Here is a 71,009-nt window from a genome sequence, read left to right as displayed (position 1 = left end):
TGGCTCCTATGCTGTCTCTAGATGGAAAGGGATGACTAGGTAGGGTGGCAGAAGAGCAAAGCTTCTTGAGATAGAAAAGCAGCTCCTGCCACATGACCGTAGGGTACACAGAGTGAGATTTACAGCTGGGCTATGACTGGAGCCTGACTGGTCAAGCCTGCATAAACGAGGGACTGAAAAGCACATCTGCCTGTAGTAAACAGGCATGGGGATTCTGGGTGGAGAGACGAGGTGGGAGGACATGGCTCAGTGAGCCAGTAGCACAAAGGGCAAGATACAGGAAGATGGGACTGCTTCCTCACAGTGGCTGCCTTCTGAAGTCAGGGAGTTTTAGAACACCTGCTGAGCCAAACTTACAGAGTGTCAGCTTTACAAGAGAGAAGCTGTGTCTCAGGGCCCAGCCCAGGACTCTCAAACAAGAGGGCATATGAACTAAGCTTACGGTATATGATCTAAATTCGCCTCCTCTGGGTCTAGATTCTGCCTTCTCGAGTGTTGTGGGAAGCCACTTCTGCCAGTCAGTAGGTAGCCTCCTTGAGACCAGTTTAAGGATGCTGCCGCACAGAGCCGTGCTAGAAAGCACCTCGGCTGGTGCCACAGCTTCTCTTCTCCATGGGCCACTTACCCTCACCTGTCAAATGAAAGCCTTACTCCTCTCTACCAGCAACACAGGGGCACCAAAAGGGCCCGTTTGCCTTCTTCCCCCGGTACAACAGAGAGGGCTGGACTGAGAGGAGTGGACTCAAACTCAGGCTCCCCCCAGTCAGGACTTACAAGACTCATCGCTGTGAGTGGCCTGGTGCCTACTGCGCTTAGAACTGCTAATAAACGCTTTGCCACACTGGCTGCACTTGTACGGTTTCTCCCCGGTGTGAGTTCGCTGGTGGACAATAAGTCGAGCGCTCAGGCTGAAGGTCTTCCCACACTGGTTACACTCGTAAGGCTTCTCTCCGGTGTGGGTCCGCTGGTGCTGAGTGAAGCAGGAGCTCTGCCTAAAGGTCTTCCCGCACTGGCTGCACTCGTAAGGCTTCTCTCCGGTGTGTGTCCGCTGATGAACGACCAGAACATAGCTCTGACTGAAGGACTTCCCACACTGCTTGCACTGATACGGCTTTTCTCCAGTGTGAGTTCTCTGATGCATGACAAGATGTGAGCTGCGGTTGAAAGATTTCCCACACTCACTACACTCATAAGGTTTCTCTCCCGTGTGTGTTCTCTGATGTGACACCAGCTGAGAGCTCCAGCTGAACGACTTCCCACAGTAATTGCACTCAAAAGGCTTTTCTCCCGTGTGGGTCCTCTGATGTGCAACAAGCTTATAGCTTTGGCTGAAGGACTTCCCACAGTGACTGCATTCATAGGGCTTTTCTCCAGAGTGGATTTTCTGATGGGCGATAAGTTTATAACTCTGGATGAATGATTTCCCACACTGAGTACATTCGTAGGGCTTCTCTCCGGTATGAGTTCTTTGATGTGCAATAAGTTTGTAGCTTTGCCTGAAAGACTTCCCACACTGGTTGCATTCATAAGGCCGCTCACCAGTATGAGTTCTTTGATGCACCACAAGAACATACCTCTGGGTAAAAGATTTCCCACATAGATTGCATCTGTATGGTTTCTCTCCAGTATGGATTCTCTGATGGGAAACAACGTGTGAGCTCCGGGTGAAGAACTTCCCACACAGGTTGCATTTGTACGGCTTCTCCCCAGTATGAGTTCTTTGGTGGGCAAGGAGATGTGAACTCCAGCTGAAAGACTTGCCACAATATTTACATTCAAAACGTTTCTCATCAGAGCAGTTTCTCATGTTCTGAGGAAGAGATGGACTCGGGACAGTTTTACCACATTTCTCCTGGCCCTCAAAAATCCTCTGTTGTTCATTTAGGGATACGTTATGGCTCAAAACATGTCCACGCCCTTTAAAGCCAAAGGTTTTACCTTCTACACAAACTTTTTCCAGTAGATTTAGGGGTGTACCACCGCCAAAAGATGGAACACGACCATTCAATTCATAGGCTTTATCTCCTTTTGGGGTTCTTGTAAACTGAGTGAGATGAAAGCTCGGAGGGACGTTTGCACAATTATCCTCTTTGGAGAGATTAGCACCATCGCTAACCTTCTGAGGACTATTTGCAAGAGTGCCACCATGTAACTTTTTAACATGTGACACCTGATTATGGAAATGCTTTCTGATTGGCATCAAGGGGAATGAAAGCTGACTAGAACTCAGGCAACTCCTGCCAAATTCATCACTCCTGCAGACAGTCCCAGGAGTGACAGCTCTCCCTTGGGTAAAAGCTGCTTCCCCTTGCTTTTCGTGTTTCTTTTCCAGCTGCTCCTTGGATACACACACTTCTTCACAGGAAGAGAGCCAAGGATCCTCACTTGCTAACCCCTCTGTCTTCACTCCATGGGATGTTTCTTCATCAAAGACAATCTGCTTTGAGGTGGTTTCTTCTATCCCAGGTACAGCTGGCAAGTCTGGAGGAGAATGAAACAAGACACCTGTATTGGTCACTTTTATCACCACTGTGACCAAACGTCCAACACTAACAAGCCTACAGGTGGAAGGCTGACTTTGGCACATGGTTCAGAAGGTTCAATCTATAATTACTTATTTTCAGGGGCTTATGTAGAATATCATATCAGCAGGTGTGTGTGGAGAGGGTTCAACACACAGAAGCTAAAAATCACAGAATAATGAAGACCAGAACACAGGTATAATCTGCAAAGGCACACAAAGAAAATGACCCCGTTATTCAAACCAGACCCCACTTTCTGGTTTCTAGAACCTTCTAATAGTGCCACCTGCGGGAGAAGAAGCATTCAACACATGAGCCTGTGGGGGAGTCTTCATACCCGAACCACAGCAGCATCTTACACAGCCCTGCTCCTGACAAAGTTAGAGAAACCTTGTCTCAAAAAGCCAAAAAAAAAAAAAAAAAAAAAAAGAGAGAGAGAGAGAGAGAGAAAGAAAGAAAGAAAGAAAGAAAGAAAAGTTGCTGTGGTCATGAGATTCTTCACAGCAACAGAAACCCTAACTAAGATGTCTACTGGACTTGATGTGCTAGTCTGTTGGAGCACCATCTAAGGTAGATAAACATTTCTGCAACTCTCCCCGGAAAGTCACATGAAAAGTGGACAGACACATTGGTAAATTCTTTCTATTCTTTACCTTGCTTTAATTAGGAGACTATGAGGTTTGGTAAACTGGTGGAAGATACTGGACTGTGGTTATTCAGGCTGGAGACAAAAGAAAATCACTGCCAAATTTTGTCCCAGAGTTTGGCCTTTAGAATCTGTGAAGTCTGAACAAACTCAAACCAAAAATTTTACATATGTGTATGTGTATACATACATACATACATACACACATACACGATATATGTATATATATATAATTATATAATTATATATTTTATTATTTATTATTAATTATTGTTGTTTTGCTTATTCAAGACAAGGTTTCTCTTGTAGCCTTGGCTATTTTAGAACTCACTCTGTAAATCAAATTAGCCTTGAATTCACTGAGATCTGCCTGCCTCTGATTCCCAAGAGCTGGGATTAAAGGCATGTGCCACCATTGCCCAGCTAACAAATTATACTTTATATATATTTGTATTCCCAGGGTGGAGTGGGGTCACCTGTGTTAAAAGTTCTACAAGGCTAAAGAACTAACTGCAAGAGCATATGAATTATCAATGCTTTCTAAACAAGGTCTCCAAATGACTAATGAACGGTCTGCCAATGCCCCCCAGAGCTCCAAGTACCCACAGTGCCCGCCCCCAGTACATCCAGGTTTTCAAGTGTCCCCAGGCTTCCAATGCAACCAAGTTTCCAGTGTTCTCATGTTCCTCAGGCCCTTGGGTTCCCTTCCCCAGCATCTCCAGAGTCACCAGCACTCCCTAATATTCCCAAAAGGCAGTACAGGGGTGTACTATGAGCTACAGAACACCCTAAGAGTTTCCTAGGGCTGCAGAAAGAATCAACATGCAGGAGCATCAGGCCCAGGTTTGGCTTGAGAATTCCAGTTCAATTTTCTTCACTGCATCTCCAAGAATATCAGGGAAGACTTCTGGGGTGCTCGGCCAGGGAGCCAGTGCTGCAGTGCCCTCTGGCCTTCACCTGCATGCTACGGTTGTTCATGAGGTCACCACAGAAACAAATGAAAAACCAGTAACCTGGCTGCTGAGCCCCTCACCTTCTCAATGGGAAAGGAAAGCATCAGCAGACAACCCTTTGGGGAGCCAGCTATATACTCACCCCACAGGTCGCTGTGGCCCTCCAGGATCACACTTCTCTCTGGGGTTCTCTGGGGATTGTGCCAGGTGCTCTGTTCCTCCTCAGTGAGGTCCACAGTCACAATCTTGAAGTCCGTGCTTTCCTGGAACAGCACACACACTCCTGCTTAGCTGGGCGTGGTTTAATTTGTTTGTTTCCCAATGTTCATGGAAGGATGCTTTAACCACAGGGCAATTACCCTTAGAATATCTGCATCCAAAGCATCCCAACCGAGGCCAGAAACACCTCAGAGAGGAACATCGAACAAGATGTATACAAATTCTCTCCATCCATCCATCCATCCATCCATCCATCCATCCATCCATCCATCCATCCATCTCAGTGTAGGGACTTAACCCAAACCCTCACACATGATAGGCAAGTACTCCACTACTAAGCCATGTTCCCAAACTTTAAAGAAGTTATTTAAGGGCTGCTGGAGAGGTCATGGTCAAGAGCACTTTTTGCTGCTGCAGAGGACCTGGATTCAATTCCCAGTACCCAGATGGTGGCTCACAAACACCTGTAACTCTAGTTCCAGAGGATCCAACATCCTCTTTTGACCTCCATAGCTAAGAGGCACACATATAGTACAGATGCATGCAGACGAAATTCTCAAATACAGCCTGACTTTGTCCCATAAATTACACACGGTAGAAGGTGAAGCTGAGTCTCACAAGATATCCTCAGACCTCCACATAGTCACTGTGGTGTGCACACAAACACACACACACACATACACCCCACCTCAAAAAAAAGGTCAAAAAATGAACAAATAAGTATGATGAGAAGATCAAATAATCCACAATGTGGTGACCAGAGAAGGCTGAAAGCAATTCATCTCTTAAACAGTAGCCGTGGTGGCTGGAGACACTCAGTGAATAATATGCTCACTGCACCAGCCTGTGGCTCAGAGCTCAGATCCCCAGACCCATGTAGAAGTGTGGCAGGTGTGTTGGCCACCTGCAACCCTAGTACACAGACAGCGACACGTGGGCTCTGGGTTCAACTGAGACATCCTGTTGGAAGAGTGTGACTGAGGGAGACACTTTACAACCTCCCCTGACTTCCTTGGGCGTAGCACACACCCAGTAGTGGAGACACTAGTGTCAGAATTTGTGTAACACAGCAGCTGGCCCCAGGGCAGCAGCAAGGATGTTCACAGGGAGAGCGACTGTTAGCTTTAAAGTTGCAGCTGCTTCTGCAGTTTTTTTCCCCCAGGGCATTTTCTGCTCTGATTTTTGGCATTGATACCACTGGTCCATTTGTTGAAATAGATTAGTGGATTAGAACTGATACATTTAATATCTGCCTTGATCATGCTCACCTCATTCCTCAACGGGGTCATTCGTTGATCCTGAAGCTCACTGTTTTGGGTGGGCTGGCTGGCTGGCTAGGAAGTTTTTGGGACCCACCTATCTCTGCCCTACAACCTTTACAGTGGCGCTGGAGATTTGAACTTGGGTCTCCAGGCTTGCATACAAGTGCCCTTACCCACTGAACCATCTTCCCAGCCCCTTGCCTTCTCCACTCTCGTCAAGCATCTTTACACTACAGTCCCAGCCTCCTTCTTATCTGACCACTCACAGGCAGGAATGGTTGTAGTGTTCTGCCCGGGAGAGCCCTGAATCCTCCTCCGTGCAGAGTCACATTTATTCCGAGACCAGTTGAGGCAGGCCTCTCTGAGAAGAGAATGCTTTGCACTCTGCAGTTCAGCTCCTGCTTCCAGATGCTCCACTTCTTCTTCCCCACTAAATCCTTCTCAGAGCCACCTGTGAGCAAAGCCCAGTCTTCTTCCCGCCCTGCGGCACTAGGGGTTGAACCCTGGGCCTCATGCATGCCAACAAATACCACCACTGAGCTCCATGCCCGGTCTCAATCTAATCCTTTCCCATCTCAGCCCCTCAACCTGCGGAATCTGTGCAGCTGTGCACTTTGAACCCTTCACTTACCCAAGTTTCTTGGAAAAGCTGCTCACTCTTGTATGTGGAGAGTGCACGTATGTGTGAACCCTGGGTCAACTCTTTCTCGATTGTTCTCTATCTTATTTTTTTGAGACGGGGTCTCTATTGAACCTGGCGCTCACCAGTATGGCTAGACCTGCTGGTTGGCGAGCCCAGGGGTCCTTCTGCCTCCACCTCCCCAGTGCTGGGATTACAAGCATTCGATGCCCAGTTTTCTAGAAATATGGGATGGCACTTGGGCCCTTGTGAGTGCACACCAAAGGCCTCACCCAGTTCTCACCAGCCCGCCCAACCTTGTTTTCATTCTCTCCTGCTCTGACCTTGCCCCAGCTCCCTTGACCTCGCTTCTGACACTTACTGCCACACACTCTCTCCAGGTAAAGGAATGGCCTTGCCCAACTCACCTGGGGCATGACGTCCAGTGACCCAGCATCTTCTCCCTCCACTTCGATGATCATCTCTTGCGGTAGAACAAAGTTCTGAGAAACCAAGCAGATGAGACAAAGGGGACCCATCAGAGAATAAAGCTGAGCCTGGAACCCCCATGGTGGGTCAACAGGATCTGACCCGCATCCAACTGCCAATCTCTGCTCCCTCCACACGAGCTCTGTCCTGTCCTGTCCTGTCCCCTGCCAAAACTCCCGAATCACTCAACAGTAAACAAGCAATGCAGACCCTAGCATGACCCAAATCAGAAGCAATTCAGAGCGGCCACCAGGAGCCATGTCAAAGGAGCAGAAGGTGGCAACTGTAGTTTGGGGTGTCAGTCCACCAGGAGGCGAATCCCTGATTGGTGAATCTCGGATCGGCATGGTCCCAAGACCACAGACTCCAGAATGCTTCTGCTTCTGCTGTGCCTTTACGTGTTTGTCGCTGCCATCTTTCTCTGGTATCTGGCAAGGTGTACATGGGTGTGGGGAAATCCCCACTGCCTGTAATGTAGGGTTTATCTCATGGAAACATCCCATTCTCTTGGGCATTTTTACCTGTGAATTATTATGAAGATGACCTCCTCTGAAGTTGTACTGTCTAATTGATAATAACAGTGTTAATTTAAATAGAGTTTTGATGATTAAAAATATAGGCAAGGAAATGTCACACAGCTCAGGCTGATGAGTTTCACCTAAGGATCTTCATAAATTGCAGGTCAGGTTAATGACTAAGGAAAACCAATGAGTCCCAGGCGTCAGGCTGGCTCGAATTCTGTTAGTGCTGAAAGATGCATTCACAGGTTTCTGTGTGCAATACAGCTCAAACAAAGCCTGAAAGTAATTTCGGGTTAGATTAAATGTTTCGATAATAGCCTTGAGGTGAAAAACCCTAGAAAACAATATAAAATTTATATAGCTGAGCTACAGATTCATTAGGTTAGGGTCAGAAACACAAAGCAGCCCAACTGTTATTAGCTGACGTACTTTCCTTGCTAGGATTGGTGTGTGAGCAAAGATGATGACTAATTCCTTGTGCCCATTTCTGCACTCAATCTCCTGATATAAGAAACTACTGATGAATGGGCATGAACCCTGAGGATTTAGAGTAGCTCTAACTGGTTGTTTTCATATATAAACGTTTAGGTTTATGGTTCCTTTAAGATTACCTTTCAGTAGAAGTAACGAAGTAATTCTTAGTTACCTGCCAGTAAAAGAAATGGCTGAGAAAAATACCCTGCTTGCTCACACTGTCAATATATAACAAGTTACCTAGATGTAAATATATGTGGGTTCTTGGGATGACTTTGTTTTAATCATGTAAGAAAGATAAAAAAAATGTTTGCACCTATATTCATTATAATCTTTCGCCTGAAAAACTGATGTAACCACATTATAATTTCTATATTGCCTGAGAGATATTGTTGGGGTACATAAGCTGTAGAAGAAAAATAAGCAGACAGAATATAGAAAGAGAATACAGAAAAAGAACAAAGAAGGAAACCATCAAAAGAGTGTGTAAGTGTCTTTTCCCTTACCCCTCAGATAAAACAGTCACAGTATGTTGACTCCATGGATTTCCCTTTGAGCCCTGTGTTGCTGGAGGCTATCTCCCCAGGCAATACGAAGTAACTAGCAAATTAACTTCAAAATTAAGCCAGGCATGGTGGTATGTGACTGTCACCACAGCACTTAGGAGGCAGAAGGGTCAAGAAGTTCAAGGGCATACTCTGCAACACAGCTGGTTACTGACCAGCATGGTTTATGAGACACTCTTTCTGTCAAAGAGCACCAACAACAGAGGACCAGAAGATGGGTCTGTGATGAAGAGGACTAGAGTTTGAATCCAGAATTTGGATACCAGCACCCACGTCACAACCCAGGCTGTACCATAAATGTCTACGTCCTGCTCAGAGCTGGACAGAGCCAGGAGAATTGCTGGAACCTCTGTCTCCAAGCCTAGCCAACAAAATGCAAGCCATGGGTTCAGGGAAAGTGCGTGTTTCAAGGGAACGAGAACGAGAATGACAAAGGACATCTGATGCAGAGGCACACACGCACACATGACCCAAACTCGATATGTACACAAATGATCCTTTTTAAAAGACAGACAATAAAGAAACTATTGATTGGGGGCCATTTTATTTCAAATCACCACACACACAGTTGGAGCTAGAGAGATGGCTCAGCAGTTAGAGCATTGGCTGAGATTCTAGACAGTTTTTTGGGCACCTCCTAGCCATTTGCTCGTGATTCTGTCCTAGGGATAGGGGACTTGGAGGTGCTAGGGCATATAAACGGGGCAAATTTAAGTGGCAGGTAACATTACACAAATTGAGCAGGTTATATGTAGAAATTTGCAAGAGATTAAAGTGAGGTGTATGGGTGGGCTTGAGGGTGGAGAAAGGGTAAATGATGTAATGATATTATAATCTCAGAATTGAAATCAATTTTCAAAAGGAAGCTTATTCTCCTTTGTCCTTCATATCACCTGTGTGCTGTACCCCACTTCCTTAGAGAAGAATAAATGAAGGGAAGTTTAAGTAGAGATGAATGGGAGGGTAGGAAAGAGAAGCAAGGAGGGAATAATTAACACAAAATACTTGTACATATGCAGACCTGGGTTTTATGACTGCAGGTACAGGAATGGCATGAATATTATAAAGCTAACCAACTGCTTTTCTGCCAGAGTTAAGGCCCACTCTCAAGGAGGAAATGCATGCCTAGTACTGTAAACGTGGCTAAAAGCCTGTGGCTGTGGAGCCCACACACCCTAGAGGTGAACCTATTACTCCAATTGCTGAATGGGTATCCCAACAAACTGCCCTCTAAATCCGAATCTCTATGCCACAGCTCCGTGCAGCTCTCAGACCTCCACAAAGACATTGGGTTTCTTTGTTTTACACAGTGCAAGGACGGACACAGGAGCTCAGAACTGACCCACGTGCAGAGAGTTAAGTCCGCACTACGCTCAGCACTGCACCGTCTCAGGAACAATTGCTGAAGAGGAGTGGAAACGCTGTAGGTCAGTTAGTAAGTCAGTGAGGGCCGGAACAAAACACTGTCCTCTGAACAAGACAGAATCGCTGCACACATGTACCACAGCGGTTGTCGCTGCATGCGTGAGACCTGCACATCAAGCCATGGAGAAACTACTACCTTAGAAACTATTGGTATAGCATCTTCTATGGGAGGGAAAGTTAGTTTTCTTTAAAGATGTAGCTTATGGTAGGTTCACCATAGTCCCGTGTATGGCGCCACACTGAAAGTATATGGTCAGCACAAACTGGGTTCAGTGGATTATTTAAAAAACAAACAGGACACAGAGGTGGGAAGGATGGGGATGCGACGGTGAATCTAGGAGACGTAAGAGGAGCACTGGGAGGTATGATCGAAATGGTTGTGTGTGTGTATAAAGTTCTCAATAAAAACACAATAAAAATAATAGCATATTGTATTTCAGCTTATTTGTAGGAAACAGAGACGCAAAAGAAGGCGAAGAGCTTGGAGGTGACATAGGCATGGAAAAGGGAAGGAAAGCTGCGATAGTCCACAGGTTAGAGGAAGTCCTTCAGCTATGACTCTGGGTGATGAATGCATCACAAAGAACCTTTCATATTTAAGACTTTTATACCTGTACATGAATGAAATTTTTTCTTGTCATACTATCTAGAAGGCACTTAAAGTTGTCACTAAATTGTTTTAACAATAAATACGTGGCTTCGGAATTAGAGACGAGTTTCTCCTGAACTGACTGGTTGAATGAAGCCTTAGTGATTAACCAGAATATAGTGTGGTTCAAAAGTTCTACTTATCCTGGTAACGTGTTGTGCTAGTTTGAATGTAGTTGGCCCCATAGGTCCAAAGGAGTGGCCTTGCTGGAGGAAGTGTGTCACTGTGGAGACAGGCTTTGAGGTCTCATATATGCTCAAGCCACGCCCAATGAGACAGTCCACGTCCTGTTGCCTTCTGATCAAGGTGTAGCCAGCCACCATGTCTACCTACACACTGCCACATTCCTTACCAGGGCATCAATGGACTGAACCTCTGAACTGTAAGCTGCCACCTCCATTAAATGTTTTCCTTTATAAGAGTTGTCATGGTCATGGTGTCTCTTCACAGCAATAGAAACTCTAAGACACATGTTAATAGGCAAAAGATTGTCAGACTGAGAATAATTCACACAATAATGTCTTAGACACTATTTCAAGGCATTGCAGAATGAGTAACCGAAAGGATTTAATATAGGTTCTGTATAATTTTAAATGAGGCATTTAATTGGTTAGGATATTTAATTCTAAAGAAATACTGGGCCTTTATATTCTCCTCAGCACCGGGAAAGTGAAAAGTATTCTTTTCATGGTGGCTCACATTTAATCCCAGGAAGTGAAGATAGGAACGTAAGGAGTTGAAGAAAGGACATCCTTAGCTATATGTGAGTTCCAGGCCAGCCCTCAACACATGAGACACTGTCCTGCCTTAAAATTGTTTTTAAAAAGATGGTGGTTGGAGAGATGGGCCAGCAGTTAAAAGCATTCCCTGTTCTCGGAAAGGACTTGAGTGTAGTGCCCCATACCCACAAGAGGCGGCGCAGAACCTCTGTAATTTTAGCTCCGTGAGATTTGATGCCCTCTTCTGGTTCTGCAGACACCTAGACACGTGGAATATATTCACATAGAGACACATACAAATGAACGTTAAAAACAGATAAATATGGGCTGGAGAGATGGTTCAGCACTTAAAAGCACTTGCTGCTCTTTTGGAGGACCTGGGTTCAATTCCCAGCACTTACATGGTAGCTCACAACCATCTCTAACTCCAGTTCCAGGGGATCCAATGCCCTCTTCTGGCCTCCCTAGGCACCAGGCAAGCATGTAGTGCATAGATATACATGCAGGCAAAAACACCCATGCACACAGAATTTTAAAAGAGGTAAATAAAAATAATCTTTAAACTTTTAAAGGGGGCCGGGCAGTGGTGGCGCACGCCTTTAATCCCAGCACTCGGGAGGCAGAGGCAGGCGGATCTCTGAGTTCGAGGCCAGCCTGGTCTACAAGAGCTAGCTCCAGGACAGGCTCTAGAAACTACAGGGAAACCCTGTCTCGAAAAACCAAAAAAAAAACAACTTTTAAAGGGTGCGGAGCTAGAGATAGCTCAAAAGTTAAAAGTTCAGATGCCAGAATTCACATAACAAGCCAGGTGTCCCCTGCACACCTGTCACCCAGCTCAGAGGGGCAGAGGGCGGAGGATCACTAGGCCTTACTGGCTTCCAGCCTATCTGGAGAAACGCTAGCCTTTGATGTGTGACAGACTTTTCCTGGGGAGACGAAACATACACATAATCATGCCAGAAAGGGAACCCATGCATATCAAAGTCTGCCTTGGCGAAGCAGTGAGTTTGTTCTGGGGTTACCGGCAGAGCAGCTACATCCCGGGGCTCTCTGCACAGCTGGCAGGCAGCTCGGCAGGCCCAAAGGCTCTCCTCCTCAGCCTGCCTCTCACAGTTGACTCTGCGACAGGTGAGTTGCTTCCATTCAGGCCAGGGAAGGAGCCCTCCCAGCCCTCACAAGTTTCCACTCTGTCAGCTGGTGACATTTTATTTACTGAAACCCTCTCTCAGAGGAACACTTCAATTTGGAAGAAACTCTCAACATCCCTAGGTTCAGAGAAAGGCCGTCTCTCAAAAGAACAGGTAAAGAGTAACAGAACACCAGTGCCTTGTGGCCTCTGCACATGCACCTGTAGACACGCGTGAAGATGTGCACATGGTACTGTCTTAGACACTACTTCAAGGCATTGCAGAATGAGGTACCTAAAGGATTTAATAAAGGTTTTTGCATAATAATGCACGTGTCTTCTTCTGGCCTCTGCACATGCATCTGTAGGCACAGTGTACATGTGCACATATGCACGCTGGCTAATCTTTTTAAGAAGTGTGCTGCCCATGAGGGACCAAATTCCTTAAAATACTGCAAAGAGAATTGCAAGGCTCAGGCTGTAGGGCCAGGCAGGACTGAGCTGAGGCTACCTGGGGAAGGGTGCACTCACCTCCACACAGGCCTGGGGAGACTCCAGGGACTCTTCATCTTGCTGTTCCATGGTCTCCTCCAGGTGTAGCCAGGTGCCGGGCTGCACAAACAAACGCTCTTGAGCACGGCCTGCACCGCCAACTTCCAAGCCAGCCTGCCCCCGGACTAGCTTCTAGAAGTTAAAGCCCCAACTTGGCATTAACCAAGAATTCCTCAGTTCCTTCTCCAGGCCAAATCCTCATAGTTCCAATTTGTTCCTTCATTCCCTCCACCCTGTAAGCCTACCTCATGCTCAGACATGGCCTTCTGCTCACTACCAAAATGTGCAGCTCCAGTGAGGACCTTCACTGGGCCCTGGGAACCCCACGAACACCCAGCACACAAAGGACTCCTTTATATTATATTATGTACTTGACTGCCCTGAGTGTGCAACCACAAGCCCCTAGCTCTTCCTAGGGCCAGGAACCATAGCCACTGAACAAATGGATGATGCTCAGGAAACAGCCCAGCCTCTCCAGGACCAGGAACCATTGCCACTGACCACATGGACGAAGCTTGGGACGCAGCCCAGCCTTCCCAGGAACTGACTTCACCACAGCCCTCTCATAGGCCAGGTCAGATCTTTCAGCAAACCTCCCATAGTCTCCGCCTTCCTATCCAAATGGCTGGAGACAGGACCCAGTCCCTCCTCCAATATCTAACCTGAATCTGGCTCAGATTCTCAGCCTCATTTCTAGACTGAACTGGATTCCTCTATTGATCTGGAGGGCTCTGGGCCTAAAGCTTCAAGAGCCTATGCAGGATGGGGGTAGGGGAGCTCTGGCAGAAACATTACCAGCACCTGTATCCCTGTAGCTTGGCTGTCTTTGTGCCAATTGGATGTCACGGATTCTAAAACCAGGGCAGCACCTGGCCAATCCCAACTAGGCACTCAAAAGCACTACACCCCCATGCTGGTTTATGCAGCTCTGAGGATGGAACCCAGGATTCGAAGCATGCTACAGTCTAAGCCTAAGGCACATGCCCAGCCACCATCCTTCTCTTTCTCACTACCCTAGCACTAGTGTGGAGCCCCACCCACTCTCTCAACCTGCCCAAATTCCCCGCTCTAACACTTTCCTCAGCACCTGAATCCCAGGAAGACCCTGTCTTTCCCCAGACTTGGGCATCAGCTGATTGTGATCACAGTGAACTCTACAAAGACCCCAGCATTGTGTCTATAAAATCCATGGCTAGCAGGGCACAGTGGCACACACCTCTTACCCCAGCAGATTCCCACCCAGGATTTGTATTCAGGCCCTGGGCTCTTTGTCAATCTGGGGTTCTTTTTTTTGTTGTTGTTGTTTGTTTTGTTTTGCTTTGCTTTGCTTTGGTCTTGATCCCTTGTTTTTTTGAGGCAGAGTCTCATGTAGTCTAGACTGGCCTCAAACTCACCATCCTCCTGAGTGCTGAGTGCCACCAGTACTGGTTTATGAACTGCTAGAGATGGAACCCAGGGCTTTGTCCATGCTAGGCAAGCGCCTAACACCCGAGTTCCACCTGAGTTCCACCCCAGTCGGGTTCTTATAGGAACCTGAATCCCCTTATGCCTCGAGTCACAGCTGCCACAACGGCCCCGCAGGCACCAGCTCTTCATGCCGTAGAAATGCAGTTAAAATACAGCATTAACGAAATCTGAGCACACAGCTCTAGGGCCACTCCCAGCACCCCAGAGCTTGACTCCCTGGGGTTCTCAAGCCTGTGCTGGAGCTGCTCCCACGGGACCTGGTCCTTCCCCATCCTCCACCCTACCCTCCTACCAACCTAGGCATTCTGTTGCTTAAAGGCAGAATAGAGTCCAAAGCAAAGGTCCCAGCAATACCAAACTGTACAGCATGCACCTCCCCGCAGCCAACCGTCTATCAGAAGGCAGCTGATATGAGAAAGTCCTTAGGGATGCAGATTCCATCCTCCAAGCTGGAGTCTCTACCCAACCTGAGCACTTTAGAAGCCTGCATTATTCTACAAAGGAGCCAGGATTCAGGTCAAGATCCTCTAACTCTGGCATGCACAAGGATGCATTCTACCTGGAACTCTCTGCTAGGCCCTGGGACCCTCTCAATCTAGTACTTGGCTGTCTAAAGAATTGATTTGCTCAAGCAACATTGCCTGCCTGTCTTAGGACAAGAACGGGGAACTCCAGCCTGCTCTCCTGAACCCATTTTCTCTAAATCGAAATGCTCCCTCCTAGACGGAGGTGGGAGGCTAAGACTCGGGAAGTAAACTATACTTAAAAATTCCACAAGCGGAAACTTTGAGTTTCACGCACACACACACACATGCATGCACACGCATCATTCCTCAAGGTTCTAGATACATAGCAATGGCTGGGGAGGAGGCAGAGATGCAGTGCTCCTGAGTCATCCCCCATGGGCTTTTCAGTGACGTAGCTGAGTCATCCATGCTCCTGTAAGCAACCCCTCACCCATACCTCTGTAAGGAACAACAACCCTCCTGGCTCACCAGGCTAAACTGGGGTGTGACCGTTTCTTTGGTTGGTTGTCATCATGCCTGACCTGGAAACAAAAGCTACATAGTATCTCCAACAAGCAGGACACCCCCAGATTTGCAAGACCAGTCTCTGCCCTGGGTCCTAGAACCACGTTCCCAGAATGCTGGTTGGTGCTTCCGACACGAACACTAGCTCAAGAGTACAAAAACAGTGGCGCAGCCCCTCTCTCTAGTTAAAAGAATGTGGGCACTCGAAGGCTCGCCACAAAATAGGCACGGCAGGAGAGGACCGATCGGAAACTGCTCAGGCCACACCCACCTCTGCACCAGCGTCTCTCCCTACTGTCAAAGCTGATCCTGCATTCAGACCTACGGCCACCAGACTCAGTTATCAGGAGCGATAGGAGTCACAGCTTATAATAGACTCAGTAGACTAAATAGGCCCATCCTCCCCACATCAAGGTCACACACTCCCTCCAGGAAACACGAGACACTCCGCTCGCTCCCCGAGACAGGCAGGAATCAAGAGGCAGGCAGCCTGACTACAAGCAGGGACAACTCAACTCGGTGGCTTCGAAGCTCCCTCCTTCCTCCAAAACCAGTAAGGTAACCCCTGCTGTGCCACGTAGACCTGAATTCTCCTTACCTCAGAGGCCCCGCCATGTTGTCTTTCCGGGGCGAGAACACCTCGTCTAAGTAACTCCCCCATAACTATGTCTGTGCTCTGTCTTCCATGCTTCTGGACATCTTCGGTCCCAAACAAGTCCCACCACTCGCCCCACCACCCGCGCATGCGCGCACTGCAAAGTCACGGCAGCTCGGTCTCCACAGACCTCCGCCACCCACAGAAGTCCGAACTCAGACGCCGGAACCCCCATTCTCTGACACAGCGGCGTCCAGCTTCCCGCCCAGACCTTGCGCATGCGCACACCGAACACCATCAGCGTCCTCTTAGCTCCTACTAACCTGGGTGTCCGCTGGCCCGCAGTGTGGGCCGGGCTGTGGGCCCGGCCCTGCCTGAGCCGCGCACGACTCAGCGTCAGAGCAAATTTGGGCTCACAGCGTCCTGCCCCGATCCTGAAGCACATCCGACATGACTCAAGTGGTGCAAGTTTGGCCTCCACCTCGAGTCAGCATCAAACTGGTCGCTCCGTGCATTCCGAGCCCAGCCAGGAAGCTGGGCCACAGCCGGCGCCCACACACCACACACATACACACACATTCACACATTCACACACAAACACACACACAAATGGCTGCACTGCCGGCTAAACCCGGAAGAGGGTGGCATCAGCTCAATAGAACTACAATTCCCACAAGTCTCAGCGGCGTGCGCCGCTACTGGGAGGACTCAGCACCGAGAGGCGGGACCTCGAACGGCTGCGCAGTTCGTCCCAGCGTTCGAGAGGCCCACCAGGCAGTCCGGGGCGGGGCAGGAAAGCGCGGGGCGTGGCCATTTAGGGAAAGTATTCTCTAAACCAGAATAGAAATTCGCTTGGACACTGGTAAAGCTGGCAAAGCTGGGAGACTGGCGGCGTTCCCATTTCACAGTTCAAAAAGTCCTGTCTGAGCCGGCGGGATGACTCACCGGATAAAGGCGCCGGCCGCCAAGCGTGATGACACGAGTTGAATTCCCGAACCCACTGTGTGCAGGAAAAGAATTGTTCCATAAATTGTCTTCTGACCACCACGCGCACACACAGACAGACAGATAAATGTATTTTTTTCCTCTCTATATAAGTCTGACTGGCCGGGAACTCACAGAGAACCACCTCCTTCTGCTTCTCAGATGCTGAGATTAAATGCATGCGCCACCACACCCATCTTATAAATAAGATCTTTTTAAAATCTAATTTTGTATTTGATAGTTGTCAGTGTTAGTTCTCAAAGAAACCTGGGACAATGACCGAGGTGCCTATTAACATATCCAAGTGGTTGTTGGTCAGTTCTCCCAGGGTAACTCTGTACCTGTGAGTCCTTCCAGCCCTTCTCACCCCAATCCCTATCCTAAACCTCTCTCTCCCAGGGGCTAGCCTTTGCTTCTCTCTCCCTAACCCCCCAGCTTCTCTTTCCTATATAAACTCCCTTAGTTCCCAAGCACTCTTTTGGTCTCTTGGTTCTTGGCTCATCTCTTTGTTCCCTCTTCTCTTTCTTGCTCTCCCACTCCCCTCTCTTCACTCGTGGCTGGGTTCAATCTGAACCCTCCCAGGCGCCTCAAGCTGTTCTCTCCCTGTAGTTCAAACATACCTAAGGGCTATCATGCCTTGTTTTTTGTTGTTGTTGTTTGTTTGTTTTTTGGTTTTTTCCCATTCATCTGGCGCCGAAACCGGGGATTGGCATAAATGAGTTCCCTGCCCCTTCAAACCAAGCTGCTGATTTGCCTCTCCTAAGGTAGGAGAGGCATTTGTTTGTGTTGGCTTCTGCCACTCATAAAATTTGATTCCAGATTCTAGAGTCTGATTCTTCAGCTGCTGCTTCCCTCCACCTGTTCCAACCATTCGCCTTTCCTTGTCTACTCCATAACTGTCTCTCTAGCTCCTGGAGCCTACTAAGGCCTATGGGGCCCCATGTGGCACATTTCCTCTACTAAAGACACTTGGCTCCCTCTATTGGAACCCTCTCTTTTCCCCAAAGCTTCTCCACCTTCAGCTGCTCTCTCCTCCCCTCCTCTGCTGGGTAAGTATCACCCCAGAGCTGCCTGCTTTGTCTTCTATTACTACATTCTAAGCCACACCGATTTTAACAGGAAGTTCCTATTGCCCTACTGGAAAGGGACAACCTCCTCCGTGATTTCGGAGATTCTCTCTGACAAGCGGCTTTCTGCTTGGGGACGCCTGGGATTGAACACTTATTTCCCTCAGTTTCTTTGTTCCCTGTTTCTTTCTAGAGCTTCCTCTTGCCTCTCCCAAGGAGCGGCCTGTTCTCTCTCTTTCTCAATCTCCCTCGGGAGACTCTGTGCCTTCTCAGCTCCCTACTAAAAGACCCGCAGCTTCTCTATGACCTCTTGCCCTTCGCTCTGTCTTTCAGCTCCCTCTTGAACCTTATAGGAACTCCCTTCAGTAGAGCTAGTTAGCACATGGGAGGCAGAGGCAGGCAAATCTCTGAGTTCGCGGCCAACCTGGTCTACAGAGTAAGTTCTAGTACAGCCACAGCTACACAGAGAAACCCTGTCTCAAAAACCAATAAATAAATAAACACTTAAAACTATGTTATAAACTATCTCATGTCTTAAAAGTTTATTGGGTATGTTTTTAAAAAAAACCTATAAAATCTGTAACAACATTTAGCTTAACACTTCTAACAAAAGACATGTATACATGAGTAATCTAAATTTGCCACAACATGCAATTTATGTGATTTAACTCTTTTTTCATTTTGAATGTTTTATTTAAAAATGTTTTAATATTACATATTAGCTCCAGTTCCCCTTCCCTCCCTTTCTCTTACCCCCACCACTCCTCAGAAGGATAAGGTCTTCTTTGGGGAGTCAATAAAGTCTGGTATACCAAACTGATTCAGGACCAAGCCCCTCCTCCAGTATCAAGGCTGAGCAAGGTATCCCACCATAGAGAATGGGCTCCAAAAAGCCAGTTCATGAACCCAGGATAAATCCTGGTCCCACTGCCAGGGGCCCCTCCCACAAATCAAGCCACATAACTGTTACCCACATTCAGAGGGTTTAGTTCCATCCTATGCAGGATCCCCAGCTGTCAGTCCAGAGACCTTGAGCTCCCTCTAGCTCAGGTCAGCTGTCCCTGTGGTTTTCCCCATCATGATCTTGAGTCCCTTTGCTCATATGATCCCTCCTCACTCTCTTCAACTGTCATGCAACATTCAACTAAGCTCCAGGAGCTCAGCCCAGTGCTTGGCTGTGGATCACATCACTGCATCTGCTTCCATCAGTTACTGGATGTAGATCTGATACTGACAATTAAGGCAGTCACCAATCTGATTACAGGGGAAGGCCAGTTCAGGCACCCTCTCTACTATTGCTAGGAGTCTTAGCTCAGGTCATCTTTATGGGTTCCTGGGAATTTTCCTAGCACCTGGTTTCTCCCTAACCCCATAATGACTCTCTCTATCAAGATACCTCTTTCATTGCTCCTCCCCCGACTTGGTCATCTGGAGCCCTCATGTTCCCACTTCCCCATCCGCTCCCTTCTACTCTCCTTCCCAGTTTACCCAGGAGATCTTAACTATTTCCCTCTCCATGTGTGTCCCTCTTAGGGTCCTTCTTTTTACCTAGCTTCTCTGGGGTTGTGGATTGTAGCCTGGCTATCCTTTGTTTCCTATCTAATATCCACTTATAAGTGGGTACATACTGTGTTTGTCTTTCTGGGTCTGGGTTACCTCACTCAGGATGGTTTTTTCTAGTTCCACCCATTTGCCTGCAAATTTTAGGTTGATTTTTACCTCTGAATAGTACTCTAGTGTGTAAATGTACCACATTTTCTTTATCCATTCTTTGGTTGAGGGGCATCTAGGTTGTTTTCAGGTCTGGCTATTACAAATAATATTGCCATGAAGATAACTGAGCAAATGTCTTTGTGGTGTGATTGTACATTTTTGGGTACATGCCCAGGAGAGGTATTGTTGGGTCTTGAGGTAGTCTGATTTCTAATTTTCTGAGAACACGCCATACTGATTTCCAGAGTGGCTGTCCAACTTTGGACTCTCACCAGCAGTGGAGTAGTGTTTCCCTTACCCCATATCCTCTCCAGCATAAGCTGTCATCAGTGTTTTTGATCTTAGCCATTCTGACAACTGTAAGAAGGTATCTCAGAGTCATTTTGATTCTCATTTCCCTGATGGCTAAGGATGTTGAGCAGTTCACTAAATGTCTTCTGGCCATTTGAATTTCTTCTGTTGAGACTTCTCTGTTTAGATCTGTATCCCATTTTTAAATTGGATTGTTTAGCATTTTGTTGTCTAGTTTCTTGAGTTTTTTGTATATTTTGGAGATCAGCCCTCTGTTAGATGTGGGGTTGGTGACGATCTTTTCCCATCCTGTAGGCTGCTGTTTTGTCTTAATGACCTGGTCCTTTGCCTTACAGAAGCTTCTCCGTTTCAGGAGGTCCCATTTATTAATTGTTGCTCTCAGTGTCTGTGCTACTGGTGTTATATTTAGAAAATAGTTTCCTGCGTCCATTTATTAAAGGCTACTTCCCACTTTCTCTTCCATCAGGTTCAGTGTAACTGGATTTATGTTGAGGTCTTTGATCCATTTGGATTTTAATTTGTGCATGCGGGTATATATGAATCTGTTTACATTCTTCTACGTGTTGACATCCAGTTATGCCAGCACCATTTGTTGAAGATGCTTTCTTTTTCCATTTCATATTTTAGCTTCTTTGTCAAAACTCAGGTGTTCATAGGTGTGTAGATTAATATAAGAGCCTTCAATTCAATTCCATTAAGCCACATGTCTGTTTTTATGCCAATACCAAGCTATTTTTTATTACTATAGCTCTATAGTAGAGCTTGAAGTCGGGGATGGTTATGTTCCTTTATTATACATGATTATTTTGACTAGCCTGAACTTTTGTTTTTCCATATGGAGTTGAGTATTGTTCTTTTGAGGTCTGTGAAGAATTGTGTTGGGATTTTGACGAGGATTGCATTGAATCTGTAGATTGCTTTAGGTAAGATTGCCATTTTTACTATGTTGATTCTACCTATCATCCAAGAGCGTGGGAGATCTTTCAATTTTTTTAATATCCTCTTCAATTTCTTTCTTTAAGGACTTAAAGTTCTTGTCATACAGGTATTTCTTTTTGTTTTTGCTAGAATTACACCAAGATATTTTATGTTATTTGTGGCTATTATAAAGGGTGCTGTTTCTCTGATTTTTTTTTCTCAGCCTGCATATTAAAACAAGAATTCAACTCTTGTTTTAAAATTAGATCTAGGGCTGGAGAGATGGCTTCGTCATTAAAGGCATGACTCACAACAAGTAGATCTACTAGGAAAATAGATGCTTTTAAATAGCAATCATGTGACTTGCCTCCATCTTGACTGATGACCTCATTAGGATGGAAGCAAACTTGTGACCGGCAGCCATATTTAAGAAAGGATACATGCCATATGATGTCATCTTGACCATATGGTGATCATATGACCAACTAAAGCAGCACCTATTACACTACTTAGTCCTGCTGAGCTCTTGTATCATTATCTTTGTATCTTCTTTTCAGACCCGCAAAGAAACAACAGGTCTCCGAAATATTTTAGATTAGTATGAACTTTTGTATGCTTCTGGGAGGAAGAAAGCAGAGTCAGAGTGAGAGAGCCTCCATGGAGACACCAGGTCAGACATGCTGAATTTTTCCCAGTAAACCGTGACCTCGTGGTGACATACAGATTATTAAAAATGTGTTAAATCAAGATGTGAGAGTTAGCCAATAAGAGGCTAGAGATAATGGGCCAGGCAGTGATTTAATTAATACAATTTCTGTGTGGTTATTTTGGGTGTAAACTCACCGGGCAGCTCAGATGAAAAAGGGCCCGTGCTTATACAACAGTATGATAAATCCCAAAGCTTATGAATGTCTGCTCAAAGAACAAAAACTGATTTAGAGATTTACATCTAGCTGCTTATGTCCTTGATAAGTATCCAACAACAGGCTTCTGGGAAGTTTTAAAAAAGAAACAACAGCCGGGCGGCGGTGGCGCACGCCTTTAATCCCAGCACTCGGGAGGCAGAGGCAGGCGGATTTCTGTGAGTTCGAGACCAGCCTGGTCTACAAGAGCTAGTTCCAGGACAGGCTCCAAAGCTACAGAGAAACCCTGTCTCGAGAAACCAAAAAAAAAAAAAAAGAAAAAAGAAAAAAGAAAAAGAAACAACATACATTTGATAAATAATATATACTTAATAAATAAAGTTTATAAAGTTATAAAAATAGACTCAGGTTAACAGAAATTGACTTAGATATGTATGTCTAACGATTTATGTCATTGATAACTACTCAAAACCAGGATTCTAGAAAATTTTAGAAAAGAAATAATATACATCTGATAAATAAGGTATATAAGGTTTATAAATTCCTAATATCTACAAAGGTTAACAGTAACTGACTTAAAGATATATTGTCTTTGCTAACTTGGTTATGTTTTAGCTTTTTGGATAAACTGAGTAATACAAATAACTGTGATATTTAATAATCATATACTATAAAAATTAAGAAAAATACAGTCTTCCTATGGACTGTATTTATGGTTTAAACTTTACTGCATTTATGGTTTAAAGTTTTATTTTGATGCTTAAAGGATCTCCAATTAAATCTTCAATTCAAAACTTTAAGGCTCAAAGTTAACAGGGATAAGCTGTAAAATCCTAATCTTATAAAAGCTGCTGACTTCTTATAACTGTTAAAGATAATTAAGACATGCAAGTTCATGATCAGTCACTTAATAAATGATCAAATTCTTTAATGTGTTCAGAACTATGTTCACAATCATGCTAAGCACAAAAGTAATTCATTTAGTGACAAGCTTTCTTTAGCCTTCTATATGAGTTTTCAAAGTTAAGCCTAAAGCAAGTAACTAAACACAAATAAGATTCTGTTCAAATCAGATATATTTAAGAGATAATGGTCCTCAGCCTCTTCAGAGATTTGCTGAATATGGCATCTAAACTGTTTAGTGGAAAAACTTCCCATGATAGAATGCCGGCTCCTAGTGGCAGCCCTAAGATCTCCAAAGGAGACAAAGTACCGAGACTCCATCTGGACTGTGGGGATGCTGACCACTTGGCAGAGACCTGCTCCATGTCTTGCTCACTGTCAGGACCCTGCCCACCCTGTGGACACTGTTGGGTTGACTGCCCTACTCTGCCTCTACCTACACACCTGGTCAGTTTCCCCATGTTCCTCCTCCAAAGGAAAATCTCTCCAACCTTTGGGGTCTGTTAGCCAAAGACTGATGCTATCCTAGGGTAACTAGGTAGTGTTAAATCTCTGTCATTTAAATTGATACATTGGTCATTTGGATTATATTTCCAGCTATAATTTATCCTTCTCAGATCTCTGATGGTGTTGACAGCTTGGCCAACTGTAGCTTTGTCAGGCAAACAACAGCTCCTTCCCCAAGGCTGCAGCTGATAAGCTATTTATATAGACCTGGACAGTGCTGACTACTATTATAATCAGTAAGCTCAACATTTGAAGTTTTCTTTGGTTGTCTTCTGAATAGAGGATTAAAAGTACTTCACATTGTGCTAAAATATCTTTGTCCAATTTATAGATCCTACCCTATGGAAAGTGTATTAATGCTTTTAATCCAGAATCTTTTTGGGGTCCTCAAGTTTTTACTGTGACTTAAACTCTGCTGCTTTTACTATAGTGTAATTATATATAACTATAGTGTAAATTGCAAACAGTAGGATTGCTAACATGTCTAAAACTTTTATCTTATTACAAACTTAAATAATTGATGTAAGCTTCAGGGAATCAATTTGACTCTATCTCTCACGGGTCAAATAGACTCTCCCATCAATCAACAGCCTAAATTTCCCCACCTACTGCCTGTTCCTGAGGATGGGATTTCTCTCTCTCTCCCTGATCTTTGAACTACTCCACTCAACTACCAGGACCACGGGCCTAGAAATTTCAAATTTACATTTTTTTCCTAAAATCCTTGCCTTGACCTTCTGTCTCTTGTCTATATCTGTCCCAGCATATTTCCAGTTTGTAGGCAGAAGGCTGTTAGTTCGTTCCTGGCTGCTCAGCCCCAAAAGAATCACACAGAAATCTGTATTGATTGCAATATTGTTTGGCCAATAGCTTAAGCATATTTCTAGCTTGCTCTTTTATCCCATACTAACCCATTTCCATTAATCTGTGCATCACCATGAGATCATGGCCTACTAACAAAGTTTCAGTGATGATGTGTGTCCCTCTGTGTGTTGCTTGTATTGGTTAATAAATAAAGATGCTGCCTTGGCCCGATAGGGCAGAAATTAGTTAGGTGGAGAAGACAGAATGGAATTCTGGGAGGAAGAAAGCAGAGTCAGAGAGGAGTGCCATGGAGCCACTAGAGACAGACATGCCAAATCTTTCCCAGTAAGCCACTGCCACATAGCAATATACAGATTAATAGAAATGGGTTAAATCAAGATGTAAGAGTTAGCTAATAAGAAGCTAGATGGGCCAAGAAGTGATTTAATAAATACAGTTTCTGTGTGGTTATTTCAGAGCTAAGCTAGCCAGGTGGCCAGGACAAACAAGCAGCCTCCTTGTAACAGGTGGGTTCCAGTGGAGGCTTCTGTCCCTGGCAGTGGTTTCATGGCTTCTCTCTGACTCCGACTCCTTCTCTCTCTCTCTCTCTCTCTCTCTCTCTCTCTATCTATCTATCTATATATCTATATCTCTCTCTCTCTTTTATATCTATATCTATATATATATATATATATATATATATATATATAAAAGATTATATATATAATCTTTTCCAGCCTGGCTATATTCTGTTAGGCCATTGGCTGAAAGCAACTTCTTTATTTATTAACCAATAAAAGTAACACATATACAGAAGGACTTCTCATACCACCAGTCAATTGCAGACTAATCCAAACACACCAGCTTTTGGATGCTTCTGACAGAATCTCCCAACAAGACTGAGCCTCTGAATCCCAGACTGCTCCAAAGCATCCTGCACTTCACTGTCCTCAGGTGATCCAACAGAACCAGGGCAGTGAGCAAACACATGTCCACCAGCCTGTACTTCTCTCTCCCTTCCTGTTCTTTGGCCATCATTCTAGCCTTCCTGCCCACAATGATGCCCCAGTTTCAGTAGGAAGTAGTTACAGAAGAGATTACATCACCCCTTATCATCAATGAAAAGGCTGGAATGTTCGGTCTCAAAGAAACCCAGGACAAGCCTCACTCAGTAGCTGTGGCTCCTCCTAGCACCTCTCCCTCCCCAGGCTGGGCTTCTGCTTCCCTTCCTCCAGCTTCTGATCCTTATATAACTCAGCCATTTTAGACATTCAACCTCTTTGGCACTCTTGGTCTCTTAGCTTCTGGTTGGCTCCACTCCTAGATCTATCTCTCTTGGTCCACTTACCCCACCCCCAGTTCCCCCACTTTCCTCCCTTTTCCCTCTTCTCATGGTCTGGTTCAATCTGGACCCTTCTAGATGCCTCTGACTGTACTCTCCTGTTGACAAAGGTTTCTGTCCTGCCCAATCCCACAGCTGTTCAGCCCCAAAGAAACACACAGAGACTTACATTAGTTATAAACTGGTTAGCCTATTAGCTCAGACTTCTTATTAACTAATGTTTACATCTTAAATTAGCTCATTATTCTTGTCTATGTTAGCCACATGGCTTGGTACCTTTTATCAGTGACACATTCTCATCTTGCTTGTTCTGTGTCTGGCTTCCTCTGTGTCGACTGCAGGCTGACATTTCCTCTTCCCAGAATTCTCCTGTTCTTGTCACTCTGCCCATACTTCCTGCCTGGTCACCCTGCCTATACTTCCTGCCTAGCTACTGGTCAATCAGTATTTTATTAAAATATAAGTGACAAATCTTTACAATGTACAAGACCATTGCCCCATAGCTCTCTCGCTCATAATTACAATTAAAAAAAAGTTCTCCTCAGCCGGGCGGTGGTGGCGCACGCCTTTAATCCCAGCACTCGGGAGGCAGAGACAGGCGGATCTCTGTGAGTTCAAGGCCAGCCTGGTCTACAAGAGCTAGTTCCAGGACAGGCTCTAAAAAAAAAAAAAGCTGCAGAGAAACCCTGTCTCAAAAAAACAAAAAAAAAAAAAAAAGAAAAAAAGAAAAAAAATGTTCTCCTCAACCCTACCTAGGAATGGTCATGTGATGTGGAATTGCCCTCTGTATGCTGTGAATACCATTGGTTAATAAAGAAACTGCCTTGGCCTGATAGGGTAGAACAGAGCTAGGTGGGGAACACTAAACTGAATGCTGGGAGAAAGAAGGTAGAGTAAGGAGAAGCCATCTAGCTCTGCCGAAGACGGACGCCAGAACTTTACCCGGTAAACCACAGCAACGTGGTGATACACAGATTAATAAAAAATGGGTTAAATTAAGATGTAAGAGTTAGCCAATAAGAAGCTAGAGCTAATGGGCCAGGCAGTGATTTAATTAATACAGATTCTGTGTGGTTATTTTGGGGCTGAGAAGCCAGGAACCAATGAGAAGTCTCCTACAACAAATTGATACCCAGCATGGGGCCAATTTTTTTTCTCATTTTTTTTTCATTCAGTCATGTCTAAGGAAACTCCATTTCCCCCAAATTCTGTGGGTAGACAAATGCCAGCATTCTTTAGGAATTTGTGAAGCAGGTTTCCCTCTACTTTTCACTAGCTGTTATGGAATTATTTGTTTAACTAGGCAAAAGTGTTACATTTGTTTATCCTGCATTTGTTTAAATATGTGAACATGTGTTGTTGATTCACCGTGCCTGCCCAAGGTACCTGATTGGTTTAATAAAAAGGTGAATGGCCAATAGTTAGGCAGTAGAGGGATAGGCAGGACTTGTGGGCAAAGAGAATAAGTAGGAGGAGGAATCTAGGCTTGAGAGAAAGAAAAGGAGAGGAGAATTGGGGGGGGGGGAGGCACCAGGGGCCGGCCAGCCAGGCAACCACCGGTCAATCAGACATAGAGTAGGTCATACGGAATGAAAATAAAGTAAAAGGCCCTAAGGTAAAACATAGATAAAGAAAAACAGGTTAATTTAAGTTATAAAAGCCAGTGGGCCAAGCATAACATGAGGCCGAGCATTCAAGACTAACAATAAGTCTTCTTGTCATGATTTGGGAACTGGTTTGCAGCCAACAGAGAGTCTGCTACAACTGGCAGAGGGACAATGGCCATCTGTGGTGCCTGCTAGCATAGCAAAGCACATGCTGGCCTCCAGGCTCCCTCAGTGTCACAAGTACCCAAGTACCTCTTACACATTTCAGAGTTCACGCTGGCATCCCGGCTCTTCTCACCTCCATGGGCCTCACTCCTCCCAGCTGCTCATTCTCCTTATAACCCTGCTATCTCAGCTATGCTCCCTCTTTTGCCTGCACCCTATCTTCATCTCTCACTCTTCTCCCACCCAGCTCTCTCTCTCTCTCTCTCTCTCTCTCTCTCTCTCTCTCTCTCTCTCTCTCTCTCTCTCTCTCTCTCTCTCTCTCTCTCTCTCCTCTGCTCCTGCTTCTCTCAAGCCAGGTCCAATCCGCTGGCCATGTTCAGTTCACTGCTTCCCCTTTCTGCTCTGTGCTCTTCCAGGTTACTCAGGCTGTTCTCTCTCACATCTATGATAAACATCTTCAGCCAGACAGTGGTGGCGCATGCCTTTAATCCCAGCACTCAGGAGGCAGAGGCAGGCGGATCTCTGTGAGTTCGAGGCCAGTCTGGTCTATAAGACTAGTTCCAGGACAGGCTCTAAAGCTACAGAGAAACCCTGTTTCAACACACACACCCCCAATCTTCCCCTTAACTATACCATGGAGCAGTAATGTCATAAGTTTACACAATAGTAAAATAAAGATCCTTTGTTTATTTTAGCTTTTTGAGACTGGTTTTCTTCTAGGAAACCCTGCCTAGTCTATGTTGTTTGTTTGAGTTCTTCCTTTTTCTCTTAAAGATTTATTTATTTTATGTGCATTGGTGTTTGCCTGCATGTATGTCTCTGTGAGGATGCCAGATTCCCTGGAACTGGAGTTACAGTTGTGAGCTGCTGTGAGGGTGCTGGGAATTGAACCCATGTCCTCTGGCAGAGCAGCCAGTGCTCTTGACCACTGAGCCACCTCTCCAGCCCTGTTTGAGTTATTCCTATTCCTGTAGGCCCTTATTGATTTGTTCTCTATCCCTGCATTTTCTTTAACCCTCACCTTTTAGCCCATTCCCCCCACCCTCATCTCTAACCATTAAGCAGACTCCCACCGCAGGGCCCTTTCACAAGCTGATGCTGCCTGGAAGGCTATTTCTCTGCCAGTTCTTCCTTTCTTTGCTTTGTCCTTAGAGGAATGCCATCTCTTTTGGAATATGCCCTGATCACCCTTGTAAACGCACAAATAAATGTTCCCTGTTGCTCTTGCCCTCACCTCTTTAATTTTTATTAATACTTATTAAATTAGCTTACAAGGTACTAGGTCTCATTATGGGTCATGGTGGTGCATGCCTTCAATCCCAGCACTCAGGAGGCAGAGGCAGGCAGATCTCTAAGTTCCAGGCCAGTCTGGTCTACAGAGTGAGATCGTCATTACAGCATTTTCAAATGAAGTGTACCCTAGTGGATTCTTTGTTCTTCTCATCTCAACCCGTGCTGTCCCAAATACCACTTTCTACTGCTCTCCTCCCTGTTCCTTTTCCTCTCTCATGTCCCATGTGTCCTTTTGTCCCCCCTATTTTTTTCTTAAGAGCTTTTTATTAACACACTGTACATTTTGGGTACTTATCTGGTCTTTTGTCTGTCTGTATTCACCATTTGACTGTCAACTTTGTTTGTTTTGGTTTTTCGAGACAGTGCTTTTCTCTGTAGCTTTGGAGCCTGTTATGGAATTCACTTTGTAGACCAGGCTGGCCTTGAACTCACAGAGATCTGTGTGCCTCTGCCTCCTGAGTACTGGAATTAAAGCATGTACCACCACTGCCCAGCTAAATGTCAACTTTATAAAGAAAAGGGTTTGTGTCTATTTTGATTCTCTGTCACCAGCACAAAAATCAACAATAAAAATTTATTGTCATTGTTAGGAAAAAATCCTAAAACAAGCTGCTCCGTCAGTGCAAAAAAATCCAATTAGGTCAGATCAAACCAAATTAAAATGCCCATTGTTTTATTAAATACAGCGCTCTCAGGTGGCCGAGTGCATGGTGGGGAGACAGGAAAGCGGGGAGCATGTGCAAATCCTGAACCACCCACGTGTTCCTCCTCTGGATGCGCACTTCAACACCCTGTGGGAGTGGTCCTGACAGGGATCAGGACTTGGCATGCTGGGATTTGGAGTCCAGACCAAGGCAACTCCCAGGCCAGGGGGCTGGGATGGATGCCAGGGGCTGGGGTTACCCGGACTTAACAGTCATGTCATCATGCCATATATGCCCAGGAATAATTAGTTGGCTGTAGTAATGCACACCTGTAATCCCAGCACTTGGGAAATTGAGGCAGGGTCTTGAGTGTATGGCCAGCCTGGACTACATAATGGAAACCGGGTGACCCTAAGTATGCTGGTTTGAATGAGAAATGCTCCCCCATAGACTGGAACATTTGAGCAGTTGACCCCCAGTCAGTGGAGCTATTTGGAGAGCACAGAGTGAGCAGAGGAAGCATGTCACCATGGAAGGGATTTGAGAATGAAAACTACACACCATTTCTGGGACCTGGGAATTTCATCCAATGAACAGGATGTGGCACAGAAGATGGGGTGCATGTGATTGTGTGTGAGTTTCTGGCATAATGAGAAAGTAGCATGGTTAGTAGGGTATTCATCAAAATGCATGAGGTGCTGGTTTGATCCCCAATACTAAAATGTGATGACTAGTTTGATGTCAACTAAACACAAGCTAGAGTCATCTGGGAAGAGGAAACCTCAATTAGGAAAAATGCCCCCATCAGATTGGCCTATGGGCAAGCCTCTGCTACATTTTCTTGATTCATGATCGAGATGGGGTTGGTTGACCTGGGTGATTTGTTTGTTTGTTTGTTTGGTTGGTTGGTTGATTGGTTGGTTTTTCAAGACAGGGTTTCTCTGTGCAGCCCTGGCTACCCAGGAACTCACTTTGTAAACCAGGCTGGCCTTGAGCTCAGAGATCTGCCTGCCTCTGCCTCCTGAGTGCTGGGGTTAAAGGCGTGTGACACCACCAAACCCGGGTATTATAAGAAAACAGGATGAACAAGCCATAAGAAACCAGCCACAAGAAGCAAGTTAGTGAGCAGCCTTCCTCATGGCCTCTGCAGCAGCTCCTACCCCCAGGTTCCTGCCTTGAGTTCCTGTCCTGACTTCCCTGGATGATGGACTCCATGTTGTAAACTGAAACAAGCCCTTTCCTCCCCACGCTATTTTGTTGTTGCAGCAGCAATAGAAGTCTAACTAAGACATACTCTAAAGAAAAAAATACCCATTGCTGTTGGTTTTTTTTAAATTGTTTTATTTACGTGTGTACACACATGCATGTGGGGCCTTTCTGAGGCCAGAAGTTGGATCCTCTGGAGCTGGATCTGAACTGGGAACTGAACTGGGGTCCTCTGGAAGAGCAGTATGCATCTTAGGCAGTGAGATGTCTCTCCGCTTTCATCGCTTGCTGAATGTGTGCTACTGGGGACTGAGCCCAGACTCGTGCCTATCAGCCAGGCGCTTGACCATTTTTGTTTTTGTTTTTAAAGACTTCTTTAGAGGTGGGTGTGGTGGCATGTGCCTTTAGTCCCAACAGAGGTATGAGGAGTTCTGTGAATTGAGGGTTATCCTAGTTTCCATAGGGAGTTCCAGACCAGCCAGGGCTACATAGTGAGACACTGTCTCAAGAAAACGGATACACTTTATTTTATTAATTTTTATCTATATGTATCCAGGTGCCCGCAGAGGCCAGAAGAGGCTATTGGATCCCTTGAAGCTGGAGTTACAGTAGGTTTTAAGTCTCCCCACATGAGTTCTGAGAACTGAACTCAGGTCGTCTGGAAGAGCCACAGTGCTATTAACCACTGAGCCATCTCCCCAGCCCAGCTCTGTTGCTTTAAATGAAGTGTGAGCCAAAGGCTAAAATTTGGTGGAGCCCAGTGTCCAGAGCCTGACCCAGTCAGGTAATCATGAGGTCTGCAAAGATGGCAGGCAGTGGCTGGATTCTAACATGCATGTTCAAGGGCGTGGAGCATGTGACCCAGAATGGTTTGTCTAAACCTTCCGGAAAAAGGAGCGTGGTGTCCATTAGGTTGACGGGTTAATCTTGCAGTAAAGGCTGAGGTTTGGGCTCGTCAGCTTCTGTTAGACAAAGGAGAAAGTGACTTCTGTGAAGTGTACACTCTGGTCTACTTGACTTACAGTCTGAGGCCCACACATCCTGGGCTGTTCCCCCGCCCTCAGAAACTCCTGTTTCGTTACACTATGGTCATGATAGTGCCTCCAGGAATGGCCTGTGGACCTGCCCGCGGTGCTAGACAGACTCTGAGGCAGCCCACAGTTCCCCACCTCTGGGCCTTGGCGCCCTTATACCATTCCCAGGCCTGACGAAGGAACCTTGATAAAAACAAACAGGACAAAGACCCAGGATGTGGGTCATTGCGTGGCTATTGCAATCTGTCCCGTGAGATCATGACTTCTACTTGACTTTGAAAGAAACACGAACCAGAGCTGTAAGCTGCCCACAGAGAGGAACACATAGAAAAGGGCTGAGGGTTACTTGACAATCAGTAAGGAACCAGGGCCGCGCTAGTTTGAAAACGGGTCCTCCCTAAGTGGAGCCCCACTTGAAACCTCACTGGTCCCCAGCACCTCCATCCCAGCCTTGCAGGAGGCCAAGGTGGATGATGCTGGCCCACTGGCCCATTGGCAGGTGACGAAAGTGTGCTATCTTGGCTGCTCAGTCAAGGTGATTTCACTGTGAGGTGACTGATAGAGAAAGCACCCCCAGGAGGCCCTTGATGCCCTTCAACTTGACATCTCCCCCCAACTCCCTTGACCTCCAGAATGTAGCAGATACTGGATCAGATGGAAGGACTTTCTCCTCCATGTGCTGGAGAGCCTGGGAAGCCCAGCCCGTCATGTTCACCGCCTTCCCTACAGCAAGAATACCATGATGGATGGGAGGAAGCGTCCAAGGGGAGGTTCCCAGAAAGAGCTTTTTCTCTAAAGATAAAGGGAATGTCCGTGGCTCCCCTACTTAGCCCCTGATGGAGAATGACTTAAGAATTCCATTTGTGGCCAGATGTGGTGATACACACCTTAAATCCCAGCACTCAGGAGGCAGAGGCAGGCAGATTTTTGTGAGTTTGAGGCCAGCCTGGTTTACATAGTGAGTTCTAGGACAGTCGGGCTACACAGAGAAACCCTGTCTCAGAAAAAAAAGAAAATAAAGAAAAGAAAAAGGGAAAGAAAAAAAAAGAAAAGTATAGAGTTCCATTTGTAAAAGTCAAGGGCTGACTGGAGAGCTCACCAAACTGAACACAAGACAGACGACAGCATGAGCCAGTCTGATGCTCTCTACGGAGCTTGAACTTAGACACACCGAAGCTTGCTTGAACATGGTGATGCCGTCTGTAGTCCCAGTGCTGGGAAGAGCAAGGCAAGAGAAGTGCCCTAAGTTCTAGGCCTGGGATGTCTAGAGAGAAGCAGAAGCATGATGGCCCGACCTATAAAGAGTGAAACCTGCATCAGTGAAGCAACGTCAAAGACATGGGAAAGTGGGTGAATGAGAAGAGAAAGAAAAGAATGGAAGGGGAGGAGATGAGGCAGGGAGCAACTGGGCGGAAACACGCATGCACAGGATAGGCAGAAACACGCATGCACAGAAGGAGATGTGGCAGGGAGCAACTGGGCGGAAACACGCATGCACGAATGTACACACACACAAAGTGGCATGGAAAACAAATATCTGGGTAACGTGAAATGGGAAGACAGAAATGGAGGCTAGGTGTGGTGGCACACACGGGCTATCTAGCACTAGGTAGGCTGAAGCAGAAGGATCGTGAGTTCAAGGCCAGCATGAACTCACAGAGAGAGACCATAGAACGAAAAGAAGAGAGGGAGAAAGGAATTCAACGGAAACAGAACAGTGGAGCAAACGGGGGTGAACTGAGAATGCTAACAAAGGAAGTAAAATGGAGCTGAAAAGACTGTATGTTGTGGACGCACACATGCGTGCACATTTGTGCCCGCATAGGTGTATGTGCATGTGTGTGCATGTGTGGGTGTATGCCTGTGGAAGCTAGAATCCACGTCAGGTTTGTTCCTCAGGAATTGTCCACCTTTGGTATTTTGTTTTGCTTTGGTTTTATTGTTGGTAGTGGTTAGTTTTGCTTTGTTTTTTGAGACAGAGCCTCCCTGGCCCAGAGCGTGTGACTAGGCAAGGCTGGCTGGCCACCAGGACTCAGGGTTCCCACCTGTCCCTGACTCCCCAGCACTGGGATTATGAGAATGTCCCATCATGATCAGCTCTTCTGCGGGGGCCGGGATTTGAACTCAGGTCCTCGCTCTTACATGACAAGCACTTTATTAGCTGAGCTATCTTCTCAGTCCCTAGAATGGAGATGGTTCTCAAAGAAAAGCTCTGTTGGACGTTTATCCTACAGAGTCCTCAGCAGGGGACAAAGGTTTCTACCAGCCCAGAGACAAAGTAACATCAGAATACATGGCATCAAATTACCTCATAATTTGATTCTGGGTTTCCTGTTGATACTGGGGGGACCAATGGCTGCTTCGGAATTGGAATTGAGGGCAGTGGCTTCCTGGGACCTTCAGGAGCTACGGAAGGTAGCTTCTTCTGCAAGTAAGCAAAGAAGTCAGGTGGGACCCATAGTCACAGATGAACTGGAAGACAGCAACCTATACTCCTCAAAGACCCAGAGGGGCTGGGTGTGGTGGCGCACACCTTCAATCCCAATACTCAAGAGGCAGAGGCAGGAAGATCTCTGTGAGCTCAAGGCTAGCCTGGTCTACATAGCAAGTTCCAGGGCAACTATAGTTACATAATAGAGAGACCCTATGTGAAAAGAAAGGGGGGCGGAGAGGATGGGACACACCCAGTTCAGGGTCCTACAGACAACTGCAGTGGAAGAAGAGCTGGAACCCCAACTCGCTGCTCCTCCGTAAGGTGTTCTCTCTCTCCGTCTCCCATCTCCATCTCTCTCCCCAGTCTTCCACCACTCTCCCTTGCTACTTCCTCCCACCCATCATGTCCCTGGCCAGCCCCAAGGCCTGCTGGAAGGGGTGACTCGGACGCAGAGCCCTGTGAGGCCTTGGGCCAGGATCTCCTCGTCCCTGGGATTGTATGCAGTGAGTCACCTCTCAGCATTGATGAGCATAAAATCCTCTGGTCACATTTCCCCCACGGTTTCTATAACTGGATGCACCAGGTCTAACCTACCTCATAGTCCTGCTCCGGAGAGACAGATGACAGCATCTGGGGGAAATGAGTTGTGAAGAAGTCAGAAGCTGGGGGTGTGGCTCAGCAGTAAAGAACTTTCTAAAATCCCCCAGTGAGGGATGGGGGCGTGGCGCAGTGGTAGAAGCTAGTTTAGCATGCTGAAGCCTGAGTTCAACCCCTAGCAAGACATAAAGACGATAGACAGACAGACAGACAGACAGACAGATGATAGATAGATAGACAGACAGACAGACAGACAGACAGACAGACAGACAGAGGGGGAAGGGAGAGAGAGAAATAGAGGAGAGGAGAGAGTCTCTGGCTATGGCAGCCTCTCATCCTAAAGATAGACACCCCAGTGGGACCAGTCACAAAGTATGGGGACAGTGATAGTGTTTGGGGGAAACTCACCCACCTCTTTGCCAATGGCCTTCCACTGGGGCTTCAGCTCATTGTCATACGCAGTCTTTGGCTTGCCTAGAGAAAGCAAGCACAGACCGGAGTGAAACGAGGCCAACATAGAGGAGAAGGTGCCGGGTTTTTTTGGAACCTCCCCTCTTCCCCATCATATCTCAGGCGAGACTAATGAGCCCACTGAGTGATACGGAAGAGAGGAAGTCATCTTGGCTGTGTTCACGAGCCGAGTGTGGCTTGCCAAGACCTCACTCTTTACCCTCTGCCATCCTGTTTCCTGTCTGTAAAATGGAGCAGGGACATGGGCGTGGAGGTTCTGGCCTTTAATCCTAGCTACTCTTAGACGGATGCATGAGGATCACAGTTTAGGGTCTTTCTGGGCCCCAAGAAACTTCAAGGCTACATGGGCAACTTGAAAGACCCTGTTTCAAGATAAAGAAATTTTTTTTAAAAGGAAAAAGTATACCCGGCATGGTGTCACCCATTTTAGTACCAGCACAGGCGGATCTCTGTGAATTCAAGGCCAGCCTGGTTTATAGAGTAAGTTTCAGGACAGCCAGGGCTACATTGTGAGGCCCTGTCTCAAAAATACACACACACACACACACACACACACACACACACACACAAATAACAACAACAAAAATAAATAAATAAAACCGTAAAACATAGAAAATAATCATGGGCTCAGAACTCACCTGGGATTTACTACAAATGTACTAAGCAGGATAAGGAATTGAGCGACAGAGCCCTTATTTAGCATATACAGGTTGTGGGTTCCACCCCCAGTATAATAAGAGAGACAAGAACGAGGTGGGAGGAAGAGAAAGAGAGAACCTTTAAAACCAAGGAGGACAAGGTTAGGATGGGAACAGCGCATCACAGGTAGGGCACAGTGTTCCTGGGACCCAACAGTCACCTGGGGCTAAGTCAGGAGAGTCCCAGGCTTCCAACATCATTGCCCTGGAGTCACTGTATCTGGACTCTGGGGGCCTCACAGAGGCGTGTGTTGCGGTCTTGAGGGTAGTATCATTGGCTGGTCTCTTGCAGGTCCTGAAACGTCAAATCTCTCATGATCTCCCAATGTGGGTTCTTGCCTGTTTCCACGGGTGCTGTCTATATCCCCACACCCATCCCCTCATCCCACCCCATCTGTTCTTGGGCAGTGACCCCAGATACCCTGAATTCTCAGGGTGCTTGGACAGGGTTCAAGACCATGACAACAGTCATGCCTCTCTTTCCCGTGGCTGGCCCCCACATCCCTTGTTTATTACCATCTGTCCTTTCGGCTGTAGAGGAAATAGGCCAATCCTATCACCAAAGCAATGGAAACCAGGATCCCGATGACGATGCCAGCAATGGCTCCAGGAGATAGAGAGGATGACTGGGGACCTCCGCAGAGAGAGAAAGATTAAGCTTAGCATGCTCTTCTCCCTATCCCCAGCTCCATCCCGGAGTTCCTGGATTTCTCTTCACTAAATTTGAGTATGTTGTTTTCCAGCCCCTGAAACCAGCAATTGGTAGTGTGAATGGCATCTTCCCTAGAGTACCATGGCTTGGGTTCGAATCTCCCAGTTGTGTGACTTTGGGCACACTACTCAACTTCTCTGTGCACCAACTGTGTCTCCTGTATACAGGGGAAAGAAGGCCTCTTCTGTAGGGTTGCTGGAAAGATTAAACATGTTAGCTTAATCTGTGTTAAATATGTTATGTAGAGTAAAGGCCCTGGAGCCCTAGGAAGAGATCAGTAAATGAGTGTGTGTTGGTGGAACTGGTTATGTAGACAATCAGGGCACGGACCAGGGAAAAATATTTTGGCAACAGAAACCTGGCTCCCCCTCAGGTGAGGCCCCTTGACTCCCCAGAGCAGTGTAACCCTGTGCAAAATGGTATTCTCTTATTGGCAATGAGGAAAGTGGTACCCACTACAGAAGGTGTCTCAAGGATGAGAGGAGACATAGCTGGTCATGCCTCACACGGAGCAGATGTCTCGTAAATGCCCTGATATTTGCCCATTCATTTCTATCTCAGCCTTTCTCAGAAGGATAAGGGCCCAGGGTTTAATAAAGTGGTCCCATTTATGGAACTTCCTGGGACCTCTGTCTGTCTGTCTGTCTGTCTGTCTCTCCATACATATTTGTGTGTGTGTGTGTGTGTGTGTGCGTGTGTGTGTGTGTGTGTGTGTGTGTGTGTGTAGATCTGTTTCAAACTCACAGCTATTGATTAACACCCCTAGCCCCTCACTGGTGGGTTCCTCACAGACACACCCTAGCCCAGAAATGTCTTTAAACTTGGAGGTCTTTGCCTCACAAGTAACTGGTACTGCATGCCTACACTAAGCCTCTAGAAAATCTTTTTTTTTAATATTTATTTTATTTATTATGTATACAATATTCTGTCTGTGTGTATGCCTGCAGGCCAGAAGAGGGCACCAGACCCCATTACAGATGGTTGTGAGCCACCATGTGGTTGCTGGGAATTGAACTCAGGACCTTTGGAAGAGCAGGCAGTGCTCTTAACCTCTGAGCCATCTCTCCAGCCCTAGAAAATCTTTTTAAAGATTTGTTTTTACTATTTTAAGAACTGCGCACGTGTCTCTGTGTGAATGTGTATGTGTTCATGCGAGTACAGGTGTCCCCAGAGGCCTGAAGCCTTGGACCTCATGGAGCTGGAGAGGCAGGCAGCTGTGGACCATCTGATGCGGGTGCTGAAAGCAAGCTCAGGTCCACCGCCAGAGTAGTCAGCGCTCTTGACTTCTGAGCCGTCTCTCTGGGTCACTGAGGTGCTTTTGCCCAGAAGTCTACTGCAGCAATGAGACTAGTACCTAATCTACTAACGCTATAGACCTTTGAGATCAAGCAGGATCACGCATAAAACTTCTAGAACATTCGATGATACACTTGTGCACTCATGAACTTATACACACACACACACACACACATACACACACACACACACAAATAAAATAAGAAAAGAACTCAAGCGAAAAAAATGCAGGGTTTCACTACCAGGCATATCTAGTTATTGGCATATTAATACCATCAACATATTAACTGCTAACTCCATCACCTCATTCACCCCACCACACGCACATAGGCTATATTCAAGATCTGTTGTCTCTCTAAACAGTTCAAGAATGCAGCCATCATAGACAGGGGTGGTGATACACCCCTGTTTCCCTAGCACTGAGGAGGCTGAGGTAGGATGGTCAGAAGTTGGGGGTCATACATCAGGTGTGGTGGCACACACCTTTAATCCCAGCCAGGCCTTGGGAGGCAAAGGCAGCTAGCTGGGTCTACATTCCAGGCCAGTCAGGGCTACATAGTATACTCTGCCTCAAAAATAAGACTAGGGTCAGCCTGGGCTACACAGAGAGAATCTGTCAAACAAAAGGTAGTACCATGAGACTGGGGGGATGGCTCAGTGATCAAAAGCACATACTGTTTTTGAAGACACCCCAACCTCAATTCCCCAATATCCATGTCAGGCATCTCACAACTGCCCATCACTCCAGTTTCTGGGATCTGATGCCCCCTTCTGGCCTCTTAGGGTATGTACATTCATGAGCACATACCCACACAGCAACACATGCATATAAAGATTCAAAGGATTTTTAAGTAACACCACAAACCCATCTACAGGTGAGAAAAAAATAAGGCTTAAACAGTTCAGAGAGGCTACTAGTGCACACAGTACAAATCCAGGCGATCTGAGCATGAGGTGTGGGATTCCGTGGTTCTGCATTGGAAATCTAGCTAGTCACAGTCATACTTCAGCCATGCTAGGGGAAGGCTCAGTGGATAGAGCCACATGGGGAAAAACACGTGAATTCCAGAACAATGGAGCAGGAGCAACTCACCCACCACCTTGACCAGGACAGAGGCAGAACGGGCCAGGCCAGTGATAGGGTTGGAAACCGTGCAGCTGTAAATGCCCTCATGCTCCCAGCTCAGCGCCTCTATGGTCAGCCGCTCCCCAGTGTGCACTGTGGAGGAGTGCTCGTGGGTCCAGTGATACCCGGCATCCGGATTGGAGTCAGCCCGGCAATGCAGGGTCAGGCTGGAGTTGAGCATCGCCTGGATGGTGCTGGCCTCTCCAGATGCTGACCCCGGAGTGATGTCCACTCGGTCAGGACCATCTGCAAAGCCAGACACCATGAGTGTTTGGGGCCAGAGGCAAAATGACCAGATTTGTCCTCTCCTGCTTTCCTTTCTTGCTTTGCTTGTTTCTGTTTTGCCTTTGGGGTTTGTTGTTATTTGGGGCCTTTTGATTTCTTGTTTTTTGTTTGTTTGCAGACGAAGTCTCAAGTAGTCAAGGCTAGTCTCAAACTCACTATGTAGCCAAGGATGATCTTAAACTCCTGTTCCTCCAGCCTCTGCCCCATGAGTACTGTGACTGCAGCCATGCACGACCCCATAAGTACTGTGACTGCAGCCATGCGCAGCCCCATGTGGCTTAGCGTTCCTCCTTGGTTTGGAGCAAAGGAATTCTAGCTTTCACCTGGAAAACAGTAGCAGTTCTGGGCTCTGTTTCTTCCTTTTGTTTTACATATTTTTTTTTTCTTTTTTGAGCCTGGGTCTCACTAAGTAAGCCCTCACTGGCCTAGAACCCACTCTGTAGACCAGGCTGGCCTCAAACTCACAAAGATCCACCTGCCTCTGCGTAATGGAATTAAAAGCGTGTGCCACCACAGCCGACTTTGTAATTGTAAGGACAAGTGTGTCTGTCCTTGGGCACAGGCAGGTGGGTGCAGCTGTTCTAGTGTGTCTGTCCTTGCACACAGGCAGGTGGGTGCAGCTGTTCTAGTGTGTCTGTCCTTGCACACAGGCAGGTGGGTGCAGCTGTTCTAGTGTGTCTGTCCTTGCACACAGGCAGGTCGATGCAGCTGTTGTAGTGCGTCTGTCCTTGCACACAGGCAGGTGGGTGCAGCTGTTCTAGTGTGTCTGTCCTTGCACACAGGCAGGTGGGTGCAGCTGTTCTAGTGAGTCTGTCCTTGGGCACAGGCAGGTGGGTGCAGCTGTTCTAGTGTGTCTGTCCTTGCACACAGGCATGTGGGTGCAGCTGTTCTAGTGAGTCTGTCCTTGGGCACAGGCATGTGGGTGCAGCTGTTCTAGTGTGTCTGTCCTTGGGCACCTGCAGGTGGGTGCAGCTGTTCTAGCGATTTCATGGTCCTATGCCTTTTGTCTCTATTACACTTTTTTATTTGTGATGGGCAGTATGCACATGGCTTGACATACGTATGGAGGTCAGGGGACAACTTGTAAGAGTTGGTTCTCTCTTTCCACTCTGTGAATCCTGAGGATTGAACTCAGGTCATCAGGCCTGTGGCAAGCGCCTTTACATCCTAAGCCACTATGTTGGCCCTTGCTTATCTTGTTAGGGTCTGTCTGCGACACTACAAGTTGCTTAAGGGCTGGGACACAACTTTGTCCAGCACCCAGATTCGTGCTTGGCATGCAAAAGGGTCTAAAGTTTAGTGCTTCTCAAGCGCCCTAATGTTATGACCCTTTAATACAGGTCCTCGTGTTGTGGTGACTCCCAAGCATAAAATTATTTTTGTTGCTACTTCATCACTGCAATTTGCTACTGTTGTGAATCGTAATGTAAATATTTTTGGAGACAGAAATTTGACAAAGAGGTTGCAGCTCACAGGTTGAGAACTAGGTGACAGGATAAAAGGCTAAAAGTCAAGGCTATTTTCTCTCTCTCTCTTTCCCTTTCTTTCCTTTTTCTTTTTCACCATTAGTTGTTGCTTTTATCCATTTATCTTTCCAGATCCTGGCTGACCTCAAACTTGCAAAACTCTTGTCTCAGCCTCTCAAGCGCTGGGATTATAGGTGTACCCAGGAAGAAGGGACTCCTTAAAGAAGGAGGGGCGGGGCGGGATGGGGAGGAAGGCCAGGAGGAAGAGAAGGCCCAGGCCCCACCACTCACAGTTGATGTCAAGCCTCAGGGGAGCACTGCGAGCTCGGCTACCCCAGTGCCACACCTCACACTCATAGGGTCCCGTGTCGTCCCTCTGGAGGCCAAGGATGATCAGGGTCCTGTTCTGAGATGACAGCAACAGGCGATCACTGGGCCTGAGTGGCTGACTCCTCAGAAACCACTGGACACTGGCCTCCTGGTGGCTTGTTTTGCAAGTCAGGGACACAGAGGTAGCATTCTCCACAAGAGGCAGGATTGGGAACTCGATACTGGGTGCAGTTAACTTTTCTGGAAACACATAGAGATACAGGTTCAGAGTCAAGGATGTGTCCCAAGTCTACGTTAGCCAGGAGTGGTGCATGCCTTTAATCTCAACACTTCGGGGGGCAGAGCTATCTCTGTGAGTTCAAGGCCATCCTAGTCTGAATAGAGGATTACAGGCAAGTCAGTCAGAGCTGTATAGTGAAGCCATGTCTCAAGACAACAACAAAACCAAAAGCAACCCTGCATTATTAGGTGTGTGCGTGTGTGTGTGTGTGTGTGTGTGTGTGTGTGTATGTGTGTGTATGAATGTTTGTGTTTGGTACAGGGCCATATAGTATGGGGGGGGGGACACACAGAAATGTTGTGTGTTTTGGGGGGGAAAGAAAATGTGGGACTGGGGTATGCTGGCAGGAGGGGGTGCTGATTTTGTGCCTGCTCTATGTGTTGTGTTATGTGTGTGTTGTGAATGTAAACTGTATGAGCAGAACAGACATGCACTTTGTGTTACATACACACATACACACATGTATCTGAATTTGTGTTCTATATCTGTAATAGTGTATATGTTACGGTACATAGTGGTTCCTTATATGCTTTATGGAAAACTGTTGTGTGTGGTACATATATGTATATTGTCTGGGTCTGTATATTTTTTGTTTTTTACTATCAAGGATTCAACCTAGGGCCTCCTAAATTCTAAACAAATGGTCTTCCACCCAGTCCCAGCCCCAGTCCCTCGCTGGGTGATTCTAGGCAGGGACTCTACCACTGAGGCACACCTCCAGCCCCTCACTGGGGAATTCTAGGCAGGGGCTCTACTACTGAACCAAACCCCAGTCCCTCACTGGGGGATTCTGGGCAGGGCTCTACCACTGAGCCACACCCCAGCCCCTCACTGGGGGATTCTAGGCAGGGGCTCTACCACTGAGGCACACCTCCAGCCCCTCACTGGGGGATTATATCCCATCACAAAGCATCAAGCTCAGTGGTATTCTGAGGCAGGATCTCACTAAGTTACACATACTGGTCTTAAACTCACTCTGTAGCCTTGAACTTTTTGTTTATTTGGGTGTTAAGATGGCTTACTTTCCTCCAAGCCCGATGACCTCAGTTGGATTCCAGGACCCAATAGTGAATGGAAGGAGCCAAATTGTCCTCTGACCCACAGTCACTCTGTGGTACACACATATCCACTCTCACACACAGTCAGTCAGTGTTACTGTGCATCTATGTGTACACATTGTGGTGGGGCACATTGTGGCATATGCCTGTGGAGTTGACATGGCTCCTGAAGATCAAGCTCATGCCCTCAAGGGTGAGCAACAAATACTTTATGTGCTAGACCATCTCCCTGCCAACCCTTGAATTTACAATCCCCCTGCCTCAGTTTCCCAAATGCCTGGAATTACAGGTTAATTTGTATGTATATGTTGTGTCAACTGTATGTGCATAGAGAGTGTAAAATAGATTTATAGTGATTTGGGGAGGATTGAGACAGAATCTCTCTTTTATGTAATACTAACTGTCCTAAAACTCACTCTATAGACCAGGCTGGCCTCAAACTCCATAGATATCCACCTCCCTCTGCCTCCTGCATGCCAGGATTAAAGGTGTGCACCACCATGCCCCACGGATTTATATATTTTCTGTTGTATGTCTTAAGTGTGTGTGATTTGAGTGGTTATGATTGGGGGTGGATGCTGAGTCTGTAATGTACATGGCGTGTGTGTGCTTATATGTTTTATGTATGTAATGAGCTGTCATATTTACTGCATATATGTTGTATGTGTTATATGTATCTATGTTGTGTACATGTATATTATACATGTATCATAAATATAAGTGACTAGGGCTGGAGAGATAACTCAATGGTTAAAAACACTGGCTGCCCTTGCAGAGAATCTGGGTCTGATCCCTGGTACCCACATGGCAGCTCACATCCATATTTAACTCCAGTACCAAGGGAACTGGTGCCCCCTTCTGGCCTCTACAGGCACTGCATGTGCATAGTGCAAATCCAGGCAGACAAAACATCCACACACACAAAATAAAATAAATCTTTGAGAAAAATACATGTGTATTGGGTGTATATATGCTATGGGTTAGTGTCTACAGTGTAGTGTGTGTGTGTGTGTGTGTGTGTGTGCACGTGCATGCATGTGTGTGTATGTGTCTGATGAGGGTATTCTGCACTTTGCATTGAGCACTGCATGTGTTTGTGTCTTGTAAGAGTGTGTTATATGCCTGAGATGTTGTACTGTGTGTATGTGCTGTATGTAAGTTGTGTGTGTGAGAGCAGCCTGTGCACATAATCATTCTTCCAGAGTATGTGGACTGAGGGCTGTGCCAGCATTTGTCTGTACAGACACACAACTCCTTCCTACTCAAAGAATCAAACCATGGACATGAAGAGTCCACAAGGTGTTGAAGACAGGCCAAGCTGATGCTGTGTCCTTCCCTATGGTAAGAGCTCTGCTCTGCCACCAGCCAAATGGAAGTCACCTGTCCTCTGCTTCCTCCTCAAATACTGAGGTGCGCATTTGGATGGTGACTTGACTCTGGTGGTTCCTTGAGAATCTGACAACTGCCTGTTTCTTTAAAACATCACCCAGACCCAAGGTGCAATTCCACACTCACCCTGGTAATCACAGAATGTCCCCAAATCCCAGATTAAGTCTCTGGACCCTTGTAAAACCTCGCCTTCCAGTCCCCCAAAGAAGCAAAGAGAACTGGGAAATGATACTCACCAAGTACGTGGACTTTGACAACACCCAGGCGGGACGTCTGGGTGACACTGTTGGACACCAGGCACCTGTACATGCCCTCATGTTCCTTGGACACAGCCTGGATGGTGAATGTCCCCGTGGTGGGGGGCTGGATGGAGTCAGTGGGGAGATACCAGGTATAGTTAGAGGCAGGGCGAGATTGCGTTTCCACCCTGAAGTTCACAGGTTGGCCTTCTAGCACCTCAACCACATCCCCAGCCTCTACGCCTGAGTCCAGCTTGATTGCTACAGGGTCAGGACCATCTGGAAGGGTGGAAACAAGCATGGTCTCTGTTAGAATGAGCAGCAGATCACTTATGGGGGTACTGTAAGTACAGCTTCCTTCTCCAATCAACTGCAGGGGAGATATGGATCTGATGGAGGTGGGGCTCCTGGTGGAGGTGGGGATCTGATGGAGGTGGGGCTCCTGGTGGAGGTGGGGATCTGATGGAGGTGGTTCGCTTATAGAAGTACTCTTTGGAACTCAAGTTTTAATCCACTACATTAGATATTTCTGATGGAATCCAAATGTGAATATCAGTTTCCTATTTGAAGTCTACGTTTGATTTCTGTCCTATGTGATTGTGACTGGGATCAAATCCAGGGCCTCATTAGTGCTAGACAAGGACTTTAATACTATACTTCGCTTTCATTACATAAATCTTCTCTGGGACAGCATTTTAAACCATGAATGCAGTACCAAGGAAGTGAGTGTCAACCATGGGTAAAGGGAGCTGGAGACTCACAGTTCACACTCAGCCAGACAATGTCGCTGCTCTGACCCTCAAAGCCATACCGCACTTCACACTGGTAGGATCCCAAGTCCTCTCGCTGGACAACGAGGATGGTGAGGTTCTTGTGATCCGCAGAGAGCTTTATGCGCTCAGTCGACGCTAGTGGGGAGTTGTTGGAGGTCCAGTGGATGGTGACATTATCAGCGTCAGCGTGACAGTAGAATGTCACCATATCCCTCAGCTCTATGACAGTGCTCTGGCTGACTGACAGGGTGGGCCTGGCCAGTGAAGCTGAGGAAAAGCAGAAACGAGAAGCAATGGCAACACCACAGAGACACATCCTTAGAGAACAAATCACAAAAGGATCTGATGAGACCGGAAAGAACTAGAATAGCCAAAAAGACATTCTGGCAATGAGCTGAGTTCAGCACTATGATTAGGCACCCAGTGTAAAACCATTGTGTTTGCAGTATATGTGAATTTTAAAAAAAATAATTATTATTTTTGGGGGTGTATCCCTCTGTGTGTATGAGCATATGTGTGTGGTGTGTGCAGTGCCTGTAGAGGCCAGCAGAGGGCATTGGATTTTTCTTGGAGTGGAAGTTACAGGTGGTTGTGAGCCTTTATAAGGGTGCTGGAAACTAAATTCATGTCCTTTGCAAGAGCAGCAAGTGCTTTTGTTTGTTGTTCTTTTATTTTGTGTTTGTTTGTTTGTTTGTTTTTGTTTGTTTGAGACAGGCTTTCTCTGTATAACAGCGCTGACTGTCCCAGAACTGGGCTCAAACTCACAGAGATCCACCTTCCTCTGCCTCCTGAGAGCTGGGATTAAAGGTGTGCGCCACCATGCCCAGTTCAGTGCTCTTAATGCTGACCCATCTCACACAAAGTCCTTAGGTGTGAACTTTTGCACCCTCCTTCTGTTCCCCATGCACCACCGAATGGGATGTAAGTGTAACTGAAGCAGAGGGTGTGGGACATGGCAGATGTCTGCTACAGTTCCTTGCTCCCAGCTGCTGGTGCTAGTGGGGTTGGGTGGGAAGAGGTGAATCCCTGGGAGTGTAGTTAAGGGTTATAGTTTGTTTGGCCTCCCTTATAGAACTGTCTCTGCATTCTACCCTGCTATGTGTGAGAAGCAGCTGCTACCTGACACTCCTGCCTCCACACCCTTCCCACCACGATGGGCTGAATCTCTTTACATCATGATCTTTATATAATAAATTCTTTCTCCCTTCAATTGTTACAGTCACAAGGAAAGTAACTGAGGCTGGAGAGATGGCTCAGTGGTTAAGAGCACCTGCTGCCCTTGCAGAGGACCCAAGTTTGTCTCCCAGCACCCATGTTGGGCAGCTCACAACCACCAGGAACTCCATTTCCAGGGGATCTGATAACTGGATGCCACAGGTGTGCACACACACATAAAAATAAATCTTAAATATAAATATAACTAATAAACAAAGCCAGTCTATGTCGATACAAAAAGAGAATCAAAATTTTTTGTTTTGTTTTTCAAGACAGGGTTTCTCTGTGTAGTTCTGGATGACCTGGAACTTGCTATGTAGAACAGGCTGGCCTCGAACTCAGAGATCCTCCTGCCTCTGCTTCTTGCTGGGATTAAATGTGTGCACCACCACTGCCCAGTAAGAATCAATTTCTTAACAACACCAAGGATCCTTTTCTATCTCTTAGCCAGCACTGCCTTGCCTACAGCCCCTTTATTCCTGCCTTCAACACAACTGACTATATGCACTCTCACCAGAGCCTAGTGAGGCCAATCAGCACGTCTCCTCTTAGCACCATGGGCACTGCCCCAGTTAACATCAGCTGTCAACTTGACACAGACTACAGTCATCTGCAAAGAGTCTTAATTGAGTCATTGTCTGTTTCAGGTTGGCCTATGGATAAAGTCTGTGGGGATTATCTTGGTTCTTTTAATTGACACAGGAGGGCACAGCCCACCGTGTGTGGCACCATTCCCTAGGCAGGTGGTGCTGGGCTCTATGAGAAAGCCAGCTGAGCACAAACTTGTGAGCGAGCCAACAAGCAGTGGTCCTCCTTGACTGAGCTCCCCAGTCAGAATAGTGCACAGAATCCCTGGATCCTGCCTTCAGGTTTGCACCTTGAGCTCCTGCCCTGACTTCCCTCCATGATGGACTGTGGCCTGGAAGTGGAAGATGAAATAAGCCCTTCCCTCCCCTCTACTGCATTAGGCATTTGTCCAGAGTGTTTTAGCACAGCAACAGAAAAGAAACTGGAATAGGCGTGAGACCCAAAGAGAGGACCCTCTGTTTCATGGCAACTTGATACAAGCTAGAGTCATTTAGGAAGAAGAAAACTCAATTGAGAAAATAGCCCTAGCAGACTAGCCTGTGGGCAAGCCTGTGCTATATTTTCTTGGTTGATGATTGATGTAGGAAGGAAGGGTCAGCTCACTATAGGCGGTCTCTTCCCCGGGGAAGGTGGTCCTGGAGTTTGTATGGAAGCAGGTTGAACAGACCTGGGGAGGCAACCCAGTAAGCAGCACCTTCCATGGTCTCTGCATCTGCTCCTGGCTCAAGGTTCCTGCCCTGTTTGAGTTCCCACCTTGATGTCCTCAGTGGACCAGGACCCAGGATACATAAGCCAAATAAACCCTTTCCTCTCTGTGGTGATTTGGGTAAGAATGGTTTCCATAGGCTTCTGTGTTTCAGTGCTTAGTCACCAGGGAGTGGAACTCTTTGCAAAGTTTAGAACAATTAGAAGGTGTGACTTGTTGGAGGTGTGTCACTGAGCGTGGGCTTTGAGGTTTCAAAAGCCCATGTCAGACCCAGTCTCTCCTCCCCCTGATACCTGTAGAACTCTCAGATACTTCTGCCTGCATGCTGCCATGCTCTCCACCATGATGGTAATGGACTGAGCCTCCAAAACTGTAAGCCAGCCTCCAATTAAATGCTTTATTAGAGGAGCTGCCTGGGTTGTAGTGTCTTTCCACAACAATAGAACAGTAACTAAGACGAACTCCAAGATTCTTTTGAGCCGGGTGGTAGTTGTGCACACCTTTAATCCCAGCACTCAGGAGGCAGAAACAGGTGGGTCGCTGTGAGTTCGAGGCCAGCTTGGTCTATAGAGTTCCAGGACAGGCTCCAATGTTACAGAGAAACCTTGTTTTAAATAAAAATCTTTTGGTTACAGTGTCTTATCACAGCAATAAAACCCCTAACTAGTTTAGGGTCATGGAATATTGCTGACCTGACTATGACATTGACCTGACAAATGACCATGTCATTGACAGCCCTGACCATGTTTGGGTGGAGGATTTGTAAGGACTTTGGAACTTCGGGATAGAAAAGCCATTGATTGCACCGAATTTAATAACCACTTGTGGGAACTTAGAAGGCAATGCTGAGAGCAGAGAAGCCTGACCTTTGGCATTTGAGAGGGAAGATTTAAAAGTCCCCTAGAGGTTCCCTCACGGTCCTGACTTTCTTTCTCATGTTCTCCCTCCTTCTGCTCCTCATCAGGACCTTGGGAGCTCAGTCCGGTGCTCCAATGTGGGGATCTGTCATTTTCTTCATCTATCGTCAGGTGGAGGTTCTATGGTGATATGCAAGAAATTCATCAGTATGGCTATAGGAACTGGCCTTTTCAGGCTCCCTCTCCTCAGCTGCCCAAGGAACTAACTGGGGCGTCTCCCTGGAAACCTGGGAACCCCTCTAGGGTCAAGTCTCTTGACCACCCTCAGGTAGCTCCTTAAATTAAGATATATGCTTCCCTGCTCCCATATCCACCCTTCCTATATCCCAAGCATCCCATTCCTCCGAGCTCCCCCCATTCTCCCCTTCACATTTTTCTCTCCCCATCTTCCCTTCAGATGGGGAAGGTGACTGAGCCCCACATTGGAGCACTGGACTGAGCTTCCAAGGTCCTGATGAGGAGCAGAAGGAGCGAGAACATGAGGGAGAAAGTCAGGAACGTGAGGGGTGCATTCACTCATGGAGACGGTGGGACAGAACTAAAGGGAGATCACCAACTCCAGTTGGAATGGGACTGATGGATCATGCGACCAAACCCGTCTCTCTGAATGTGGCCAACAGCGGGGGCTGACTGAGAAGCAAAGGACATTGGCGCTGGGCTCTGATTCTTCTGCATGGACGGGCTCTGTGGGAGCCTTCTCAGCTTGGTCGATCACCTTCCTGGACCTGGGAGGAGTTGGGAGGACCTTGGACTTAGCATAGAGTAGGGAACCCTGATGGCTCCTTGGCCTTGAGAGGGAGGTAGGGGAGGTATGGGTGGAGGGAAGGGGAGGGAAGGGGGAGAAGGAGGGGCGGGAAGGGGGAGGAGGAGTGGAGGGAGGGGGAGGAGGAGGGAAGGAGATGGAAATTTTTAAATATAAAAAAAAATAAACCATGAGAAAGAAAAAAAAATAAAAAATAAAAGTCCCCTAGAGATTCTATCAGAGTCAGTTAATATTTTAATTAAGAGCTACTCAGGTGAAGCCTTTGCTTTGCTGGGTGTCTCAGTCAGGGTCTCACAACCAAAAGCAAGTTGGGAGGGAAGGTTTATTGGGCTTTCACTTCAGCATTGTTGTTCATCACTGAAGGAAGCCAGGACAGGAACTCAAACAGGGCAGGAACCTGAAGGCAGGAGCTGATGCAGAGGCCACAGAGGGGAGCTGCTTACTAGCTTGCTTTCCCTTGGCTTGCTCAGCCCACCTTCTTATAGAACCCAAGACAGCACCACCCAGAATTGGCTGAACCCTCCCTGTTGATCACTATTGAGAAAATGCCTTACAGCCTGAACTCATGGAAGCATTTCCTCAACTGAGGCTTCTTCCTCTCTGGTGATTCTAACTTATGTCAAGTTGACACGCAAAACCAGCCAGTGCACTGGGACCATGGATGCTGGTCAGCTAGGGCTTAAGATTCTGCTGTGACTAAGAAGAGACCAGCATTGTTGAGGTAGAATCTTCTGGGACCTGTTTCCTTTGGGTCAGAGCATAGGAGTGCTGTAGAACAATCCTTTTGCACACTGTGAAGATGTGTTACTCTCATTGATCTAATGAAGAGTCAACTGGCCAATAACTAGGCAGAAAGAGGTTAGGCAGAAGAGCAGACTGAGAGAAGGCTAGGAAGAAGGAGAGCAGGGTCACCAGCCAGACACAGAGCGAACAAGAGATGAACATGCCATGCTGGAAAAGGTACCACCACGTGGTAGAATGTAGATATAGAATATGCGTTTATTTAAGTTGTAAGAGTTAGTTAGCTATCAGCTGAGCATTTATAATTAATAATAAGTCTCAGTGTGGTTATTTGGGAGCTGGCTGGTGGGACAGAAAAGTCCACCTGCACAGGAGCTGTTGATCAGAGGGGTCTGGGGCTGCGTCTCATGCTGGTAGCTGAACTTGGTAGCATAAGAGTCACCCAGATGGTTCTGGTTTTAAAGGACTGAGGGGTAACAGTGCTTCTGAGGACTGGTCATTGTGTGGCAGGGCTGGAATCCCCAGAGGGAGGCCAGGAGAGGTCACTGGTGAAGATGAAACCCTCAGTTGCAGTTAAAGCCCCAGGGGTGAAGGAGTCTGAGTCATGGCACCATGTGGCAGTGCTAGAGTCCCAGAAGACAACCCAGGAGGAGCAACCTGTGAAAGTGCAGCCCAGTTGCAGCAGAAGACCCCAGCATTTCAGAGATGCCAGTACCATGGGACGACTGCCAAGAACAGCAGCGGCATGAAGTGGAGCTGGCCTGAGCCTAGGAGATGTGCTGTGTCCGCTGTTCCCAGAAGTCCTACACTGGGCTTCAGACAGTTGGAATTTGGTTTAACTTTCATCTGATTGTGACCGTGCCCTGGTTTTCCCCTCTTAGAGTAAGAAAGTATGTCACTTATTTCTTTTTTAATTTTTCAGGAGCCCACATTTAAAAGAAGTTTTAGCAAGATTATGGATATTTTGGAGAGACTTTGGATATCTTAGAGCAGTATTTCTCAACCTTCATGACACTGTGACCCTTTGATACAGTTCCTCATGCTATGGTGACCCCCAACCGTAAATTTATTTTTGTTGCTACTTCATAACTGTAATTTTGCTAGTTATGATCATGAAAGTATCTGTGTTTTCTTTTTTAAAAGATTTGTTTATTATGTATACAGTGTTCTGTATATGCCCGTAGGTCAGAAGAGGGCACCAGATCTCACTATAGATGACTGTGAGCCACTATGTGGTTGCTGGGAATTGAACTCAGAACCTCTGGAAGAGTCAGTGCTTTTAACCACTGAGCCATCTCTCCAGCCCGTATCTATGTTTTCTGATGTCCTTATGTGACCCCTGTGAAAGGGTTGTTTGATCACCTCAAAGAGGTTGTGACCCAGAGGCTGAGAAATACTGTTTTAGAGGCTTTGAATATTTTAAAGAAAGTGAACTTTTTAAAGTGTTTGGAGTTTAAAAGCTTATGGGACATTTAAAGATTAGAATATGTTTTATATTATGATATTACTATTAACATGCCATCTTGGGGACAAATGAGAAAGGAAAGGTTCTAGCTGAATAGTGATGTGTGTTGTGGAATAGAGCGTTTATTTAACTATGTAAAGATGTGTTACGTTTGTTGATGTTACATTTGTTTAACTATGTAAAAGTGTGTTTTTGTTGCACTTTGCCTGCATAAGGCACCTTATTGGTCTAATAAAAAGCTGAATAGCCAGTAGATAGCTAGGCAGAAGAGGGATAGGCGAGGCTAGCAGACAGAGAGAAAAGGTGAGCCAGCCAGTAGGGGGCTTAGGCATCCAGACACAGAGGAAGCAGGAAAGCAGGGTGAACAGTATGTAGATGAGGTAAATGAGCCTCAGGGCAGCAGCACATAGATTAATAAAAATTGGATTAATTTAAGTTAAAAAAAAGACTAGCTAGAAACAAACCTAAGCTAAGACCGAGCATTCATAATTAATAATAAGAATCTATGTTTCATTTGGTAGCTGGTTGATGGCCCAAAGAAAATGCCAGCTACAGACACACTGTGTGACAAGTAAACAAGGGGTTGAGTGTACTAACTAGTTCTATTACAGCATTAGAAGCCCTAAGACACTGTGAAGACAGACACAGGAAAGATGATCTCATTTTCTGTGCTCATGTCACAGTCTGATGTGTGTCTGGGAAGAGAACCCAAAGATAACATACCTCTCCCACTGGGGGTGTTGCTAAGCAGGTCGGCAGGGTGGGTGAACTGGGCAGCCATTGGAGGGATCCATATGGTCAGAAGTACAACTGGAAGGGGAGAGAGGAAAGACATTGAGGGAAGGAGAGGTGGAATGGCATGACTGGTTAGTCTTCGTAAACCAGAAGAAACATGCAGCGGTGCTGGCCTGTAATCCCAGGACTCAGGAAACCAGATGCGGGAGGATCACAAGTTTGAAGCCAGACTACTATCAATGGTAACCTGCTGTCTTGGAACAAAAATCAAACAAATAACAGCAACAAAAGAAAATCTTAGCTTGACACCTTTAATCCCAGCACAAAGCAGGCAAAGGCAAGAAGATCTCTGAGTTCAAGGCCAGCCTGGTCTACATAGTGAGACTCTAAACCCTAACTCCCCTGTTGTGGAATATTAAGATATGTTACATTTGTTTATGCTGTGGAATAGTTGTTTAATGATGCAAAGATGTGTTGCGTTCTTTTATGTTGCATTTGCTTAACTCTGTAAAGCCATGTTACTTTGCCTGTCTGAAACACCTGATTGGTCTAATAAAAGCTGAGTGGCCAATAGCTAGACCCCAGAAGGATAGGTGGGGCTGGCAGGTAGAGAGAGTAAATAGGAGAAAAAGAGAAAGAGGAGTGAGAAAAGAAGGAGAGGAGGATGCCAGGGGCCAGCCACCCAGCCACACAACCAGCAATGGAGTAAGAAGTAAAGAAAGACATAAAAAATAGAGAAAGGTAAAAGCCCATAGGCAGAAGGTAGATGGGATAATTTAAGATTAAGAAAAGCTGGCTAGAAACAAGCAAAGCTAAGGCTGGTCATTTATAAGTAAAAATAAGTCTCCATGTATTTATTCGGGAGTTGGGTGGTGGGCCCCTAAGAGCAAAGGGTGGAGGGAAAAAAGGCTACATTTCCCCCACCTCCATTTTTAAAAAAATTGGAAAAGGAAGATCAGTGTAGAGGTGGGGTAGACGGATGATGTAGGTGGGCCTTCTGTCTATGTGTTATTTTCATTGGTTAATAAAGAGACTACCTTGGCCTTTTGATAGGGCAGAAAATTAGGAAATTAGGTGGGTGGAGTAGACAGAACACAATGCTGGGACGAAGACAATGAGGCAGTCACCATGAAGCTCTGGCCCAAGATGGACGTAGGTTAGAATCTTCCCAGTAAGCCACCACCTTGCAGTGCTACACACATTAATAGAAATGGGTTAATCAAGATGTGAGAGTTAGCCAGTAAGAGGCTAGAGCTAATGGGCCAAGCAGTGTTTAAATGAATACAATTTGTGTGTTGTTATTTCGGGTGTAAAGCTAGCTGAGCGGGAGCCAGGCAGGATGAAAAGCAGGCCTGCTCACCTCATCACTACAAACAGAGGAAGAACAGGAACAGGCAAAGCAGCTTCAAGAGCAGCAGCAGAGGGAGCTCTGCAATCACATGCAGGATGTTTTGTTCCTGGGCCTTTGTTGTGTGGCTAATATCAGTTATCAACTTTGAAATCTAAAATCGCCCTGGAGACAGGGTGTGCCTGTAGGAAATTATCTCTGTTAGGTTAATTGAGGTGGGAAGACTCGTGAACTGTGGATGACACCTTTTCTTGGGCTGGGATCCCAACTAAAATGTAAGAAAGGAACTATGGACCACGATTCTTAGATCTCTGCTTCCTAATCGTGGGTGTAACGTGAGCAGGTGCTTCAGGCTCCTGCTGCCTTGACATTCCCATCAGGGTGCACTGTACGTACCCTTGAACTCCGAGCCAAATCAACCCCTTCTGCCTTAAATTGCTTTGGGGGTACTTTTATCACAGTAACTAAGACAGTAGTCCTACTCACTTACTGACCCCGTAACATGTAGAACGAATTTATGATCTGAACCTCAGTTTCCCCATCTGTAAGGCTGGCATAGTATCTTTGCATTGTAGAGAGGTGGTAGTTGTGGTAATAAATATAGACAAGCTGTGGCTGGGTCCCACTTACTATTGTGTTCTCTTATACCAGTCTACCTCTAAAGGAGACACAGAAGGCTCCTCCTTCACTTTCCAAGTCCCTCTAGGAGCTAGAAATGCAGTTCAGTGGAAGAGTCCTTGTTGGGGGCTATGGACTCAGACCCTGAATTTCCTGTAAACAACCTGTTATGCTTGCAGCTTCTCTGAGCAAAACAACTTTTTTTTCCTGTGTTTGTTGCTACTCTGAGCATGAGACACTCAGGAGTGGTTTCTGGTGGATTTGCCTAGGATCTATATATAAGCGACTCTGGTACACAATAAAGGAGGCATTCTTGTTTCAGGATGACTCGTGTCTCTGTCTGTGTGTCTTTGTGTATTTAAATCTCCAGGCCCTTGCCTAGCTGGGGAATGGTCCTGTAGTACAGGCTCCGCACGACGTAGTACTGTAGTACACGTAGTAGTAGTAGTAAGGTTGGTACAAGCCCTCACCTAAAATCCCCCGTGAGGGACTAGGGGCGTGGCTCAGTGGTAGAGCCCCTGCCTAGAATCCCCCAGTGAGAGGCTGGGGTGTGGCTCAGTGGCAGAGCCCCTGCCTAGAATCCCCCAGTGAGGGGCTGGGGGCATGGCTCAGTGGCAGAGCTCCTGCCTAGAATCCCCCTAGGATTACTTAGCATGCACAACACCATAGGTTTGATTTTTATCACAAAGACACAAACGCACTTCCTCCTTAGCTTTCAGTCACAGCGGTGGTTCTGGCTCTCTCCATGTCTGTACTACTCTGCTTCCAGTGCCACCAGTCCACGGGGTTTCAATTCCTGCCTTGTTACCCATTTGGTCTAGTGACTCTCACGCTGAGTCTCGGTTGTCCCTCTTGACAAATGGGAGTAAAGATAGTTCCAGTCTCCCTAAGACTCCTAAGGATGAAGGAAGCCACAGAGTGAATGAGCCAAAGTGGACCTTGTCACCAAGCTGCCTGGGTGGAGAAGAACCTCTAGGGAAAGGCCCGGACTTGACTTCCTGCTTCCTTCTCCTGTCCTGACTTTGATCCCCACCAGGAGACAGCAAACCTTACGGTGAAATTTGTGCACACAGCTGATAACCCAGCCTGTTGAGAGGACCTGGAGTCTGTCCAGCCACCAAGTCAGCCTTGAAGCTCTGACCCAGAGAGGGGAGCATCGGCCTCAGGGTCACACAGCATGACTGTGTGACCCTTAAGTCTGAGGAGGACCCATCATTTCCTCACCTTCAAGTGTCTTGCTTTATCAAAGTACTCTTGCAACCCTCAATCTCTCCCTCTCCCTCTCCCTCTCCCTCTCTCTCTCTCTCTCTCTCTCTCTCTCTCTGTGTGTGTGTGTGTGTGTGTGTGTATGCACTCGTATACATGTGGGTGCCCATGCCTGTGCATGCGTGGGTCAAGGTCATCTTGCTATATCTCTCTCCACTTTATTTCTCTGAGACAAGGTCTCTCCCTGAATCTGGAGGTCACTTTTTTTTGACAGCCAACAAGCCTCAGAGATCCTTCTGTCTTCATCCCACATTGCTGAGGTTACAGGCTTGCATGAGCCCATGTCTTGCTTGTCACATGGTTCTTGGGTCAGAACTCATCCTCAAAGTTGCATAAGTAAAAACAAACAAACAAATAAAAACAACTGTAGACCCATCTATCCAGCCCCTTTCATCTCAGATGCTCAGTAAATGTGAATTTTATATCCATCCCATAATGATGTGTGGACCACTAGGAACTGAGACATTCCTGCCTGTCCCACCCCCATTCATCTAGCTTTATCAGAGTTTCCTCTCTCTCTCTCTCTCTCTCTCTCTCTCTCTCTCTCTCTCTCTCTCTCTCTCTCTCCTTCTCTCTTTTCTTCTCTGTTTTCTTGATGTCTCTTTGCCCTCTGCTGTCTCTCTCCCTCTCTCATCTATCTCAGTCTCTCCCTGGTTTCCATCTGGTCGACTCTCCCCCCCTTTACCCTCCCTTCTTTGTCCTCACTTCCTTCACCATCATTCCCTGTCTACTCTTTCCTTCCCCTTCTCCCTCTGTCCCATCCTTTCTCCTCCCTCTCTATCTTCCCTCATCTCTCTCCCTTATCAAGAGAAAGGTATTTCTCTCTGGCCTTCTAATCTTTTTCATTTTTGTCTCTTTATGCTAATGTTTTTGGTGTCTGCTTTATTTCTGCCTTGCCTCTATTTCTTTCTGTGTGTCTCTTTTTACACACACACACAGATTCTCACACACACACACACACACACACACACAAATTCCAGCCACCCAACCACCCAACGAAGTCTGTCTGCAGAAGCAGGGACCTCACCTGAGAGGAGGATTCCTGTCCTCAGGCAGCCGCAGAAGCCAGCATGCCCCATGAGTCCTGACACTGGTGTCAACGTGCCAGGCTGTCCCTCTCCTGGCTGGCACACACAGCCTGTGGCACAGTGTGGATAGCGTGCTGGGGGCAAGGCCAGCCGTGCTGGGGACAGGGGAGGAACATACTTTGTCCTTGCCTCTGCCCTCAAACCTGGAGTCCTCTCTCTGCAGAGATGGGAATCCCTGGAACCTCAGGGATCAGGAACTAAGACTGCTATGGTCCACAACAATGCTAATAAAAAAATAAAAACTCTGATCGTAGGAAAGCTAGGCTGGTTGCCAAGCTGGCTATGAGCGGCCACAAAATATTAATTAAATGAGAAAGGAGCGTGCACATGGGGATGGGTCCTGCTCATAAAAGAAGGCTGTGGTGTCAGGCTGAGTCCCAGAGGGCATGGAGCCTTCCTGGAAAAGGAGCCCTTGAATGATACGGGAAAGAGCATAAGACAATGTTTATTGTAAAAGAAAGAAAAATATGAATCAGCAAGGTGGCACACACCTATTACCCCAGCACTTGGGAGATTGAAGGGTCAGAAGTTCAAGGCCAGCATAGGTGACAGGTTTTTTTTTTTTTAATCTCAGCAATAAAAACTAGAGAGGTGACTCAATGGTTAATAGCACTTGCTGTTCTTTCAGAGGACTCGGATTCAATTCCCAGCACCCCCATGAGGCTCAAAACAGTCTGTAACTCGAGTTCCAGGGGATTTGTCACTCTCTTCTGACTCCTGCAGGCACTGCACACACGTGGTTCACAGACACACATGCAGACAAAACACCCATACACATGAAATAAAATCTAAACATCTGGAGCTAGGGAGATGCCTTGGTTAGTAGAGGACCTGAATTCAGATCCCCAGAGCCAGTGTAAAGGCAGACATGGTAGCTCGCCTCTGCAATCCAAGCAGTCCTATGGTAAGATAAGAGGCTGAGGTACGAGAATCCTGGGAACTCAAGGACCAGCTAGTCTGGTGCACACAGCAGCGAATGAAAAGAGACCTCATTTCCAATGAGGCTGTCCCTGGACCTTTACACACACACACCACGGCATCTATACTCACACGCATCTGTTCACACCATACACACTCACATAAACATGCACACATGCTGTGGGAAGATCTTTCTGTACACTGTGAGTTTGTATTCCTCTCACTGGCCCTGATCCCTCCCGTGGGAAGGTCAGGACCATGCCCACAGGGTATTTAAGTGAGTTCCCAGAGGAGGAACACATGGTTCCTGGTTTGCATGTGCTCCCCGCTTTCCTGTCTCCCCGCCATGTACTAGGCTACCGGAGAGCGCCATATTTAATATAATGATGGGCATATTAATTCAGTTTGATCTGACCTAATTGGATTTCTTTGTGCCAGAGGAGCCGCCCGTTTTAGGAATTTTTCCTAACATAATGGAGTGTCCCACCAAAGGGCCTTAGTTTGTCTTGCGGAAAAATGGAAAAACGGGCCTTCCTGTACACACGCTCCGCCAGGCAAGTTCGGCTTCACCTTGGTGAATTCCCCCTTTTAAACTGCATGCGGGTAGGGTTTTGGGGTGACCCATTCGCTTTTCAAGCTTTTATTGAAGTCACGGCCACCTAAAGCACACACACGCACGCACGCATACACACAGCATAGGCCCCCACGCACACTTCCACCCCTCTGTAGCCCCCCCCCCCAGCACTCCACCACTGCGCAACGCAACCATTAAGATCTAAGCCTGTAAGGCGCACGCCCATAAAAGTGGCCGATTTCCCATTAGCACCTTGTCCTGCCCCCACTTCTGTTCCAATGTGCTCCAATGTGCTCCAACGCCATGCTCCGCTGCATGCCCAAGAGAAAAGCCAGCTTTCGTTCTGGTTTCGGGGGATCTAAATCTGTCTCCCTTTTCATTGGCTGAGGACAACGGAGACACGATGCGCAGGTTCGTGGAGCGGCACTCGTCCATCAGTTTCACTAGCCCGCATCAACACAGGTTCCTAACTAGGTCCCTCCCCCTCTAGCTGTTTGATTCTGTCTAAAACGGATCCGTTTCTTTTTCTCCCCGCCCCCCTCCTTCCACTCTAAAACTCTACAAAAATGTTTCGTCCTTATGTTTCTGTTCTCTCTTGCAACGCCTAGTCAGCTGGCACAGTTCCCTAAGGCTGTCCTGTTTCTCTGTTAAAATAACGTGGCCACGATGTATTTAAGTGTGTCACTGTGTTTTTATGATGTGAATTTGAGTTTTGTGTATATGTGTGCTTCCAGATCACAACAGCTCCAAAAGTTCAGCTTGTATGCCCAGTTTAAAATGCCAGGTAATGGTGCCTGGTTCCCAAGGGCCTTATGGATCTGAGATCATGGCATTTTAAGAATAATAGAGCTTCTAACACATGCCAGCTTTTGCAGCACCCTATGTGTCCTCTAAGAAGACAGACCTTCCACCTTGCCTCTGGGTTTGGCAAAGACACCCGCACAGAAGCAAAAAGAGACCTTTTACCCAGGGGATCGATCTGCTCATCTTGCCAAGACAGGTCGATTAAATTCTTCCCCCTCACAGGAAAAATCTTTGGGCCTCTCGCACTCCACAGCTAATGGCAAATACTGCTTCTAAGACTGGTGTTCTCCTAGGACGAGGAGAGGATTTGGGATTGCCTGCTAGCCAAAAGCTGTCTTGTTTGTCTGGTTTTTTTTTTCTTTTTGCTTATTTATTCCTCCCAGATCTGTCTAAAGGCATTTGACAACTCAAGGTACTGTTCTTTAACAGACTCCATAGTCCAAGAGTAATAGGTTTTATTCTTCAGAGGGTCAGAGTTCCCAATTTCCTCTAATAGCCTTCTAGCCTATGACACCAAGATATAAAATCTGTTCCAGGAAAAGTTTCTTACAAGTTCCTGGAAAAGTTCTATCGCTACACAAAACCAAGTCTGGTAAAATCCAAGGTTTTTAATTTTAATCCCAGCCAGTTTTAATCATATTTTGCAGGTTACTCCTGCTGCCTAAGTCAAGACCAACCTACAAGACGCTCCCAGGACAACACCAAAAGCGCCAGTATCCGTTCCTGAGACTTCAACATTGGTACCAACTCTCCTGGATCAAGGACACCTACCCACTCTTCTGGATGAAGGACACCTACCCACTCTTCTGGATCAAGGACACCTACCCACTCTTCTGGATCAAGGACACCTACCAACTCTCCTGGATCAAGGACACCTACCAACTCTTCTGGATGAAGGACACCTACCCACTCTCCTGGATCAAGGACACCTACCAACTCTCCTGGATCAAGGACACCTACCCACTCTCCTGGATGAAGGACACCTACCCACTCTTCTGGATCAAGGACACCTACCCACTCTTCTGGATCAAGGACACCTACCAACTCTCCTGGATCAAGGACACCTACCAACTCTCCTAGATCAAGGACACCTACCAACTCTCCTGGATCAAGGACACCTATCAACTCTTCTGGATGAAGGACACCTACCCACTCTTCTGGATCAAGGACACCTACCCACTCTTCTGGATGAAGGACACCTACCAACTCTCCTGGATCAAGGACACCTACCAACTCTCCTAGATCAAGGACACCTACCAACTCTCCTGGATCAAGGACACCTATCAACTCTTCTGGATGAAGGACACCTACTCACTCTTCTGGATCAAGGACACCTACCCACTCTTCTGGATCAATGACATCTGCCAAGTAAAATCTGGTTTCATCTGCTATTGTGTCTCATCCTATGGCTAGCCCCATTTCATAGGGCCAATGATGAGAATTTTCTCCTCCTAGACACCTGCCTTCTTACCTCCCTCGAGAAACAGATGCCCGGCATCTCTGGGATGACAGTGTACAGGATGCTTTTCCAGCCACACCTCCCACTGAATGTGGACCCACCAACACCCAGCTCTCCCCTCCATGACCTTGCCCCATGCCCGCAGGAAGTAGCCAGACTTGAGTTTAAGCCCTTTTTCCAAAGAGAGCCTAAAATGTTGGTCATAATTATCACCCCAACTTCCTGTCACCCCTATATCCAAAGAGTCTGGAATGTTAAGTTGGGAGCATCACCCCAGCCCCTGGCATCCATCCCAGCCTCCTGGCGTGGGAGTTGCCTTGGTCTGGACTCCAAATCCCAGCATGCCAGGTCCTGACCCCTCCTAGGGTGAGGTATTTAAATGAGTGCCCAGAGGAGGAACACATGGTCCCGGGTTTTGCATATGTTCCCCGGTTTTCTGTCTTCCCTGCCATGCTCTTGGCCACCCAAGAGTGCTGTATTTAATAAAACAGGGGCATTTTAATTTGGTTTAATCTGTTTTAGTTGGATTTTTGTGAGCTGGCTGAGCTTGTCTTAGGATTTTTTCCTAACAAGCAGCACCCCTCCATGGCCTCTGCATCAGCTCCTGCCTCCAGGTTCCTGTCCTGACTTCCCTTCATGAAGGACTGTTATTGATACTTGTGTAATAAACCCTTTCCTTTCCAAGTTGCTTTTGGTCATGGCTTCTGTTAGACTGGAGGTTTAGGGACAAAAAGATCTCTGCCCCCCTTCCAGCTGGAAGCTGGTCCTTGCAGAGAATCTGATAACCGACCAAAAGATTCCCACCAGAAGCCCGAGCTCTCAAAAGCCCCGGCAAAACACTGGGCAAAGCAGACACTTAGCTCCAGATTCCAAAGTGACCACTGGACTCAAGACACACCTACGGGACCCCAAATCTAGCCAATATTCCCAATACCTTACCAAGCACATCACTTCCTCCCATCTAGCTCCCACAAAGTTTCTAACCCTGTCCTTCCACACGGCTTCTTGGACCTCCAACTACAGACCGCTGACTCACCCAGGAGCAATTAATCCCTAAATAAACCTGCCTTTTACTCTTTAATTTGGCTCAATTGGGTTTATTTCCGCGGCAGGTGGAGAAATCATTTAATTTACTATCACAACAATGGGAATCCTAAAAGAAGATAGGCATTTTCTCAGTCGAGGCTGCTCTTCCCAGACCACCCTAGCTGGTGTTGACACAACCAACCAACGAACGCATATGAGGGGGCGTGGTACAGATTTGCCGATGTCCTCTCCATTATTAGGGAGAAGGTTTATATTGTGAATAAGAGAGAGAAAATGCCCAAAGGCCCCTGGAGGAGTCCAGAGTAGCGAGAAAGGGACACAGCCTGGACATGACCAGGGCTATCCATGAGAGAAGGGAGACTCGCAGAGGCCAGGGAAACCTTCCCCCATAAAGAGAACAAACGGGTGCATTGAGCAGATTGGCCTGGAGATGGGAAAAGAGCAGGGATGCCAGTAAGGGTGACAGCATTTGTGACACTGTGTATACTGCCAACAATAACAAACACCACAGACATCCATTTGTTCATCCCTTCTGCCAGAGGGAAGGGAAATGTTTCCTTTTGGCAGGTGGGAACCGGTTTCACAAGTTCCTGGAGGAATGCTGACTCTATAATCCAGTTTGTGCTCATTTCTGGCTGTCTGGACCGTGAGAGATCTAAAACCAGGAAACCGACAAACAGGCCCACAGGCTAATCTAATCTAGGCTGTTCATCAGTTAAGGGTTTCCTGTCTGGCAGCTGCAAGCTACGTCAAACTCAGCAGGATTCACTCCTAGCGTTTGTAAGGCCCTGGGTTCAGCCTAGAGAGTCAGGGAGGTTGGAAGGAAGGGAGCAAGGGAGACTGTTCACCAAGGATACAGTTTTGTTCCTGCAATGCCAAGACCTGTACCTGACCTTAGAATATTTTTACCAGCATGGTGCCTTCTCCCTTCTGGACTGCCACAGCCACAGCCTCACTCTCTGCTCCCGGGAGTCTCATTAACACCTAGAGCTGTTTCTGTCCCTGCCTCTGCCCTCCCTGCCCACTCTTCCAAGCCCTACACTCCAGTCACACACACCTCCCCTGAATGTGGGCAGCTGCATCCATGGGCAATGGGTCCAGAATGAATAAAAAGAAAAAAGCTAGCTGAACTCCAGGCTTCATCTCTCCCTGCTTCCTGACTATCGATGCAATGTGGCCAGCCGCCTATCATTCCTGCCGCCACACTTGAACTGCCATGGACATCCTTGGCCTGGACTTGTGAATGGATGTGTAAGACTCACCCCCATCTGAGAGGTAGACTGAATTCAAAGTCAGTGCCCTTTGGGCAGCGGGTCGGTGGCAGGAATGAAGGCTCTACCCAGTGAGCACACTTCCCAGCTGTTAGAAACCAGGTCCTCTGCCAGCCTGCCTTCAGCAGCTCAACCCCAGCAGCTACATCATGCAGGCTAAGTTATCGCGCCAGTACATCATGGCCAGGTGCCAAATGCGATCTGTGCACCCTTTCAAACTTGCTCTCTCCCTCTGTCTGTTTCTCTCTTGTCCCCTCCCCCTCCTCGGAATGGCTTGTGCCCGGAGGCATTGCTACACTAGAGCTAAAGGCAAAGGGGGGCTTGTGGGAAATGCCCCAAGGCACTCCTAAGGGCACAACAATTCAAATAAAAGCTTATTTCCCATCAGAAGTGGCAGGGCTTTCAAACTACAGAAGAAAAAACTGGCTGTCACAAATTCTAAATCTAGAGTTGGGGAAGATGGTTCCATGGGTAAAGCATTTGCTGAACAAGGGTGAGAACCTGGTATTGAATCTCTAGCACCCACATAAATGTCAGGTGGGCCTAGTAGCCTGTCCGTAAATCCAGATCTCAGAAAGCAGAGACGGGGTCCCCAGAACAAGCTGGCTAGCTACTAGCTGACTGGCAAACTCTGGCTGCGATTGAGAGAGTCTGTCTTGATAAAGAGGGTGGAGAGCTGTTGTGGGATATTCCTTTACACTGTGCGAGGATGCGGCACTGGGATTGGTTTGCTGAGGAGCTGAAGCGAGGATGAGGCACTGGGATTGGTTTACTGCGGAGCTGAAGCGAGGATGCGGCACTGGGATTGGTTTACTGCGGAGCTGAATGGAGGGCTGGAGAGGTAGCTCAGAGGTAAAGAGCACCTTGGTGGGACCTCCATATATTAGGAAAATTCCTAAGATGGGCCGCTTCGCCAGCACACACACACACAAATACAATCAGGTCAAATCAAATTAAAATGCCCATGTTTTATTAAATGTAGCGCTCTCGAGTGGCCCAGAGCATGGCAGGAGAGACAGAAAACCGGGGAGCACATGCAAACCCCAAGATCACGTGTTCCTCCTCGGTGCCCACTTAAATACCCTGTGGAGGTGGTCCTGACCCTCCCTCAGGACCTGGCATGCTGGGATTTGGAGTCCATACCAACTGCAACTCCAAAGCCAGGGGGCTGGGATGGATGCTAGGGGCTGGGATGATACTTCCAACTTAACATTACAGCTGCTCTTCTAGAGGACCCAGATGATATGCTGGTCTGGCCTGTCACCTGGGTACCCTGTCCCTTTAAGAGACAAGCCCCACCCACTCCCAACCCCATCTACCCCTGAGGCAAAGAGATATCCCACCTCCTCTCTCTCTCTCTCTCTCTCTCTCTCTCTCTCTCTCTCTCTCTCTCTCCCTCTGAAAAGGCAGCTGCTGTCTTTCTCTCCCTCTCTATTCCCCTCCCCGTCCCTCTTCTCCCCGCTCTCTCTCACTCTCTCTCACTCTCCTCCTCTCTCTCTTCTCCCCCTCCCTCCCTCTCTTTTTCTCTCTCCCTCTCCCCCTTCTCCCTTTCCCTTTCCCTTCCATAACCCACTAAATAAACTCTATACCCAAACTCACTCTGCATGATGTATCTGTCTGTCTCTCACCCACCAAGGTGACCCACTGAGGCCTCCAGTCACCGGCCACTACCCCTCATGGGACCGGCTGCCCCTGTGGGACCACTGCCCCTCGTGGGACTGGTCTCCCCCCCCCCTTATAACTTTAAAATGAATAACTCCAGTTCCAGGGGAATCTGATACCCTCTTCTGTTCTCCTTGGGCACCAAGCACTTACATGGTGAACAGACACACATGCAGGCAAAACATCCATACACATAAAATAATAATTAATTTTTTAAAAGAGCCAAATAGCCATTAGCTATGCGGGAAAAGGTTAGGCAGGGCTTCAGGGTGCAGTGAGTTCAGAGAAGAAAGGCAGGGGACCCATCCAGACATGGAGGAACCAGGATGGACAAAGTAGAGATGAGGGCACATGGAGGAATGTAGATTTAAAATTATGGGTTATTTTTAAGTTATAAGAGCTAGTTAGAAAGAAGCCAAAGCTAAGGCCGAGCTTTCATAATTAATAATAAGTCTCCATGTCATTTTGTTGTATATGAACTGACAGCCCCAAAAGAAAAGTCTGTCTGTTAGTATTTAGGCATCTGTACTGGCCTTCCCTTGAGGTCCTGATGGGATACATTCTCAGCTGCAGCCGCTAAGAGCACCTTCTGTGCACGTTTGCTCGTTCCCTTATAAAAGGTGGACCTTACACACCTCCTGTCTCTCGCTCTCTCTTCCTTTCTCTCCCTTTCTCCCCCCTCACTCTCTCCCCCTCTATCTCTTCTCTCTCTATTATTCTCCCTTCGCATGAGGTCACATCTGTGCCTCTTCTCTTCCTCTATCTTCCCCTTTCTCTTCCCCTCTCTCCAGCCCCCACCCATCTCTCTCTTCCACCACTCTTGTCCCCAGGGACCAGTCTCTGACCCCTCTCTGCCCCTTCTCTCTCCCCTTCCAATGAACCTCCTATGTGAGCCCGGTTGCATGGCATGACTTCTCTTCGTGGCGTTTTTGAGTAAATTATGATATCAGTCTCATACCTGTACACACACTCATGTACCCACATGCACCTGCACCCTGCTTATGTGCCTTGTACTCATGTGAACAACCATGCATGCACACACACATCATGCATGACTTCACATGGAAAGAACTCTGAGTCCAGCAAAAAGTATTCCTCAGACATGGAGAAAAAACAAAGTGGAAATTGTGGGTAGTTCAATTGCCCTTGACTTTCTCCAGGCCCCTGTGAATGAAGAAATGTACATGCTTTTGTCTGTATGGCCATGCAGAGTGAACATGTGCATACATGCCAGTGTAGAAAACACCCAGTAGGGGCCGGAGAGATGATAGCTCAATGGTTAAGATCTGACTCTTCTTCCAGACAACTTGGGTTCAGTTCCCAGCACTCACATGGTAAGTGTGTGAACTCAGAACCGTCAGTAACTGCAGTTCCAGGGGATCGATGTTCCTGTCTGCCCTTCTGTCTGCATGCACATAGCGCATAGACATTTGCATGGAACGAAACAACCACACAAATAAAATAAATGAATACAAAATTTAAAAATATGTTTTTAATGTGAAACTGGGTTCAAAATCAACAAAATGGTCTAGCAGTGGTGGCACACGCCTTTAATCACAGCACTCAGGAGGTAGAAGCAGGCGGGTCTCTGAGTTCGAGGCCAGCCTGGTCTACAGAGCAAGTTACAGAACATCCAGATGCAGAGAAACCCTGCCTCGAAAAACCAAGACAAACAAACAAACAATAATAATAATTTTAAAAAGTACTCCTGGGATGTGAACTCATGCATGAAGTACAATTCCACGGTTGGACAGGAGGTGACGCAGCTACACAGGTTTACAGCTCCTGTTTATTATATACCCTGTTTATTAGCGCAAAGTCAAGGAAATTTGTCAAGAACAAAAAAGTAGACAATGTCGTTCGCCAGTTTGGGAGTCACGCACCTGAAATTTCCTTTGCTGAAGAAGGAAATTGGCAGTACACTTTGGAAGACTCAAGTTCAAATGTCTGCAAACCCCAGTTGTTGAGGCGGGAGAGGCAAGAGCTTCAGCAGCGCTGGTGCTTGTTCTTGTGAGACAAAGCCTTGTGAGGTAGCTCTGGCTTCTCTAGAACTCTCCACGTAAAGCAGGTTGCCCTTGGGCTTGCAGCCATACGCCTGCCTCTGGAGCGCTGGATTACAGGCATGCATCACTCACCGTCTCTGGTGCGCCCTTTATTTATTTATTTTTGTATTTCTGACGGGGTCTCAGACTGACCAGTGCCTTTGACGTTGTGTTCCTCCAACCTCCACAGTAGCGGGGGTTACAGGCTGGGACCACCAGGCCTGGCTTCCTTTGTCTTTTTGGAGCCCAGGTTGGCCTGGATTTCCCTAGGTAGCCCAGGCTGGCCTTGCTGCTCAGGGATGAAGACCTGGTATCAGAATCTCTAACACCCACATAAGTCAAAATACTGTGTCAGCCTCCCTGGTGCTGGGACTATAGGTAAGCATGGAAGATTCTAGGAATAAGAATAGGAATATAGAAATATAGGTACCAGAAATTAGAAGGTGGAAATTAGAATGTAGAAAGAAAGACATAAAGTTGTAAACCTAAACAAACTTCCAACAGCTTTCTCAGCTGCTTAAGGATCTATTAGCAGCAGTGGGTTATTTCGTTTTACAACTGGCTGCTCTGTTTACAAGGCCAAAGTTTCCCTCTGTAAAATGAGGGTTAGCCCTAAGATAACACCCTGGTCGGTCACCTGTGATCAGCAACAGATACAAGCAGAGTTAACCGTTAGTGAGTGGGATGTACATGACTTCTCGGTTATTCATTGTCCCTGCTACATGAAACTGGCAGCATTAGAGGGAGTGCAGAGCTTGGGTAAACACCATCAGGGAGTGCCAGGCAGAAACAAAGACTTAAAATACAAACACTAGTCCAACTAAAAACCTGTTACTGGAAATTGCAAAGAAAGGCAATTTGTATCTAAGTTTCACCTGAAGATTGTAAAAATTCCTTTGTTCATACCTAATGCTTGTTGCTTATTGCTATAAAGAGGGGGAGTTCAAAAACCATCTTTTGCAGTAGTTATAGAAGCCAGATCTCTGTCTGTGGTCTCGGCTAGCTGACCAACTTTGGTGCCCCGTGGTGTTTTTCTTTTCTTTCTGTTTTTTTTTTTTTTTTACTGGAATAAAGTGTGCTTCCAGTTTTCTAGATTTCGGTGGTCTGTTCCCATCTTTTCACGATCCCCATGGACCCAACAAACACAACAGCTCCTAGCTAAAATAAATGGTTTCTTTTCAATTACCTCTATTTGTGCATGGGCACATGAGCTGTCGTGTGTGTGTGTGTGTGAGAGAGAGAGAGAGAGAGAGAGAGAGAGAAAGAGACAGAGAGACAGAGAGAGGGAGGGAGGAAGAGAGAGAGAGAGAGAGAGAGAGAGAGAGAGGAAGAGAGAGAGACAGAGAGACAGAGAGAGAGAGAGACAGAGACAGAGACAGAGAGAGGGAGGGAGGAAGAGAGAGAGAGAGACAGAGAGAGAGAGGGAGGAAGAGAGAGAGACAGAGAGACAGAGAGAGAGACAGAGAGAGAGAGACAGAGAGACAGAGAGAGAGAGAGAGAGAGAGAGAGACCCTTGGGGAGGTCAGAGGGCAACTCTGAAGAGTCAGCTCTCTCCTTCCACTTTCATGTGATTCCCAAGGACTGAACTCAGGTTGCTTGCTTCCTGACAAGCATTTGACCTTTGGAATTACCTCCCTGGCCTAAGAACAATTGTTTTTAGAGAGTTCAGATTTTCTTATCTAAAGCAATATTTTACTTGCTTTACTAAATAAAACTTGCCTGAAGATCAGAGTTCAAAGCTAGCCACCCTAGTCAACCATACAGGCCAGGCAGTGGTGGCACACACCTTTAATCCCAGCAGCCCCACTAGTTAGCCATAGAGGCCTGGTGGTGGTGGTGCGCGCCTTGAATCCCAGCACTAGAGAGGAATGTAAGGTGGGATGGGACAGGAACTCGCTCTTTCAGTCTGAAGGTTTCACAGAGATAAGAGCTCTCTCGTGGCTTGGCTGCTTTGCTTTTCTGGTCTTCAGCTTGAACCCCAGTGTCTGTCTCTGGGTTTTTATTATTTGTGCTGCACTTACCTGTAGGGAAATCTGTGCCTCAAGGACAGCGCATGTGTCCACACGGTGGCTTCATAATTCCAGTTCCCGAAGTTCAGTGTGTGTCGTCGGTGCTTCACAAGACACAGCTGCCAAGCACTTCCTGCTTTATTATGATCTTTGTTTTGAGATGGCTCTCACTGTGTAGCCCATGATAGCCCCAAACCCATGGTGAACTTCCCATCTCAGGTCTCATTGCTGAGATTAATGGCATTTCTACTCACTCCGGGTATGGGGTCTGAAATAATCTGCTGGCCTGTCAAATCAAACCGAATCAAAACAAGCCAAATTAAGAAATATCCAGGTTTAATGGGAGATCTGCGCTCTCGGGTGAGGGAACCAGGAAGGAAGCGGCAGGAACGCAATCCCCCCCCCCCCAGGAGGAGGGAGGAAGAAAAGGAAGAAAGTGTTCCTTTTTCTGGGAGATCACTTAAGTACCCTGGGGAGTGGTCCTGACGCCATCCCCAGGGAGGGGTCAGGATCTGGCGTGCTGGGATTTGGAGTCCAGACCAGGCCTGGGGGCTGGGATAGATGCAAGGAACTGGGGCCTATGCTCCCAACTTGACATTATCTTTGCCCCGCCTCTACTTCCTGCCTGGTCACTCCACCTATACTTCTTGCCTGGCTACTGGCCAATCAGCACTTTTTAAAATACAAGTGACAGCGTACAGACCATTGTCCCACAGCAGTGGAGGGGAGAACTCACCACACAACTGTCTTCTGACACACTGTGGCATGTACGTGTGTCTCCCACATCATGCACAGTAATAAAACAATCACGGTAACAGGAGGGTGGCAGCCATCATAGCACGAGGTCGCTGCGATTAAACACATCGACCTGCCTGTCAGATGGTGGCATTACCTCCCACTCAGGCTGGTCCTTGCTACACAATGTGGAGGGTGGTAGGTAGGGGCAGCGTCCACACCGCAGCTCAGAGAGGTTATATAGCTTCCCCAGGGAGTGATGTTACCTCCCACACATGCGTCCTCACTACACAGCGTGGAGGTGGTCTGTTCAGTGACGTTACCTCCCACGCATGCATCCTGGCTACACAGCGTGCAGAATGGTGGGAAGGGGCAGCGTCCACACCACAACTCAGAGAGGTTACATAGCTTCCCCAGGTCACACTTGGAGATGGAAAAGAGGCTTTGAAATTCGGCTGTCTGGATGGCGGAGACCTTAGAGAGAGCCTCCTGTAACAAAGGAACTGCTCCCTTCCCCAGGCTGAAAGTTCCCAGAGGGATGTTGTGTCCCAGGTCTGTAATCCTAGCCCTTGGAAGGTTCGGCAGGAGGATCACAAGTCTGGATTCAGTGTGGGCTCTGTAATGAGACCTGATCTCCAAAAAGAACAACAAAAATGTCCAGCTCTGTCCATTTTAAAGCCCTGAGGGAGGCGTGGTGGCACGCATCTGCAATCCCAGCACGTGACAGGCAAAGGCGGGTGGGGGGGACCACAGAAAGCTGGAGGCCAGACTGGTCCAGACGGCAAGTTCTGGGCCAGCCTGGCTCTACAGTAAGGGTCTGTCTCAAAAACCAGCAAAACATAAAAGAGAATAAATAAAGCCCCCAAATCTACCCAGCTTAAAGCATTCCTGGTCCTAGGCCAGGGCTTGCTCTGCAGTGGGGATAAAGACCCTCCAATGGTTCTCCTACTCTTTCTGGGTAGGTGTCCTTCCTCCACTGCAGAGCTGCTTTCTGAGCCCCTCTGGGCATGAGCAGAGAGAAGGAGAAACGGACAGGCTCAAGCAAGCATTTGCACCTAACGGCTATGGTTTTGGGGGGAGACTGTGTGTGTACTAATAAATCTTTCTGGGTGGGGTCTCCTTGGAAACCGCTGCTCTTTGGAAGTTCAGCAAAATCTCCCACCACCCCTGAGCCTCTCTGCCTAGACAAATAGGAGCCCTTCTTTCCCATGGGTGTGACCCAAGAAAGACTTCAGCTCCCTTCACAGCCCTCTGCTGCTCTTCCCTTTCCAAATGCTGGCAGTGTGGGTCATTTACTAAGGTCCCTCCTGCACAGGCATACTCCCCACTGCTGCAATGCAGGGACTTCATACAAGTCTAGGGCCCCTCGTCTATCAAACTCTGGGAGAAGCTTCCCAAGGCCTACACCCCAGCCCCATTTCAAGTCTTGACCAAAGAAGCCTCAATAAGCAACCTCAGTCTCCTCCCCACAGCCACAGACCTTCTCTGACCCTGCAGGGGCTGGAGGAGTCATGGAGGGGTTAGCTATTTGTGTTAGGCCTTGGTAGGGAATGTGGATTCTTACCATCCATATTCCATACCAAGGGAATATGGATTTTGTTCTTGACTTTTAAAAAGGTTGGGGTAGCTGGCCAGCAATGGTGGCACATGACTTTAATCCCAGCAGAGGCAAGCAGATCTCTGAGAATTCGAGTCCAGTGTGGTCTACAAAGTGAGTTCTAGGACAGCCGGGGCTACATGGAGAAACTCCTGCTTGAGAAACCAAAATAATCATAATCATAATCACAATAAACTGGGATGGATTTTGAAGAGGTAGCTCAGCAGTTAAGAGCACTGGTTGCAAAGGGACTAGAGTCAGTTCCCAGCACTCATGTGGAGGCTCACACATGGTCCCATAAAAAAAACAAACATAACTGCAGGCAAATGCCTTTCATACAACACAAAACTGAGGGAATAGAATTTTGAAGTTTGCTGGATAAGAGACAGAATTCTAGAGCCAAGTCACAGATTAGATTCTGGAATTCTTAGCTAACACAACTAATGTAATTAAAAGTTTATTATAGATAATTATCTATTAATCTGTATTTCTTAACTATACATTACATTTTTAAATGAGCTGCACAAACATAATACCTTAAACAAGAACAGAAATACATATACATAGTGTAACAACATCTACCTTAAATTTCTATCAATAGACTAAGACCCATACCAATGTAAATCATATCCCCCTTTAAATGAAAACATTTATAAACAATCATTTTGGGAATTTGGGCATAGCTTTCTACAAACTGCTTCCTGCTGTTTGTTGGGCAAAGTATTTTTAGGGTTCACAGAGACCTTTCAGGAGGTCTTATTTCATTAAACTACTTTAGTCTGGAAGGAATCCACAGGTTCCCATCCTCTGTAGAAACAAAAGCAGAACCTCTTTTCCAAAGTAACATATCCTTAGACTCAAATTTTGAAGTAAAGATATCTTTATGTTGGTTTAACTCAGCAGCCCCCAAAATCAAATGTCTCTCTGCAGTCCAAAAATTGAAAGAAAACACAACAAACATAATTCAGACTCTGTGTGTATTTTCCATCTTTACATAGCTTATTTTTCTTTACTCCTTTAATCTATGGCTCTGTACTCTTTTATATTACTTTTATTGTCTCTTTAAAGTCTTTATTTTTTTAAACTATTT

At 46.9% G+C, this 71,009-nt stretch overlaps 2 protein-coding genes across 4 annotated transcripts in view; both read right to left on the bottom strand.

Moving 5' to 3' along the window:
• The window catches only part of Znf180 (zinc finger protein 180), a 17,243-nt gene extending 800 nt beyond the window's left edge, over positions 1–16,443 (bottom strand). Inside the window, exons 1-5 of one of the 3 annotated variants that reach the window (XM_038339020.1) lie at positions 16,159–16,443; positions 12,722–12,802; positions 6,650–6,724; positions 4,264–4,384; positions 1–2,481 (exon numbers count right to left, since the gene is read on the bottom strand). The exon at positions 1–2,481 is cut by the window's left edge and continues 799 nt beyond it. In XM_038339020.1, the coding sequence (XP_038194948.1) occupies positions 764–2,481; positions 4,264–4,384; positions 6,650–6,724; positions 12,722–12,772 (1,965 nt within the window). In that variant the 5' untranslated portion in view covers positions 12,773–12,802; positions 16,159–16,443 and the 3' untranslated portion in view covers positions 1–763. Of the gene's footprint in view, positions 2,482–4,263; positions 4,385–6,649; positions 6,725–12,721; positions 12,803–15,838; positions 16,043–16,158 lie in introns of those variants that run through there. The other 2 variants (XM_038339021.1, XM_038339019.2) reach the window with 2 other exon arrangements.
• A 14,628-nt stretch (positions 16,444–31,071) lies between these two features.
• On the bottom strand, positions 31,072–61,232 carry Ceacam20 (CEA cell adhesion molecule 20). The gene is made up of 15 exons (XM_042055601.1): positions 61,007–61,232; positions 59,569–59,802; positions 59,166–59,386; positions 55,741–55,976; positions 52,842–52,910; positions 51,470–51,654; positions 44,340–44,618; positions 43,576–43,857; positions 40,574–40,852; positions 38,499–38,777; positions 35,914–36,031; positions 35,559–35,692; positions 34,641–34,702; positions 33,506–33,622; positions 31,072–31,125 (listed from the first exon to the last, which is right to left on the bottom strand). The coding sequence occupies exons 1-15, from the start codon at positions 61,230–61,232 to the stop codon at positions 31,072–31,074; spliced, it is 2,775 nt and encodes a 924-aa protein (XP_041911535.1).
• Between the last annotated feature and the right edge of the window lie 9,777 nt (positions 61,233–71,009).

The sequence above is a fragment of the Arvicola amphibius genome, chromosome 8 (assembly GCF_903992535.2).
Source record: "Arvicola amphibius chromosome 8, mArvAmp1.2, whole genome shotgun sequence".
NCBI classification, from domain to species: domain Eukaryota; kingdom Metazoa; phylum Chordata; class Mammalia; order Rodentia; family Cricetidae; genus Arvicola; species Arvicola amphibius.
The sequence above is the reverse complement of the archived record's forward strand: the minus strand, read 5'-3'. Positions and strand labels throughout refer to the sequence as shown.

Excerpts from the sequence above, each read along its gene's own strand:
- Ceacam20 (XM_042055601.1), bottom strand. The coding sequence starts at position 61,232 with ATGAGCACAAACTGGATTATAGAGTCAGCATTCCTCCAGGAACTTGTG. Across the intron at positions 55,977-59,165 it reads TCCTTGATCTAGGAGAGTTG|GGATTCCCATCTCTGCAGAG; the intron begins GTAGGTGTCCTT and ends CTGAGGTTCCAG. Across the intron at positions 38,778-40,573 it reads CCTGAGGCTTGACATCAACT|ATGGTCCTGACCGAGTGGAC; the intron begins GTGAGTGGTGGG and ends CTGGCTTTGCAG.